This window comes from Dermacentor silvarum, chromosome 10 (assembly GCF_013339745.2).
Source record: "Dermacentor silvarum isolate Dsil-2018 chromosome 10, BIME_Dsil_1.4, whole genome shotgun sequence".
In the NCBI taxonomy this organism is placed as follows: Eukaryota; Metazoa; Arthropoda; class Arachnida; order Ixodida; family Ixodidae; genus Dermacentor; species Dermacentor silvarum.
The window spans coordinates 124,330,092-124,402,180 of NC_051163.1; the positions used below are offsets into that span (position 1 = coordinate 124,330,092).

The window sequence follows — 72,089 nt, forward strand, 5'->3', positions numbered from 1 at the left end:
TATAAAGCACCACAATTTAATTTGATATTTTAAGCTCACAACGCATTCGAATGAGAATGTCAAGTAATATTCAAGACATTGGCTTTACCGATACGAAGTCAGTGTTTGTAAACGAACATTTGTGTCCCCAACTCAAAAAACTTCTTGGCATGACTGTTTCTAAGAAGAAAGCAATGAAGTGGAGCTTTGCTTGGGTGAAGAACGGAAAGGTGCTCGCGCGGAAAACGGAGACCTCTAACGTTATCCATATATCGAGCGAGGAGGACCTCATGAAGATCTGCTAGAAAGGATGCGTGGCCAGTGCGTTTAACTTATACTTCCTTTGAATATGTCGCTACCACATAACATTACCTGCCCTAGTGATACCGGCCACATTGCTTTCTTGCATTTCAATGCCCAATCGGCAAGAAACAAGCAAGACCAAATAATTGCGCTTTTAAACGAATTTACTTTCTCTTTTGAAGTCATTATGATAAGCGAAACATGGTACACGTCTGAAGATGATGTCTTGCACTTGCCTGGGTACCAAAGCTTCTTCCTTAATCGACAGAATGGTCGTGGTGGGGGCGTGCTTCAGATTGTATCAGAGCGGCTTTCATGCAGTTTGTTCAACGAATACTCAAAGATTACGCTAGATTATGAAGTGCTAACGCTGAAACATGGATCCAGTCTTTTCGTAGCTATATACCGGCCGCCTGAAGGAAATAATGAAAGCTTCCTTGCCTTCTAAGAAGAATTACTTGAATATGCTTGTCAGAATAAACTGACTCTTAATATAGGCGAGGACTTCAACATTAATTTGCTACAGTCTCATGCGGCTACGCGTGATCTCATATTGTTGCTTGATTCCTATTCTTGTTCGAACGTAGTAACCACGCCTACTCGCATCACAGATGTCTCTGAAAGTTTAAGTGATTTATTTATTACGAATAATTCTATTCACAATGTAAAAGTCGGAGTCATTGTAGCAGACACAGGGGACCATCTACCTGTTTATATGTTCTCAAAACAAAATGACGCATTTGGTGCCAGGGCTCGTTCAAACCCGTCCATCATCCAAGAAATAAATGAAAAAACATTAGCAAATTTCCGCAATCGACTTCATGCAACAAACTGGGGCTCGGTACTTCAATGCACAAATGCAAATGAATCGTACGATGCTTTTATGCTGATACTAAAGGAAACATATAACAATTCCTTTAAGTACAAAAATGTACATAAGTCCAAGAAGTTACGCAAACCATGGCTTACAAATGAATGCCTGAGGTTGATTCCAAAAAAAAAAATCAAATGTACCATCACTTTGTGCGCACAAGATGCCATGATGACCTTTCCGCTTTCAAGCTGTACCGAAATTTTGTAACTAAATTCCTACGGGACGCAAAAAAACAATTATTTTGAAAAAGTATTTAATCAAGCAGATTTACGAAGCGACATTGCGTGGCGGGCCATAAATAGGCTACTAAATCACTATACGGGCCGAAATATGCAACTCGAATTAAATGAAAATGGACGGTACTTGAAAGGCACTGATTTAGCAAACCGCTTTAATGAGTTCTTTACAAACCTTGTATCTAGCGTGCACGACCTGCAGGCTGCCAATTTTCTACGTGTTCCAAACTCGGAAAGTGCATTTTTTCGACCTACAACTCCAGATGAAGTGTACGCTATTTTTATGTCTCTAAAAAACACCCAAGCACGCGATATTGACGGACTACAGATAAAGCCGATTAAATTTGTTATCGACACCCTCCTCCCAGTCCTCACCCATATATACAATGTTTGTCTGTCCACTGGAGTATTTCCGTCAGGCATGCAATGTGCAAAGGTTATTGTGTTGTTTAAATCTGGTGACAGAAACAGCCTTTCAAATTATCGGCCCGTGTCAGCACTTCCAATAATTTCAAAAGGACTTGAAAAAATCATCTGTAAGCGTGTTGTGTCATTTTGCGAGAAACATTCTCTGTTAATTCAACATCAATTCGGCTTTCGTCACGGCATGTCTACAGAAATGGCTCTCTTAACGCAAAAGGATCTCATATTGACACGGTTTGAGGAAAAGAAAATACCACTAGGTGTTTTTGTAGATTTCTCCAAAGCATTCGATAGGATCAATCATATCACGTTATTCATGAAATTAGACCATTACGGTTTTCGCGGTTTGCCTCTTGAGCTTCTTAAGTCTTACTTAAACAAAAGAAAACAATGTGTCAGTATTGGAAATGATCGCTCAGGTTTATTAAACATACATGCAGGGGTTCCTCAAGGGAGCATACTACGGCCCGTTCTTTTTATTATATATATTAACGACTTAATCAATATTAGCAATCACGCCCAATTTATAATTTATGCTGACGATACAGCCCTTTTCTTCCATCGTATTACATAGAAAAGCTGTCACAATTAGCAAACACCGTATTGCGTAATCTATTTCTGTGGTCTAATGCAAATTCATTAGATATAAACACAAGAAAAACAACCGCAGTACTATTTACTCCTGTACAAAAACGTGTAAATCGTGATTTGGAAATCTTTTTTGGTAATGAAAAAATTGCTATTGCAGCTAGTGTGAAAACACTGGGGGTAACCTTCAATCAACATTTAAGTTGGGATGAGCATGTTGAGCGCATAACTGCAAATATGGCTAGAGCGTGTGGTATACTTTGTAAATTGCGACACACTCTTCCCCAAAAAATAAAGCTACTGCTTTACAATTCTATATTTGCTTCTCATGCAAACTACTGCAGCCTTGTGTGGGGAACGACGTCCAAAAAAAATTTCAGTAGGCTATCTGTCTTACAAAAAAAAAAAGCTTTGCACCACGTTGCTCAGGTTGCGCATGACGCTCACACAGGACATTTATTTTCAGCACTTAACGTTCTTCCCTTTTATCAGCTGTATGATTTCAATCTCTCAGTAAAATACGTTACTAGCGTAAGACGAAATGATATCAATTTTCTTAATCTTTGCAAGTTAGAAAACCTGGTGAAGTGCAGTACAACATTCGAAATCGCGAAATATGGGCGGTTCCTTTTTCACGGACTGAACAAGGGCGTAATAGATTAGAATGCAGAATGCCGGTGTTACTGAACAACTTTTCAAAAAAGAATATTGATATAAGTACAATTACCCGGCAGAAATTAAAAGGGCATTATGCTAACTGTGAATATATACAGGTGCATATTCCATAAACGCAACTTCTCTGCAGAACACTTCCCTTTATTCTCTGCGAAATTATCAAAATTAAACATGTGCGTTTTGTTCAATTTGTGTCGGTGATTTCGAATGCATTTAGGTTTACCAGTAAATTGTTACATATAGCCAAAGGTTCGTATGCTTCTTGATACGTTTTTTTTTCTCTTTACATCTTCTTTTTCAGATTGTTGTTGGAAACATGTTAAAGGCTTTTATATGTGACTGTGATACGTATATTATTATTGGAGTAATATTGTTATCAATGTGTTATACTAGGAACAATCACGATTAGAAATGATTGGAATGTAAATACATGTTCATGTTAAATTGTATTTAGTTATTACAATGTCAAATACGATGTATATGTCATGTATATCTTGTGTGTCTTTTTTTTCGTTTTTTTCCTTAATATCTTCACTGCCAAATACAATCAGGGCCGCAGCCCTTGTCAAGCTGCTGGAAAGCAGCTTTTTGCTCCAGTCCTGGCATTTTGTTTTTGTAAAAACTGAATGCGAAATAAACTGTCTGTCTGTCTGTCTGTCTGTCTGTCCGTCTATAATGAATTTCGCGTGAGCGCACACGCTTTCGCATTCATTCTCTTTAGCGTATGCTAAAGTGACTGTAAACGTTTTGAACAAAGCAACAAACATCAACTGGGAATATCATTTCAAAAGCCAAAGTTACAAAAGACGCGCTTTTTTGTTTGCTACAGCCATATTTTACTTGCTTTCTAATCGACGGTTAAAATCTCAGGCGAAAAAGTGCATTCTTCTCACAAGTTGCAGCGGGAGCACACGCCGCACGAGCTGCGTCGATAGATCTCGCTGGGACTCACAGGGATTGCGATCACTACGCATCAAAGTTGAACGCAATGTTACTAGATTTTTTGAAGGCAAAAAAAAAGAACACCCGGCACAAGACCGCGCCTTGCATTGGCAACGCCAGCGTGGCTGGCCAAGAAGACGTAGGCACCACTGACACCGGCCGACAGCTCCGTTACCTCCGTCAAACCGGTCAAACGGCGACGAGCGCGCCCCCACTCGGCGGTGCAGGGAAGGGTGATATCTGCGGCGCCTGAGTTCGCAAACTGAAAGAGGTAATCTAGTAACGTTGACGCGGGAGGGAGGGGGGGGGGGACAGCTTCTACTCTGCCAACAACTTCGCTTGTACTTTGCCCGGCTACGGCGGTCGCCCGCACCGTCTCTTTAAATCGATCTCCACACGGCTCTGACCTTTGTATGCGCTGTGAATTCGCCGCTCAGTTTCCGTTGCAAAGATAGACCGCCCGAACCTTCGCTCGCTGCGGCGGCTGCGCTTGCACCCTGCAGCGTTTTGACAGTGGTTGTCTGCGGTCATTGAGTGTGATCTATTCATGTTTGCTTGTGCGCGCTGACATCACGCTTGTTAATTCAGTTAGTAAGCGAATGTGTCCAAGTTTATGCAGCCGATAAAACTACTATCCCTACTCCGAATAGCTCTCTACTAATTTGCTATCGCAACTGATGCTTCACCTTTCGGGCGAAACTGCGACATTTTTCTAGGACAAGACAACGAGGCAAATTTGAGCGCGCAATAAATACTTTATTCCAACGTTACATTAGGCGGCCTACAATTTTATAAGCGACATATTTGCGATTCAAGCAATAATTAAGAAGCTGACCTTATAAAAATATTTAGTGATTTAGAAAACTGGTAAGTACAAACGACTACCGCTAATATGCAGTTGGTACGATTTCTCTAGAGCTCATGATTTTTCAAAAATCTTGGTCCAAGTTAGCTGGGACACCTGGTACATGTGCCGCCCTTCAACAAACCTCTTTCAAGCCGACATGAGTCACAGTAGATGCGGGACTGTGTCGGTACCGCTTTCACTTTCAAACAGCGGGTCGGTACCGCTGTACGAAGAAAATCTTTGACAACGACTTTGAGCATCAGGTGCGTGCCACTCAGTCAGTGCTGGTCTTCAATGAACCACTTTGACTGTCAGCTTGGGTTGCAGGGTATGTGCCAACAGGTGTGTGCCGCTCTTTGCTGAGAGTCAAGCTTGCAGCAACTTGGGCAAATAGGTTTGTGCCACTAGGAGTCTGCCGCTCTAGAATGACGCAAAAATCCCTTAAATTTCTCCCATGCTGATGCGGAAACGAACCCACATCAAAAGGGTTCCCCAAGGACTGGTAACTCGATGCTTTAGCAGGGTGCACCACAAATGCACTGGGCATATGTGCCGCTTTTCGATCAATGAACGTCTTTCGCGTCAACGCTTTAGTGAGCTGCGTCATGAATGCACTGGGTATGTAGCGCTCTTCAATCGAGTGTTTCAGAATTAGGGACCGAAGATTCTGGGCCCCCAAGCCGCGCTCGGTAGGCTACTGTTGGGTATATATAGGCAGCAGAGTTCGAGAATTGGGTCAAACGCAGACAGCGCTGGGTCGAGCGCGCAGCGCTGTCGCAGTGGGGTAAATAAAAACAGCTTGAAGGAAAAAAAAAACGTTTTCTTACAAGTGAAAACGAGCAGAATGCATTTTTGAGCAAAAAGGGCAAACAATAAAATATAACAAACGCAATCACTTTGTCAGTACTTCGAATTGAGTATGCTGTTTTAAGCCAAGCAAAGCCAGAAAGATAACGGTTTTGGATGGCTCAGGCTCGCACGGCTCTCTTGGCTATCTCGCGATTTTGCTTCGGCCGCGAGGGCGACCCAAGACGGCTTGGGGAGCCCACGCTAGTTTTCGATTTTTGTGTCTTTTAGTCAATGCGAACGGGATAACCCGAGACTGACTTGGGTTCCTCGCATGCGCACTTGCAGAACGCCATATTTTTGGGTCCCCAAACCGCTTGGGTTCCAAATTCTAAAACTGTCTAATGAACCTCTCGGCAACTTGGGTCACTGCGTATGTGCTACTAAGTGTGCGGCAATCGAGAGACCAATTCTGAGCGTTCGCGGGCATCCACGTGCCACGCTTTTCATCTCAGGCGGCTACGTACGGGTGTTTCGACAGCTCCTCTAGATGCTGACAGCGTGTCCAGAAAGAAGCACGAGAGAGTAGTCCCGTTGCCGCATGACGAATTTCTAAGCGTTAGCACGCATCGGCGTGCCATGTATTTCGGATGCCACGCGTAGGTTTCATGACGCGGTCCTCGATGGCGCCGAGTGTCCTTAGGAAAGAGCGAAAGGGGAGTCTCACTGCAGTACCCGCCTCGTACATAACTAGTTTTGACGGCTGGCAATAGGTTGCGTCGCTATATTGACTCAATGATGAACGCCTTGCCGCTGACATTCATTGTGAGATGGGTTCTGTCGAAAGAACAACATAAAACAGTAGTGCGGTTTAGCAATCGTGTTTCAAATGGAATTGGCAGTACAAACAGGAAATGATGATACAAAAGAATCACAGGGCGATGAAGACGAAGTAGTGAAGAATGGTCAAACAACGGAAGCATCGTCCAGGAGCCAGTATTTCGACAAGGCTCCTGACTGAGGCTCCTTCTGTTCGACCATTGCTCATCACAAACAGGAAGTATCCTTTACACCAAATGTCATGTCACCATCCCGCAATTCCACGCAGCTAACAGAGGCCCGAATGCACATATCATGGTAAACAGGTGTATTGGGCGCACAATATGGCATATTGCAAATATTGCACGTGCACGGCTTTCAAAAAAAGTTCGGCAGGTGTTACACTCTGGTGACACAAGAAACCGAAAGCCAGCTGCACAATTGATAATACATGAAGTTATGCAATCGGGGTTCGATTTTTTTGTAAGATATAAAGGTAAGGTATTAAGTCATACAGTCGGGGCCATACACTTTTTGCAAGACATAAAGAGCCGCAATGGGAAGTACACGTGTGGCACTCAGGCGACCTCGTGAACGCCACATATGAACACTTCACGTAGTACAAAAAGTGCAGCATGTGAGTGCACTTGTTAGTGCACCATTAGTCAGCGAGATGGCTGCGACGTGACTTGTGTAATCACGCACGCACTAGGCACATATTTAGTAAGTCACAATCGTGCTGCGGCTGTGGCTTGAGGGGTGGCTCACCGGTGTTGTGCCTGACGGTCCCTCGGGACAAAGAATGCTTCACCGGCATACATGCAGCTGGGAAAGTTCTGTTCACGCTTCGTCGTTTTCTCGAGACCATGGAGCTGGTGACTAATTCAGCGTCACCTGGGGCGATTGAACGAGCAATTATGTCTCGTGTATCTCCGGCTGTTCGACCGCCCAGAGCTGATGGGCGAGACGAGTTCTGGAACCCCAGGCTACAATGACTCATCGGCCTCGTGCGGCGCTAAAGAGACAACATCGCTTTTGGGGTGTTTCCGGGAAGCACCAGCGCCCGCCTGGACTACGACTAGTCCCGGCGACGATGACACGCAAGCCAGGAGCCCCCCTTCCGAGACAACAGCCGCTGCGTCCCTGGAAACGATGGTTTCCGCGAAGGCCAGTTTCCGGGCCCTGTCAAACTGACCGTCACGGAGAGGCCAATAATACTTGCACGGGTCCAACGTCGAGCATTCCCGTGGGAACCACGACGACGTTTAGTTCCCAAGTTACCACCTGTTGCCTGGTATATGCGGGGGCGATCAGGCGACATTGGAGGCGAGGAACGGTGCCACATCATGGCCAGGATATTACGAACTCATCGAAGAATGTGATTGGCCGAAAAGAACTACAGTGAATTTCCTCAACGGATGACAGGGGGAAATTAACTGCATTAAAAAGCGGAGCTTGAGTGTTGTGATGGACGCTCGACCATGTAGACGCTTAGACATGGAACGACTTAGCATGTAGTAAGCTCCGATCACCATGGAGCCCTTGTTTTAAAATATGTACATATGTATATAAAAGGCTTTTCTCAACTCTCTGTATATCTCCTTCTCCCGGAACTTGGCACGACACCACCCATGGAACCTTATGGCCGCTCCGACCCTCGGACTTCCCAACACCGGGCGCCGAAGCGAACGGACGTGTTACCATGTGTTCCGTCGGAGCGGTGTCGGCGGCTGTTGCTAGGTCGCGGTAACAAGCCTTTTGCTGCTTCGCATGAAGAATACCAAGTTATCCTGCCAAGTTTGCCAAGAACAGGAAGAATTGTTCTCAATACTATCTTTATGCACGCTGACCCAACGAACGAGCCTTACCGCGTCGACGATTTCCAAGGTACGCCGGATCGACTTGGTGTGCTCCCCGAAGTGCCACCTTTGGGGGAAAACCATGTGAACCACGTATAAGCTGTCACAATGAAGAGTCCCGACGCAACGAAGAAACGTTTGACAGGTAACAACGTTAAATTGAAGAACCGCCCGCTTGTCCTCATCGATCCCAGCAACCAGGACCTGTGGCTCAAGATACACTGGGTGCTGTACGGCGTCACCGACGAGTATGTGCAGGAGGCCCTGACACCGTACTGAAAGGTGTCGAATGTCTCGAAAGAGCGGTGGCGGGTACACGGCGTTGAGGACAAGGGGACCACAACCCGTACTGTAACGAGGAAACTGAGAGCTGGCGTCGAAATTGACGACATCCCGTATCAGCTGGGAATTGCAGGTGAGCTTGCTCTCACTGTTGTACCTGGTAGAGCGCCGTTGTGCCTACGGTGCAAGTCTACAGGGCATACTAGGCGCCACTACCAAATGCCGCCTCGTTGCAGCCTTTGCCGCCACTAGTGGGCACAAAGAAACCAATGCGTGAAATCGCACGCCATTGTGGCGGGGCCTGTAAAAGGTAATCGCATGACGGAACATCTCATGGATGAGGCCGACGCCGAAGAGACAGCAGGGACTGGGGGTATTGGCATAAAAGCAATGGGGACGCCCAACGCGTCTCTACGTCCCGTACACCACAATTGATGGTCAAGCGAAACCGGTACAGTGCGTCGCAGCCCGACAAAGGTGTAGTTGTTTTAATGCTGGAGACAAGTCTCGAAGCACCTTCTCTCAGTGGTATTTTGACGCCCGCTGAGGAGGACGACGGCGAACGCCTCATGGATGGGTGTGAGAGCCTTCTCAGCACTGCAGTTACGAAGCGTACACGCCAGGATGACGTCAACTCAACGGATACTTCCGCAAGAACCGAGAATGGAGCACCGCCGATAAAAACAGTTACAACGCGGCGTTCAATTTTCAAGTAGGAATCCAATATTACGCTAAGACCGGAAGGCAGCGGGAACGACGCCCCCGTCATGACGTGGGGGGCGGGTTGTCTTCAGCGGCTTGGAGCCACGAGACGCCTACGGCATCGGCGACGGGGCCGGGGCGCCTACGTCAACCAACGGACCCTGTGAGTGGAACTTTGATACATGGATCTTTATTGAAGCTGGAACGCACAAGGTGAGACCTAGCGGCTCGTTTTGCTCTTTGCGAACAAAGCAGCAAGTCAGATAACTGCATTACGCATAGCCACATTAAACGTGCGTGGTTTATTTGCAAGACGTAAACAGTATCAAGTGAGACGCGCTTTTCTGGAGGAAGACAGACGTTATCGCTGTGCACGAGACGAAGGTAAAAAAGGAAGGGCAGACGCGCCGCATGGTTGAGCATTTTAAAGAACGATATAGTTTGTCATGCTGTCGGTGCTTCTGGCGGTTGCGCACTGTTTTTGCGTAATGATTTGAGTATTCAAGAAGAGTCATTGAATGGTAAGTGTAAACGGCCGACTTACTGTGTGCGCCTTATCCTTCTCAAACATCAAGTGGTGAATCATCTGCGTGTACGCGCCAAATATAGAGAAGAAGACCAGTAAATTGTTTTTCGAAGGTGTGTGCCCTTATTTGAAGTGTGGCAGATACGTTATTTTGCTTGGGGATTTCAACTCCGTATGCCGAACCGAAGGTAGGGCCAATGGACGTCTCTTAAATGACAGGAATGCACTTTTGCTGAGTGACATTTGAAAATGAGTGGGAGGACATTGGCCTCGTATTCTCGAGATGTAATACACCAGAGTTTACGCACTTCCAGCGGTCGAAACCATGCGAGATTAGATAGGGCATACGTATCGATAGACCTAGCTGTTGCTGTTGTGCACAGGATATGACGTTAAGTATGTATATTTCAGTGAGTATAGTCTGGTCTTCTTCACCATGGGAACAAAGGAAACAAAGTCACGTTTTAGTTGGGATCTTTGGGAACTGAATGCTTATATTGTAGAAAATGACGTTTTTTTCTTTTTCAAACCAATGTTAAGGGTCAAATTCAGTAACTTCTGGAAGCAGAGCCAGAAAGATCAGTAGAAGCATGAAAACACTTTAAAGAGAACCTAAAAAAGCACCACCATTAAAACAAGTTGTATCTTGCGGCACAATAAAAGAAAGAAAGAAAATTACCTACAATGTGACTTGAATTTTGCTTTGAGCTTAGAATCTGCGCATCCCAGGCAAGTACACGACTGTGATTAAAGAGCTAGCTAAAAAGTAAATTAGAAGTAATCGCCAACGAAAAGTACTTGGGAGCCGTCGGACGTGCACACGCTGAAAGACTGCTGGGTGGCGAAACACCAACGAAACGATCGATTTCAGATGAAAAGAGAAACGCAGCAAAAAACGGAATTAAGCAGATAAGACATGGGAACAAGGTCACCAGCGACGCTGATTTAATTCAACAGACTTTTGTAGAGCATTACCATGAACTACTGGCGCGGAAACCAAGGGTGGATAAAGGATTTGAAGGTGAATTCCTTGGGTTTATGCCGAAGTTAGAGCAAGACGTCACTGATACAATTGACGCTCCTATATCGTTGTAAGAGATAGAGAGCGCGATCGATGAACTCGTAATGGCCAAAACGCCTGGGCCAGAAGGAATAGGAGCGACTTTTTATAAGGCGTTCAAGGAATACCTAGCGGTTGCTCTACACCGCGTAATCATGCGAGCATACGGCGAAAGTCTTTTCGGTTAACACTTGTTGTACTTATCCCCCAAACAGACGATCCTGTTAAACAACTGTCCGTAAAATTGTATCGCCCAGTCAGTCTCGCGAACGTTGATTACAGAATTTTCACTAATGTTTTAGCGAGATTACATAGATGATCAAAGAAATCGTGGGACCGCATCAGACGTGCGGGATTGAAGGCCGATCAAGTTCCACAAACATTGATGTAGCCAGAAGTGTCTTAGAGTGTTACAACGCATGGGGAGAGCGTGTCGCCATGATCCAACTAGATTTAGAGAAGGCCTTTGAGCGGGTGGTACATTAAATTCTGTTCAAAGTCTTGGAGAAGGTTAATGTCGGCTCAGTAGTATTAGAAGGAGTTAAGATGTCATGTCTTGTCGTAAATAAGCGTGTGACAACACCGTGTCAAATGCTGGCATCAGTGCGGCAAGGATGCCCGCTGTCTCCATTGCTGTTCGCGATGTACTTAGAACTCTTTTGTTTAAGGGTTGTTCAGAGTGAACAAGTCAGGGGGTTTATGTTAAGGGCGAGGGAAATTAAACTCTTAGCGTGCGCAGACGACGTAGCTGGTTTCTGGAGACATAGGGAGGGCGTCACCGAAAGAGTTAACGTTGTGAACAAATTTTATCGATGTCCGGCAGCGTAGTTAATTGTGGCGAATTCTTCGGTTTTTTGGCACGGGAGCTGGGAAACCAAACCACCTTTGTTTGAAAATATGCAGTGACCAGAGACACCAGTAAAATTCCTAAGCGTATCACCGCATCAGTACAATTATGATAATGAGTATTGGAATGGAGAAACTGGTAGAGTGCGAGAGAAAACGTTAACTGGGGTGGACGTCAACTATATCAATGTTTGCCCGGCCAACGGTGTGCAATTTGTTTATTGTTGGAAAATTTGCTACGTGCTTAAAGTTTTTTGCATGAAGGGAGTGAATGCGCAGAAGCTGCACCGAGTTTTCGCAGTCTTTTTGTGGGGCTCTACATGGCAGCAAACAAGCCGGACCAATTTGTTTCGCTCTGCGAGAGAGGGAGGTCTGGGACTAGCCCATTTGTACCTTCGAAAGGTGGTGTCTACGTGGCTGTTTCTGCGCGAAAAAAAGGGGTTACTTTTTGCGAACTGTGGTAAAAGTAAGGCTAAGTGGAGTTCTACCTGATTATGTGTCGACGAATGATGCAAGATGCCCAAGTGTTCGCAGTTTCTTACGTGAGGTTGTTTCAGCTTTCAAGATTTTGAAAGCTCGTTTTTCCTTGGAATACCTGTCTGGAGTTTACAGAAGAAAGCTGTACAAAGATGTGCTTGATGTGATGCTACCAGTGCCTTTGTACCGGTCCGTATACGGTGCAGGTCCAGGAAGTGATGTTTTGAAAACAGTAAAAAAGATGCAAATTCGTTCCTCAGCAAAAAGTTTCTTTTTCCAGCTTCACAACAATACGTTGCCACTTAAATGCTGGCTTGAAGAAACAGGCTTTTTTGTTCCGTGGTCTGTTGACTGTCTTTTGTGCAAAATGCCTGAGACCGTTGAACATATCTTCCTCGAGTGCTGGGATGCCATATTAATGTGGGATATCCTGCCATGAACCTTAAAAAAGGACCTCCCATTGTGAGGAGAAGGAAAGTGGGAGGAGGAGCGCGCCAAAACGCAATGGCGGTGTTGGCCGGAGCATGGCCGTGAAGCTCCTCTCGCACAATGATGCGGATGAGCGCTCGCAATTCGTCGTTGTCGGTAAGGTCAGCGTCGCAGGAGGCGCGTGGAAGACGAAAGGAGCAGATCGTGGCAAGTCGTTGGCAAGTCGTGATGATGTCACTAACGGAAGTGGGGTTCTGAATAACAAGGGCGTCAAAAGCAACGGAGTTGATGGCCTTCAGGGTATGGTGGATACGTTCCACTTCAGGCATGTCACTCTGAGCGCGACGGCAGAGAGCCAGAACGTCTTCAATGCAAGAGGTATAGGATTCCTCGGCTCCCTGGACGCGGGTAGCGAGCTTCTGTTTCACTACTTCGGAGCGCCCAGCAGATGTGCCAAATATCTGTCGCAGCTGCGCAGTAAATGCTGGCCAATCAGGGAAGTCGCGCTGATGGTTAAAAAACCACGTTTGGGCGACCTGCCGCAGGTAGAAGGCAACATTGCGGAGCTTGTGTGACTGGTCTCAATGGTTGCAAGCGCTCACACTGTCGTAATGTTCAAGCCAGTCTTCCACGTCTTCGCCGCGAAGGCCAGAAAAAACCTGAGGCTCGCGTTGCGGTGCGGTGACGGGCCAAATAGGCCCAGCAGGCGGAGCTGAGGTGGTAGCAGCAGTGGATGCGGTGCTTTGTGCCATGACTGGTGTTGGCGAACACAACCGTCGACCAGAGCGGAGCTGCAGGGGTGACCGGTAGAGCAAGAGGACGGGGATATCAACGCACGCTCCACCACTTGTGAGACGACGCGCGAGACAGCCCACGAACATCAACCCGACAAAATGATGATGATTATGAGGATGGGTATATACACATGAAGATGATGATGAACTGCACAGTTAGCGCTCACAATATATACTTTTTAAATGCGAATAATTTCGTGGCGATCATATACCACGTTGAAAGTATCTCTTTATCCGCCTACGTCTTGGTGCTCATATAGTCGTTTTGTTAAGTTGGTATGTACCAAAATTGGCATAGTATGACAAGCGTGTATGACGAACATAAATGATAGGTCATGACAAGCGCGTCATGTAGTTCATGAAACAGCCGCCTACGTCTTGGTGCTCTCATGGTCGTTTCGTTAACTTTCCTTAATACTGCTACGCATAACATCCATTCCCGCAGGGCATAGGATCTGCCGGCTTTATTTGTTCTTTGTTGTTATATTTTAATTGTATTCTTTACAGTATATGGCTTCTCCGTGCCTATTGTGCTTGGTATTTTTTTTCTCGTGCAAAGTGATATAGTAATTAGCTTTGAAAGGTCTGCACTTTGTTCTTTCCATTAGACTTGTAGATTAAGAACTTGCTTCACCTTGTTCTGCACAGAAAAAAAGAATGAACTTCGTGCAGTCAAATGAAAACTCTAAATGCTGTCCCGAATGTTCCTGCAATTTTCAAACGTGGTGACAGAATGCCATGGGTGTTTACATGTAGCAATGAATTTATAATCCCGAAAAACTAGGCACACATTTCTGCCTGCTATACAGCACTCGTTCATGCTTGCCTGTCCACCTTCGTTGTAGTATTGTTTGCGCAACAACATCTGCTATACATGGACCAACAAGGACTAACTCTCTTGTATGATGTGGTTTAATACGCTTGCTTAAAAGGTTAATTAGTGTACTTCTGCTAATTAGCAGCTTTTCCGTCACCATTGGCTGAAACAAAGCGCAAAGCCTTAATTAAATAAAACAACGTGGTAAAAATACCGCTAGCCCCTGGAACCTCTTACCCACCCCCCTCCCCCCGTCTTTCACTCAAAAAAAGAAGGATAAGCAATCCCCCCCTGCGTTCTGGTAACTCTCCCAATGTCGTAATTCTGGATAACCCCTGGACAGAATATCAACGACTGTTTTCTGACATTAACAAATAAAAACCTGAAGCGTCGTGGAAAGTGTTAAACAGGGTCCTTTGTCGAGAAAGCAAATAAAAAACACCCCTAAAGTTGAGGCACGATAACCGCGAAATTGTCGGTCAGGAGCTTGTTGGTAATTTTAACCGAGCGTTTCTTGAACATGCGTTGCCGGATAGCAACCTAGGGATTATTAGACCGTCAACAATTACCCTGCTGAAAGCTTTGCTTTACATGATATATGTGACGCTGAAATCTGTCGAACATTTATAAGTGTAAAGAACAGCAAGGCTTTAGATATAGATAACTTGCAGGTAAAACCTAGAAAAAATGTTATTGAATACATAACACCTGTGCTCGGTTACATATTTAAACTTGCTGTCCAAGTAGGTGAATTTTCTGATTCAATGAAAAGGTTCATGGCATCTGTTATTTACAAATGTGGCAATAAAAAACGAGGCAATAATTTATAGGCCAATATCCCAGATACCAATTTTTTCGAAAGGCTTAGAAAAGATACTGTTTTCTTGATTAACCAGCTTCTTTAACAAAATAAATCTGCTTTCCGACGCCCAGTTTGGTTTTAGCAAAAGGCTTTCTGCTGAATTAGCTATGTTAACTATAAAAGAGAGCGTGCTGCAGAACATCAAAAGTAAACATATAACTCTAGGTCTTTTCATCATTACAGTAAGGCCTTCGATTCACTCAAACATAGTATACTTACACAAAAACTCTCAGATTACGGGGTTCGTAGCAGGCAGCTCGAGTTATTCAGTTCATATTTAACCAACAGGACTCAGTGTGTGTTATCGGCAATGACCATTCATCTCCACTCCTTATAAAACGTGGTGTGCCCCAAGGCAATATTTGAGGTCCTCTTTTGTTTAATGTATATATAAACGATATAGCTCGCATCTCACTTTACATTCCCCACATTCACAATTTGTGTAAAAGCTTTCAATGAGTACAGGAGCTCTGTCGCGTTGTCGTTCCATTCTTCCAGTGCAAGCAAAATTACAAATTTATTCTGCACTATTTGCTTCATATAATAATTATTGCAGTTTGGTATGATTCACTACAACACCAAGAAATATTACAAGGATTTGTTTATTCTAAAAGAAAGTTATGCGCAATATCGCAAATATGGATGATTTATCTTCGACAGAACATTATTTCCGGTCATATAACGTTATGAAAATACAGCATATGTATGAATGTCGTGTGTTGCGCTCAATTTATGCATCTTTACACACTTCGACGCATTTCATTACCTCCAATTGCATTGCGTCAACAGTATAGTGATATATACTCGCACAAGTAGCACTGACTTGTGGTTTCCGTACTTGTGGTTTCCACGTTTCCGTACTATCTACTAAATTTCAGTCCTTGAAACATTACCTCACGTTAATCCTTAATAGATACGAAGATATAGCGAATCCCACATTAGCATAACTACGTCAACTATTTTATAATTAACTGTTTTGCCTACGCTCATTTATGTTATTATTCCGTCCGTATTCCGGGAAATGGGAAAACGTATCCTGTATTTCACGTCGTTGTAGTGGTTTATCATTGAATAATTTCACGTTGACTTATTTAATATTTCATATTTATCAGATTTGTTTCTGTTGATCTGTTATTTGAATGCTCTGTTACCTACTCATACGCTTGCTGCATTCCCCATGTTACCATTTCTGTTAGCATTTATTGCATTTTGAATTTTACAAGGCGCGCTTACTTAGATATTTGGTATTATATACCTAAGTACTGTAATACGCTGGCTAACTCCATTCTTTGTGTTATCACTTATCCTAAGCATTTTCGCACAATGTAAGACAGTTCTTATTTCTGATGACCTGTTATCTTTAAAGCTTTGTTGCCGACTTATATGTATCTGTTCATGGTTTGGCATGAACATTGAGGTCAGGCACCACGTGTGCATGAAGTATCTGCCCTGCCTTGTATCTGGTTTCTGGGCCTCTGTTACGCTGCAGACCGCAAATTCTATCCCTGCAAATATATAAAAAACTTGAATTGAATTATGAGCACCACCTTCGAAATGGTGTAGTGATGTAATACCATCTATCGATCAGCTTGACCCCTGCGAGTCCGGCAGCGAAACTGGTCGGGGGGCTATGTACTCTTAATCATTTGCTATTTTACTCTGTACATTGCGCGCGAAGATGACGGCGAGTTTGAGTTTTTCGGTGAGGCGGGATTAGCAATCGCTTATCATGGTGCCTTGCTGGGATATTCGGTGGGCTCGTCTTCGTCACGTTTGCATTCCCTTTCACGTCTGAGCTGTAAAGACGATACTTAGTAGTCGCCTGTATAGCTTAGCTGGGCAGATCGAATAAGTAATAAATGTGATGACCCATTTTTTGGAGCGCTATCGAAGCGCCGGACCACCTGGATGTCCTTCGGCATGATGGTGACGCGCTTGGCATGTATGGCGCACAGGTTTAAGTGAATTTTGCTTGCCGGCTGTGGATGGCAGAAAAATAAAACTGACAAATGTAAATGTGATGTATCATGTACAAATGAGATTTGAACGTTATGTTTAAAAATGTGTAATTATTAGTAATAGCTCATTAGTGCTATCCCGCAATGCTATGTGTCAGGTAGCCGTAGATGGTGATAGGCTCAAATCTAAGCATACAAGCCGTAATGAGACCGACGTCACAGGAAGTGACGAAAGTGAAGGAACGCGATGTGGTTAACCACTACTTGTTCTAGACAATTTTTTTGAGGATTGCAAGAAGATATTTACGGAGAAATTGTGTATACTACGATAATAAATGTGAGCTCCTTATATAAAGGATGTTTATATGTTTAATGCGTGCAGTGCGTATGTTCGCTTCCGCAAGCGACTTACAAATTACCCGCTGTAAGGGAGTCTGAAACAATTTAACGTTATTGCGCCAATCTACTGAGTCGTTAGAGTAGGTCCTGTCATTCACTAACGGCACGTTTAAACGTTCCGCGTGAAGTGTGTAATTTATTATAAGGTTTAATAAATGTCCATCGCTAGCCGTCGCAGTGGCGCCACTCCCCCGAGTTTTCAGAAGCAATGATACTATCTGCGCAGTTAGCACAATTGACGTCAGTTGGGGTAGCTATCCGATTTGCTACCCAGGCTGTGTCATCGATAACTTTTTCAACGTTATGGTGAAAAAGTGTTCGTCGTACTCGTTGGAATGTTGGTTAATTTGCTTCTATAAAAAAGTAACAGAAAGAGAATACGCAATGACAATTTCTCACTACACTGAAGCACTTCTGGCACACAGCAAGTGTCGGTTTGTGTTACAACATGCTCCGTGTAGAAGCGAGCTGCACGTTTTGTCTTTGTCTCGAGCTGTCTTTCGGCGATGACCATGAATGACCATTATTGCATTGTGGGCTGCAAACCTAGCAATTGGTCACATGTCAAGCTGCGTATCGCCTGTTCCCTTTGCAAGGAAACAGGCGATCGGTGTGTCTACAACGAATGAGGCTGTCGGTATGATCGGCGCCAGGATCTATGCGATTGCGGCCGTCACTTCCGCCGGAGGATTACTATCACAGCAGAGAGTTTTAGCGGGCCCAACATTTCGGTAAACACATGCGCACTGGGGGTTTTGCTAGATGGGCGGAGGCGCGACCGTGATTGGCCGCCAGGGTGCAGCCACCTGGTGGCACAAAACTCAATCGACAAACAGAGATAATATAGCAGTAAGCAAGCGTATTTTACTTTGCTGCTGGTGTAAATTTTCGGCAGCAGCGTAATCGTGAACACCTTGTATTTTTAAATGCTTAAAACGTTTTACACTTGGTTGGAGCAATATTAGCTTTGTGTCTGGCTGTTTAAGCTTTGCGCCACCATGCAGGCCACTCAGGCCGCTCACGTTTACGCTAAAGCCTCTTCATCATAGCGGTAGTAATATGGAGGCGCTTTAGTTTAGGCATCCACCCGTCCGCCGCAACGCTCAGCTCGCCTGCATTTACCGGAATACCGGACACGCTCGGCGCTGCGACATAACGCTTGAAACGCACGCTGCTTAGATAGCTCTCGCTGGAGATCGGCGGCCAGGCAGCTAGCGGTAGCTTGGGGTTGTGTCCAGGTTCGTGCAGGAGTATAATGTGTGGCGCGGTATTCTGCACAGCAATGTACTGCGTGAGGAGTCCGTGGTTATTCCCGGACCCCTAGCAGTTCCGCTGTCATATATGCAAGTGTTTTGCGATATTGTCAGCAGCCATTTTTTATAGTGTTGCGGCGCCGTGCCGGTGGGTTGCGTGATGGATCGGGTTCCGACTCTTTGTTCGACGGCGCAATTGAATGCGTTGACAGAGATTCTGCATGGCTTGAGGGATCGGGGAAACAATGGCTTGCAGTTGGGCTTGAATTTGGGGCATGATAGCTTCCATCACATGGCGGATCAGCGAGGGGAGTGGAGCTTCGAAGTACGATTTCACGATTGTTTCAATTTATGCTTTCATTTCGATTTCGTACTTCTGCTGGTCTGCTTTGAGCTTTTCGCGAAGGTGTTGCATCGTTTCTACAAAATGAGGTGCTGGAGCATCCTGTTTGAGCTTTCTCACAGGGGCCTGCTTCGATATCGATAGCGCGGGGTTGGGATGGGCCGTATAAATTTCTTTTTGCGGTATCGTTTATCAGAGGGGTGTCGCGTGTGTCTGAGTGAGCGCGTGAGTTGACTATGTGTGCTTCTGTCGGCGTTGAGTGCGGTTGATTTTAACGGCCTTGAGAAATCCCACACACTCTAATTAACGCTGCCCATGTTACGCTTTTTTGCGTGGGTTGGGAAGGGCGGAGTGGTGGGAAGTTGTGAAGAGTGGTCAATAAACTTTCTGTTGTTGGTTCTCTTCGGATTGGGAGAGTGCTTTGGTTTTCCCTGACGATGCTGCGTTTTCGTTCGAGGCCGTTGTTCCAGGATGTTCTTCAGCTCCGGTAACGGCTCCTGCTTCTGCTCCGGCTGTTGGAAGGGGTCTCAATGGGGACCTTGTTTGGTTCATCATTGGCGGCGTGTTCTTCTTCTCTGAGCTGCAGTCTCTTCAGGTGTGCGGCCTGCCGCACTACCTTGTCGGCGGTGCAATGAACTTCACAATCCGGGTCGTCGGCTGGGTGGCCCCCATTGCAGTTTGGGCTGCATGGCGGGCACTCATGTTCTTGCGCCAGATCGTGGATGATCTGTGCGAAGTTACGGCAGCGGGGCCTGTTGGAGTCTGGGCAGACATCGGCGCGATGGCCTGTGCCGAAGCACATAGTGCAGAACTGTGGGCGAGGTCGGTGCTGGTAGCAGTGGTGCACTCCGCCGTCAAAGATCCCCCTGCGTGGCAAAGATGGTCTTTCGAAGGTGAGGATTGTAATTTCTGCTCGACCCATCATGCGGGCATTGAGGATCTTGACCTGGGGCGCCTCGAGCTCTCGCATGAGTTCTTCTGTCGTGGTACAAGGTTCTACGTTATGAACAACGCCGCGACATGCGTTGTGCGGCAAGGCTTCATAAATTTTCATGGTGCTGTGGTTGTCGTTCACGTAAATATTTGCTGTTGGGGTAATTTTTTTTATACTTGAGATGTCATGCAGGTCAGAAATGCCAGGTTCTTAAGGTTATCTATCTGTCAGTAGAGTGCTTTTGATTCGGTAATGGTGAGTCGGACGGCATTGCTTAGCGCGCGATGAAGAGTTCGCGGGGTGATACAAGGTAATGATCAAGCCAGTAGAGGGGCGGGTAATTAATTTTACTGCTTCAGGAATACTCATGGCCTGTCGAGGTACCGGGGAGGTCCATCCATCGACGCCAGTTTGGTAGCGGGGTGCCATCTCAGTGGCAAGAGTGGCGTCGGTAGGCCGTGCTTGAACTACGCCCTACGCCAGGGAAAGCCCTGGTTGTGTTTTGTGTTGTCGGTTCTTCAAGTTGTTGCGTCTACTCAGTGATCACCGTCGACCCAAAGACTGCGCGAATAGTCAGTGCACGCACCTGCACTACTGGAGACGACTGGTCGGGGCACTTGGAGTCTGCAGGCTTCACAGCAATGAGGCGCGCGGTTCAGATACGCCGCGAGTTTTGCTCTAAAGAAATCGAATCATGGTGGCTGGCCCTCCAAGCGCATGGCGCTTCGGGAGGCCCGGACAGGGGGTGACGGGCGAAGTTTGCTGCCTCAATTCGGTACGGGCTTCGGAGCGCACCAGCGGCACGTCCGTTAATTTCCGGTGGTGATGGTGTTTTTCTAGCGGAGGTGTTTCAGAGGCTTCGCGCGCTGGCTCCAAGACCGAAAGTAGGCGTCACGACGTCACATCATGAAGCAGAGCCAGTGAAGGCGTAGCTTAGTCCCGATCACTCGGCGAATGAGTTGAGGAGAAAAAGCATAGCTAGAGAGGAGGGTAACTTGTAATCGTCCGTAGCTCTCTTAATATGAGACGCGTCACCTAAATTGTGGCGCGAATGATGTACTATAGCGGTACCCTACGCGTCTAAAAAATTATTCAAACTGTTTTAGGGACCCTTTAATTTCTTTGTTCGATGTCGCCACAACAAACTTAAAGTAGGAGTAACAAAAACGCTATAAACACAAAAAAATCGATGTGAGGCATGGTTAAGGGCGATGAAAAAATAACGCGCCGGCATATCTTATTTCTTCTTCATCCTGGTTGATGTGCTGCTTTCGTTCCTGTGAGATATAGTTACAGACGATATATGTAGTTTACCACTTTCATTCAGCGTCACGTTATGATGTCGCTTAATTGGTGTCCAACGACCAAACTCACGAACTACGAATGCGAGTGGTACTCATAACTAAAATTCCGATAACAAAAAAAGAAAGAGAGAAGGCGATCAGTGTGTTAGGCTGTTGCAGCTTTAGTTCGAGCAAATATATCTTCTTTAAACAAACATGATAGCCGCCGGGTGGCGTGCTAACTGGGAGAGTGCGAGTTATTGCTCACCCGATAACTTTTCTATTGACCGCTGTGCTAAACAGCCCTGACCTACATACGGTAATCATTGCTTTCTCTTAGGAGGAGGCTACGCCAGTATCTGCTGCACCAGTGGCCATGGACCTTGAATTTGTGGCAGTATAGAGCGTCATAGGCGCTGTTCAGAATCACGTTTGCTACCGTGCTTGCTTGACCCCTGAAGTTTTTTCTTCAACGGCCTACACACTCGTGGAGCTGTGGTGTTCCGGCGTGGCTACAGCTTATTCAACGAGCGACGATGCTGCAGGGTCAAGTGGTTCTCCTTGCAACAGCAGCGTGCATGGTAATTTGACATACTGCTTCGCTAGAATATGTCCGAAAAATTGAAACTTGCATATGACAGCACCTAGCAGCCAACGCAGATATAAATTTCGTGAAATAATTATGCATGTTGGTTCTTGACAGTAGCGCATCCCATCCTTAAGAGTGCAGTGGCTTATTAACATTTTCTGTATTGAATAATTCATGATAATTGATATCTGACGACGTATAATTCCAACTTGGCTATAAGAGATATCTAAAGGAGATTTTTGTGGTTCTTGATGCTTCGCGTTTTTGTTTTCTTTTATGTACACCGAAATCAGAGTGCGCGAATTTTTCTGAACCTAAGGTCTTGTGGAATCTCGAACACTATATCTGTAAAGCGATAGTCACTGCTGCTAAGAACCGCGGGCGATGGCTGTCACGTCAAAGTGAAGTTTCATGAGAGCACATCAGATGAGTGTACTCTTGTGTTGGGGCTGTCGGCGCTCAGTTCCACCAAAATAACAAAATATTCGCGCATGTAGCTTGACTTCGCCACGCCTTTACGAATTGGTACTGTGTTAGTTATAGAAATACGGTGACACTATTGAAAAGATATATTTCAAATTTCCTCTGACATCTATTACTTTCAACAAGGGTTCTGCTCGTGACCTCTCATTATGTTCCCGATTCCCTAGGGCTCTTGCCACCGTACGATTCATTTGCAGTGTGGTAAATTGTGCAGGTTCATCTTGTAGTCGAAAGAGGGCCGGAAAATTAAGACTGAGACACACGCAGCACGAACGCTGCACAGCACTTGTGTTGTGCGTCTCTTGGTCCTCGTTTCTCGCGCTATTCCCACTACAGGTGAAATAACAGTGTCGCATCCTTTTGCAATGCAGAGTTATCGTGATATAAAGAAATTACTTATTTTATTCATAGGGAGCGTTGCGATTTCTCTACAATGAGCGTTGCGATTCCCGCATTTGCGCTGTATTAGGCGGCACTAAGAAGAGGGATAGAGACACTGTTTATTAAAAAAAATGCTGAGTACTGTGTGGGTGAGCGCATATCTGCTACATGCTACGCTGCAAGGCGCTAAGAAGGGTAACGTTAACAAGGAATATCTCATGAATACCATAACTCTTAGCTTACTGAGTTTCAAGGAGCCCAAAAGTCTAGTCGAGTCAGTAAATCAAAACGAGCAAGCACTGGAAATGTTAAGGCGAATAAATTGCAATCTTAAAAAATACCTTCTCGAGTTTTACTTAACAAAATAACGATATGATTACGTCGCATGGTGTAGTGGCCGACTCTCAAATACTGTTGACCACTTGGGGTTCTTTAACGTGCGCTTAAATCCGAGCACCTGGGATTTTTTTCGCATTGCGCCCCTACAGAAATGACGCCGGGGTCGAATCCACGATCTTGAGCTGAGCGGCGCATCACCATAGCCACATAGCTAATGTGGCGGGTTAATGAATATCCTATACATACCTAACGCAGCTGTAGGCGCAGCCTCGACTGTATTTGCACCAACGCGTGAAGAGGCACGTAATTATTCTGTTGATTTGTTTAGCTTGTACAGAAAGATCTTGCATTGAATCTGCCGTTTAAACAAGGGATAAACTTCTAAATCGGTGCATAAGCAAACATGAAGTTAAAAACAGAAGCAATGATGGTTTTCATATGGCGTTCATACCGCGAAACTCGGGGAAATAATACTTTTTTTACTTCAATTACTGTTTTCTTAAAAAAAAGCATGTGACATTTACGCGAATCACGTCGCTACAGAGAGTTATCCGCCCACGGAGCCATCATTTGCAGAAATAACCAAATCAGACTATTTTACTAATAAACTAATATTGGAAGGTTGATGTAAATAATCTAAAGGTGCCCTTCCGCCTTTGTATGTTTTCAAATAGCAATGCAGAACGAAATATCGAGCGCCAAATTATTCGTTAAAATTATCTCAGCGCGCATTCGGCACCGCGAAAGGCAGCCCTCTGTCCAATCCCGGTGGGACATAAGAGAGTGTCGCAAAATGAAGCTGCCGGCAGGTTTCCCTCTTCAAACAGTATTATTCTGATTGGCATTGTGCGCAACTGTGGATTCGATGCATAGCCGCTTAGACAGTTTGGCCCCTCTTTATTCTGGCGTACGGCAAACTTCATTTTACGCCACTCGACTACGTCAAGCCATGCTTCGTGGTTCCGGGTGCATAATGAGGAGATCCTAAGAGATAAATTGCACCACTTATTTCTTTTTAAGCAAAAAAGCATGGAACTAGGTACTTATTACGGTTCCCTTCAAATTTTTATTTAATAATGTGCAAGAAATTTTGTCATTCCAAAGCTTATCATGGTAATCTTTTTTTATTAATTGGTTTGGTTTTTCATCCAAGTGATGTCCACCTTCGCAGGTCATGCATCTACAGTTACTTAATTGGAATAAACTTTGGAGGCTTCCGAAAAAAAATACGTTTTGAAGTGAAGAATCAAAATACTCTACATAGTTTCGTGCGTGACACACATGACGCGCGTGACAAAAAGATAATTTCCTTCTAACAGTCGGCCTCGCCAAAGCTTACCAAGAAACCTAGTAAACGGCGCATTTCTTATAGGTGCACTAGAAAAAAAAATGTGCCATGTTCACAAAACTTTCTTCGGCTGTAATTGTTCATACAAGAAAAGTTCACTTAATCCTGATAGTCGACAAATTATTAGTGAGGGCTGTCGGCTAATTTTAAAAGCACTTACAATCAAGAACCATAGTGAATTCGGCCCCTGGGATTTTGCCAAACCCGTGCCAAAACTACGATCTGAATGTGAGTTGCACCTTAGTGGAGGACTCCGGATTGAATTTAACCACCCGGACTTCCTAACAAGCACTTACATATAATCACACGAGATGTTTTATTTCACTCCCATGGAAATGCGGCTTGATCCGCAGCCGTGATCGAACCCATGTCCTCGGGCTCAGCAACCCAACGCCATATAACCACTAACCTAACGTGGCGAGTCTTAAAGGTCAAGTGCAGCCATCAAACATGACATTGCCGGAATCATATTATAATTGACAATTAGTATATTTGAATCTCTAAAATGACGCTTACTTCCCCAGCTAGAATTCATACCAACGTCTGCGACAAGCGACCACCGTCGGCCCGTCTACGTCTTCGGACATATGGCGAACAGCCTGCGAGAGTTGGACGATTTCATGGAGCAGGGCGTCAATGCCATCGAAGCCGACGTCACTTTTGCGCCTAATGGGACGGTGACAAAGTTTTACCACGGTCCGGGCTGCGATTATGGCCGCGACTGCGAGCAGGAGACCGACGTCGGCGTCTACCTCACCTATCTCAAGGACACAGTGAGCGCAGGTGAGGGCATTATGCATTACCAGTTTCCACAGAGAATGCGGTAATTAAGAGAAGCATGTGTATATATAGCATGCGCTGTGTGGGTCACCCTTTCATTACTTTGGAACTTTGTGTCCACCAGTTAAAAAAAAAGTTTTACAAGCGCGGTTGTGGGCACAAGGATGGGTTGATTGAAAAGTCCGAGAGCCTTCTCGTAAGGTAAATAAATCGCGAACCTCAGGTTTCTGGAGCGATTTTTCAAGTGGCGGAGGCACTTGAAAGGGCTTGAATAAGGCTTACTCAAAGGAGAGCGCCGCTGAAAGTTAAGCGCCCGTGACTTTTCTCATCCTTCGTCTTATGACGCTGCAAGACGTTAAAAATAGAGATTCCCCTTCAGGGTCGTTTCAATTCAACAGCTTCATTTACTCTAAGCCTGCAGCAACCTAACCTATCTGCGTTCGAGCGGTAAGTAAGCCTGTGTCAGCCATTGTACTTGGCAGCCAATTTTAAATTATCCTCTATGGCAGATAGCAGAATGTTAGCACTGTAGGTGCACTGCAGCCGATAGATATATGATTGATACTCATGTAACACAAGAAAACTCCGACAAATGAATTCTCAACTAATGTGCATTTGGCATACGTTCACGTAAAATTCAACCGTATCAGTCAGTGATCTATATTGGTTCCATTTTGACGCAAATAACAAGGATATACGTTAATAACATTTCGACTGACATCGATGATCGAGCTGATTTCATGCGACGAAACATTTTACGATCCCTCGTGTGAGCCAATTCGTTTCTTTCGTTTTCTATTGAATGAACAAGTTCAGCTGTCATGCTATAAACGCGAAAGCGTTAAGGGCCCCATGTCACCGAAAATCTGGCATCGGCGACGGCGTGGATGTCAGCGTCCGGGGCGAAGAAAATCATCCTCAACCACCCCGACCGCGCAGGCCCCTCCGTGTGGCGCAGGGTGTTAGCGAAGGAGAAAATCATCCCGAACCACCCCGACTGCGCAGGCCCTCCACGTGGTGCAAGGTGGTGAACAAGAATGGAATTTCTTACCGTGAAATCCGTCAGAAAAAATGGCAAAGTATAACTTCACCACAACCTACAGACACGGTGGCGTGGGATTGTAATTTGAATGTAGGAGAAAACATAATTCTGCTACGCGGAAACTCAAACACAAACTCCTTTTCCAGCATTTCCACCAGACAAACCCCCACGCGCTTCGGTAGTTTACTTGCGAAAATGCTATCCACATTGCGCTCGCATCTTCGTCAGGTCAAATTGGCACTTCGCCTGCCTAATGCGTTTTGTACACGCGCGTGCGTGGGGGCAATAACAAACAATTAATAAAATAAGAAGAAAAGGTGCTAGGGCCTTCACATTTTAATAATAGACGACTTATATTGTCCCTCAAAAACGTCTCCCTAGCAATGCATTTCTGTTTAAAGGTGAAGCCGAATTTAAGGGGATTGGTGTAAGCTTGGTCTTTGTAAGCTGTCTTCCCCAAGTTCTGCGTTACAGTGAAGTCCACTGAAAGTAAAATGTGATGCTAACGGGGCCCTATGACGTTATCGCGTTCCACTCTTCCTGATGGTATGAGCACCAAAGAGCACCATGTGTATGGCGCTCTTTGGCCATATCTGGCCCTTGCGCCATTAAACCCCATACATCATCATCCACTCTTAAAGGCGAAGCTTAAGCGTCCTCCAATTTTTTTGTTATCTTACGACAATGTTACGCGTAGTAAAAAGTTTAGTTTCTTCCGGGTACTCTTTGTTTGTCGCATGAGCCCTAATTTGGGGCGTATTTTTTTCACAGAACAATAATCGTCGTCTGTTTTGCTGTCGTTTCCTTTATTTATAATTGTGCGTTTGCTGCTTTCTTGTCAAGAACGCTATGTCCTGCGATAACGCGCATGACATAGCGAGAAACCTCAGAGTTCGTAACATGGAAGTACCAGGCGCGCAGCTCTAAAGAAAGGAAGGAAAGGCACGCAAGATAAATGTCGATTGTTATTCTGTGGCCAAATAATCCCAGAAGGGTGTAACTGTTTTGCTCAGTGTGACTGACACAACTACGGTGATATTTTGACACACCCTAAAAATAAAAAAATACACAAAAATGGCTGTTGTGATTAGGATCCGTAAGGCGTCCCTATTGCGGAAAAATGTATTTTTTCCTAAGCATTTCATATTTCCTCTTTTTATTTTTAGGATTGCACTGTGCTGAATGAAAGTACAAATATTTCACCCGTAAATAGGTAGCCGGAAGAAATGCACGGAAGTGGATTCGAACGCATCAACTTCATATGAAAGGCAGACACTTTATCCACTGTGCCACGGGATACTTTTTCCTTTATTAAAGGGAAGCAAAGATGCACATTTACAGTAGCTCAAAACATAACATTAGTCTGGCGTTGATCTGGTATATCTTGTATAATATATTAGCCGCTGTCGCTGCTGCCATGTGCCCTTTTTTACTGTGTTTGTGCTTTCTAAGCGAAGCTTTATAGGCTCACAAGTGTCGGCGGTGGTGGCGGTGTGACGCTGAAGAAGTGGGCCGATCCTGGTGGTAGTGCAGAAAGGGTCCGAGCTCAATGGCACGTACCAGGGAGAAAAAGAAGGAGAGAGAGAAAGAACGAAAGAAAATCATCAGGAACGTCAGATACACACACGAGAAGCTTCGCTTACCCCCATTTTCTTGACAGGGGAAGGGCTGGTGTTTCTTCTTTCCTGGGTTTTGCATGCAGTACCTATCATGTCAAAAGAGTTCGCAAAGCTGTTGCAAGATTTTAAAGAAGAAATAAGAGCCGAGTGGAAAAGCACATAATATGCTGTCGAACGAAGTATGCGCACAGACGAGCGAGAAATGTGTGCTGAATTTGAAGAAATAAAATGTACTTCGAACTATCTTAGCACGTCTTGATGATGCGAGCCGTCAACTTGCCTTTGTTCTGAACGAGAACAAAGAAGCAAAATGATGCTCTCAAACTCAGGATCCATGCCCTCGAAAAAGATCTTGTTGAATGTTAAATAAACATGCTAAAATTGGAGATATACTCGCGCAATCGAAACATTGAAATCACGGGAATTGTAAAAGCAGATGATGAGAAGCTTGCACAGCTCCTGACGGAAGTTGGCGAAGCTATCGGAGAACCGATATCAGCCTGTGACGTCGTTCTGTGCCACAGGGTGCAGACTAAAGATAAACATAAACCGAACATCATTGTCCAGTTTCAAGGCCGCGAAAAACGTGACAAGGTCCTCGAGGTCACTCTAAAAAAGAAGATAACGAACGTGACCATCGGATCGCAGAACGACACTCCCCTCTATATAAGTGAGCACTTGTGCCGGGCAATGAAAATGTTACTGGGGACGGCAATTTCCCGAAAGCGCGAAATAGGTTGGAAGTTCGTTTGGACAAGGAATGGGAATATCTTTGTCCGTCGCATGAAGACGTCACCTTTCATTGCTATCTGTCGAGAAAGTGATGATGTGCCTGCATGTTGCTACTTATGTGTTGGGAAAAAACGCTTCAATAGGCTGTGATACTGCATTCTATAGATTCACGAATGTTATCGGTGTCTTTTCCACAATACAGAAAATGGACGCTACAGGAACAAAATGCTACTCCTCTACGTTGACATCAAAACTGCAAACCTACGCGGAAGAGAAAATATGTACGCAGGGGGTGTTAGCCTGGCCGAGAATCTGATGCGCTACCTTTGGAGTGAAGGTATGGGTGGCACACTTTTATTTTGTTGGTCTTTTGCTTACAAATATATGTAGTTTATTACATCACGTGCTCAATTTTGAACGTTATTGGTGTGCGAATACCGTCGCCGCAACTCAATTGGTAGATAACCCAACGATAAAGATGATGTAGGTGCGGCGCCCGACGGTGACGAGGTGATTTATTTTGTGTCTCTTTTCATTTTTATTTGCCTTACCATTTGATATCAACTAAAATAGCACATAAGCTCCCAAATGATTCTCCTGGCTTGATTATCTGTTTGCATCGTGTGGCCGCGACGAGCAAAAATCGTGCCGCTTGTTTTCTCCACTTCTCGCTCTTAACTGAGTTACAGTGCGTGTACAAACAGGGCCCTTATAATGTAGCGATTCGTTTATCTCGCTTTTTAAACTTTGCTTATAATCTATCGCAAGTGGCGATAATGTAGGCCAAGTGCCACTGGTGCCACTGGCGAATTGCCAGAAGGAAAACAATTCCGTTTCTGTAAAAAAAGCAACAGCTGATTTTTAAGTGATAGGGAAGAAAAATAGGATATGTAGACTCGGCTTCGAGAAATGGCGATAGCTTTGCAGAGGATATGTATTCTTAAGACAAGAGGAAGAAAACAGTAAAGATGGGTGTTGAGCACCACTCCTACCATGACGTCAGTAATTTTTGGCTGTTATTTCTCGTTGCTAGCGACAATATGCCATTGACACTAGCTTAAACTGCAGCACCGCATTACCAAAGCCTGAAAATGTTTTTCAATGGTTTTACAAGCCAAAACAGCGATATGCTTATGGGTCACGCGTAGTGGCAGAGTCAGGCTTAATTTTGCCCACCTGGGAATATTGAACGCGCACCCCAATAGCCGTTAGGTCACGGCAGCAGGTCGACGAAGCCCTATCTTTACCAATTTTCAGGACGAAAAGCGTAAATATACAAATTCAATGTGATATTCGTGCTAATAAGTGCTTGCATGCTGGCAAGCGCTTATAAGCACTTCCCATCAGCGCGCTATATATACCATGCATGAACGTTGTGTCAACTCGTGTATTTTTGAATGAAGGGGAATGAATCCTTCTAGCAATGACGTAACAGAATTGTTTGTAATTAGCTGTAAACCGTGTACATATAGTTGCCTCACGGCTCACACTGGCACTTAATTGAATATAAACTTGTAAAACTCCTTGTATGGAACTAAAGCATGCAAACGTTTTATTTTGACAGGAGATCACAACTCGAAGCTAAGTCTTTTTGTGTCCCTAGTTTTCGCTGCGCCTCCATTATAATCGTCAGGCCACCTCCTCACAATGAGCTGTGCCCTCGGTGTATGAAAAGCGAAACTGCGCTCAACACTGCCACAGAGGATCAAGCTCAGGCCTTTCTGGCAATGTGATATTCATAGCAGCTTGGCGCATTACTGCCCCAGTACTATCATCACTAACGCAGTGCTGTTACACTGCCTTGTGGGCAAGCGTTTATATTGATGTTGCCGTTGGGGTATTGGCTGACTGAGCAATGATACGTAAAATTGATTTAAAGACCACTAAAATGTGCGCGGTATGGATGTGCATGGATTTTTCGGGAATACGTCATTGACTTGAACCGTGATAGGAAGAAAGAAAAACACAAATAAACAAACACTGCGCAGTGTTTCTGTCTGTTGTAGCTGTAGTTGCTTTATTTGCACTTTTTCATTTCCTTATCGTGAATTCATTATGCTTGTTTACGTGCCCTTTAATCTGCACACGTAGTTATGGAAATGTCAGCAGCTAACTTGTTTGTTGCGTGTGTTTCAGTTCCTCCAAGTCGCATGGTAAACGTACTCCTGTCGATATTCAGTGCAGCTGACAAAGACGTTTTCAAGGGAGCACTGGATAGGTTTTCTATTTCTCAATATCACGCCCACCTTCTTAAACATGTAGGCAAGTATATCTGTCCATTTTTCCATACTGAAGACCAACGTGTTTTTATTTCGCTGTCATGTAGTCAAATTTAAATATGACATGGCTGTGCACTAATTGCTTTCGTACAATACCTGCCGCAGTGGCTATATGTTGGACTGCTGAGCACATGGTCGCGGGTTCGCTTCCAAAGGCTACGGCATGCAAAAACACGGTTGTACCTTTTTTTGGTGCTTGTTAAGTAATGTCAGGCTGTTGGAATTTTTCCGCAGCCCTTCACTATGGCACCACTCGTTGCCCGTTGTCGAGTTTTGAAACTTTAGCTCCATAATTTAATTTCGGCTTACGAGCTAGGAAGCAAGCAAACACATTTCTCTGGCACAATACTGAAGCATTGGTTGAAAACCAAAGCGCGATATGTTAAGGTTATCTACACCTGTTAGGGCATTATGCAAATGAACAATTATGGCCGGTTGGCATCACTGCTTTTATTGCAGTGACCGCTTATTACCGTTATGATTAGCTCAACGACACAGGTGCAAAATGCTCAAGCGATGTGACTGCTTTCCAAAAACAAGACACAATGTCCAGCTCATGAACGAGAAATATTGACATCCGCCAATCTTGTAGCACGACACTACAAAGAAAACCTTCACAGGCTTCTCAGTAAAAAAGCTTCACAGTTGAAGAAAAATTCGTCCTGGTCCGAGATTCGAATCCGGGGCCAATGCCTTTCCTCGCAGTCGCTCTCCTATATAAGCTAACCACGAAGTTAGCAGATCGCCGAGCGAGAGTGAATTATTCTAGAATTAGAAGCACTAGGACACTGAATATGGCAAATCAATTACGTGGAAGCACACAAGGAAGAGCAATTGCTTACGTTGTCGATTAATTCGCCCTCGCTCTGCGATCGGCTAACCTCGCGGTTAGCTAAGATAAGAGAGCGGCCGCAAGGAAAGGCGTTGGTCCCGGATTCGAATCTCGGACCAGGACGAATTTTTCTTCAGCTTTGAAGCTTTTTTTTATTAGAAACAGGTAAAGGTTTCCTATGTAGGGCCTTGCTACAAGACCGGTGGATGTCAATATCTCCCTTTCATGGACTTTGCTTTGCTTTACCTTCCGGGCTTCCACATAACTGATTTTCCAATGTCCAGCCCAGTTGTTCACTTTTCATGCCGCGTGCAATGAAGCTCTGCGATTTGACTGGTCAAAAATGTCGAAGAATGCACAGAATAGGTGAGAGAAAGCGTAAACAAGAAAGTGAATCTGCTAGGTTTTTTTCCGGAAACCGCAAGCAAGATAAAATGCCGAGTGTAATCTTGCATTAGGTTTTTTTTTATCGGGCTTTTACATACAGCGGTAACACAACATCCGCATTTGTAATCCTTTTCATATTTGGGAAGCTACGTTGTGCAAGCTGCGTAAGTCGTGCGGCCATTAAAATTTATGTATTAGCCCGCTTTATGGTGAACTTGTTTTGGCCACCCACACATTTACGGAAGAGAGTCTTCACATTATGTATCTATAGTGACGTCACAAAGCTGCCGCCTTATACATCGTTGCTTGTATTATACGTGGTAGTAGATTTTAGTCTGGAATGCTGGCGCTTTGCTTTGTAACGTGTGCTCTCATTTCGGTCATACGAACTCCGACGTAATCAGTATAATCATTTCTTTATGCATTATGAGTTTTATGTGCGGGTTTAATATTGAGGCTATTTGCGCAACGCATTCTAGTGTCTTGTCTTTAAATGCCACGCCACATTTTTTCGACCGTCAAAAAGCGAAAGTAACGGGTAATGCCGCTCTAGTATCGACAGTGCTATCTACTAAGTTTGAATCGGAGTGTAGTCTGCGCCTGTAGACACGTAAGAAAACTGATTTCATTACAGAAGCAACAATCAAGTAAAGGTCAACTATAGGAATAATTCTCATCTGTTGCTAAAGCCAGTGAAGAGCTAGCCTGTCGCCGCTCACGCGACCTACACTACAAGGAACTGGCAGTGTCGAAGTGACTGATAGGCTACAAAGCGCCACGTTTTAAGCTTCGTATACGCCATAGGTTGCTTGCCAGTGAAGATTCGTTAATTAAAGGACATGTTTACCCCAAGACGCGCGAAACAGAGACAGTTGCTGTTTATGTTTCATAGTTTCAACGGTAAACATGTCATGCCAAACTATGCCAAGAAATACTGTGAGTATCGTAACTTTCACCCAAGACCTGGAGTATAGCATGGAATAAAGTCGTACTCTGTCTCTCTGCTATCCCACCATCTACGCAAACGTCCCCAGCTTTCATTAAAGACAGCAAATATTATTTCTGAAGATTGCTTAGGAACACGTGAAATGCACTCGAAGTAATTCGCTGGCAACAACCATAATGATTTCTCTTAATAAGGTTCATTTATTGATGAAATTTGCTCACTCTTATCGCGTTTCAGGTTCAGTCCCAGAAAAGCGAGGTGGTTTTTTTTTCGAACGTAATAAATATCCTATGGTTAACTAATCCACATATGTCGGTTTTAACAACTGCAAAGCTTAACAGTCAATATAATCACTGTGTGCGCGTGTGCACGTGTGTGTGTGTGACTCCAAGGCAAATGGTCGTGGTTCCATGCTAATGATTACGGTGGCTGCGTGACAGATGGTAAGTCTGGGCGTCATAAGCGCTATTAACGCAGTTACTTTCAATTTCCGCAAATTTGGGAAAGCTAATTATTGGTTCACATCGCTCTCCCAACATCTGCCTTTCTCAAAACTTCATCTACCGCCTCCATTTTAACAACGGCGTTTAGAGCTCGCCGAATGCGCTTGGCCTTCTCGTATCAATAATTAAAGTGTTAGAGAAACACTGGTTATTAATACACATGTGCAATAATTCTTCATTTCGAGCTAGTGGGCGACCTAGCTGGAAGAATCCATTATAACAACGGCGTTTAGAGTTCGCCAAATGCGCTTGGAGCTTAGCCTTCTCGTATCACTAATTAAAGTGTTAGAGAAACGCTGGTTATTATGTAGACATGTGCAATAATTCTTTATTTCGAACTAGTGGACGACCTAGTTGCTTCGAATCATAGCTAAAGTATCCATATTTATCTGCATCACACTTTTCGAGATACCATTAATATGTGCGTCTATAATCATAGCTTAAGTATTGGTACTTACGTGCATCACAATTTTCATGAGGACACGATCTGTACGTCAATATGGTACGCACCTGTCGGTCGTCATGACCTATTAGCAATTTCAAATAAAGTCGCAGTATCATCAGTAAATGTTCACGACGTGAATGCGAATAAATACGAGAATAAAGATGTGTGCGTGCCGCTGTCACAAACCAGGGCCCTTGAATGGCCTACTAGTTTTTATGCGGAAAAGTAACATTCGCTTTTGTGCCCTCATTTTTCGTGAGACACTACTTCAGTTTATATTAAACCCATGCCTCAATAAAGAATGTCAGTAACCTCATTAAATGTGTCAAACCTGCAATATAAACGGTCGTTCAACGAAACGGTCATTCGTAATTGAATCAATGATGACCATTTGACCTTTTGTAAATGTTGCTGCTCTCACGTGATGTGCTAGGGTTAGCAACCGTTCTGCTTTGTTCAGCAGTGGTGGCTTCATAAAGACGGGAAATAACATTTAAAAGCAATTTTATGGGAACGGAAGAAACAGGAAATATCTAACAGAATTCAGAGACCACTAACACGCCACTTGAAACTGAAACAACACGGTTTCTTACAAATAACTGCCTTCGTGCGGGGTGCATAGATTAGAACTCGAATCATAAGATTTTTTGAGTAAATTACATATAAAAAACGAAACACTCCTCGCAGGTTTTGACGTGAGCGGCAACAATTTTCTCTCAACTATCGCCACGATGTTCGAGAAGCTCGGTGTGACACGACACCGCTGGCAAGGAGACGGCACCAACAACCGATTCATAGATATCTACCCTACGCTTCGGATGTCCTGGGTGACTGCTCGGCGATCTCTCAACAGCTCAGTGCACGATTATGTGGACAAGGCCTACGTTTGGACAGCTGACAACGCATTCACAATCCGCCGATTTTTCAGGTGACCTTTTCTAACTTCCACCGGTGTTCAAGCATTTGAGAAGACTAGCCAAATTCTGGTGATTTTACTCTGAGCAGGTGAAAATAAAGTAAACTGCCGCTGCTAGAATAAAGCCACAACTTCGACTGGACTACATCAAGAGACAGGCATAACTTTTGTTGCAGTTCGTATTTGGCGAGTAAATAAAAATAACAAACTGATATCAAATAAATGTATGAACTGTTTGGGCACGTGTTGCATTCCCACAATTTCGATCGAGCAGTGTTTGAAGCAGATTCATTTAATTGGGCTTTTCCAACTATAGTAGAAGTTCTGAAATATCGCACTCCAACTTCCGTCACGTAGTGCACTATCTTTCCCCACAAGAAAGAGGTAAACAAAAGGTTTCAATCTTGGCGTTGTCGGCAATAGTTGGACAATGGAAGCCTCAGCCGGGAGTATTGAGAAGAATACTTTTATTCTTCCGGAAACGGCCACCGACAAGCATTTACGGTTGTCGCGCTTGATTGCGCGAGTGTCGCGAAGCGTTGCCACCTTAAAAGTAGCATGCGAATTCAAAGCTTGGTTTTCAGTGGGGCTTGTTCGTTATCGGCGATAGATGATGCAAAGCCATATGGTGTCACAGATACTACAGTGTGGAGTGGTGGAACAGGTAGTGAACGAGAGATGTCTCTGCAGAGAGCCAATGTTCCGGCAAAGGGACTTGTCTTCGTCTGGCCCACGACAAAGAAAAAAGTACTTGTCGAAATACGGAGTTCCTGCAGAGACATCTTTTGTTCGATCCCTGTTCGATCACTCAGACGACCAGCCCCCTGTGAAAAATATGTGTCTTGTTTAGAACTGAGATGAGCAGACATCACATAAACTTATTTCAACTAAAGAGTCATTTTCTTGCTAGCGTTATGTAAGACACGAGAAAGAGAAATTAAAAAAAAAGAAAGCCGTTGGCGGAAAACAATACACAAGAAAATAAACAAAAGAGAAAGATATTTCAAGACACCGAAATGATCATGGTGGCTTGACGCAACCCATGAACAGCTTTTGACACAGTAGCCGTTCATTTTAAAAAGAGATATCTATTCTGTCAGGAATCTAAACAATCGATTCATTGGCTGAAGGGGGGCAATGGGCGGTAAAGGGAAAAACTGCCCCTTAGTTGGGAGTAGGAATCAAGCTCATTATCAGAGAGGCAGGGGTGAGAAAATGAGAGGGCGTTAAGAGTAAGGACTTAGCGTGGAAGCTTGGGCGTGTTGGTGATGCATTGGAAAAAAAAAAGCAAGAACAGCGCTGTGTGCGTGTCGCTCTCTCGACCTTGTCTTTTTTGCGCTGTGTGCTTCCTCTTTTTTTCCAGAGAATAATGAGCGGGAACTAAATGAAAAGCAAGGATGGAGGGGGCGGGGGCGGTCGTAAACAGCAGTCAGACAGCAGAACTCTGGTAGTACTTTGCCTGCGCAAGGGTCAAACAAGAATTTACACGGGTGAAATAAGTATATCTATAGAAACGAATCTATCTCCCAGTGAATAACGGGTCCTAAATGCAATAAATGTATCCACAAAAGACAAATTTAAAACGCTATTTTAACGCCACGGTTCGCGCAACAGGTATGATCATGCAACAAAAGCGTTCTATACTTACATAAGTGGCAGGACTGCGCGCAGTGAACAAGAGAAGAATTTCTTGCGTTGAGAATTAGTAGGAACACTTACGAATTTCAAATCAAGTTGATGTGATGCTATATCTCCGTTTCTATTATGTACCTATCTTTCGGGATTACAGGTTGTCATTTCCTCTTCCACCCTACGATTTTCAGCTAAGTTAACATCCAACAGCCATTTGCGAGCATCTTATGTTTAAAGCAGTAACTCAATCGCAGCTTTACTGTGCGTATTTTCGTTTTGTAGACAAACAAAAACACGTGTCATACTTACGGCCACCAGCTGGGCTGTTGATAGCGAAAGTTACAGTGGTGAGTTAAGAAAGTTAATAGCAAGGATATAACGTCGGATGTCTACTGATCCTTAATTCTCACTGATTTTATTGTAAAGATTGTAATATAATGATTGAAATAAGATAATTTCAGTGTAATATTTTAATTCCTCAAACAGTATGATGCCACTGTCAACTCAAGCCCCTCGGCCATGAGCACCTATAGTTGTGACGTTGTGAAGCTTGACCCTACTGGTCAAGTGTTATCGGCAGCGATAGGCCTTCAAAAGTAACATTCTCGTTCATGCTTGATCTTCTAAATTTGTGAGATTTTCTTTAATGGCACCCGAAATTTTGATTTTGTGAAAGCCTCATGCGCTTGCGGATGTTTACGGGACAAGCCAAACTGTGCAGAATGACTGAATACGCATCTCGCTCTAATTTCTTTTAAAGGAGCTCCCTTTATGGTGTTTCGCTTCTTCTTCTTTCTGGGGTTTTACGTGCCAAAACCAGTTCTGATTATGAGGCACGCCGTAGTGGAGGGCTCCGGATTAATTTTGACAACCTGGGGTTCTTTAATGTGCACTATAACGCAAGCACAAGGGCGTTTTTGCATTTCGCCTCCATCGAAATGCGGCCGCCGCGGCCAGGATTCGATCCCGCGATCTCGTGCTCAGCAGCCTTAGCCGACGGTGTTTCGCCTGTGCTACGATAATATTATGCGTAAGTGAACAGTGGAAGAAAACAACATGAATAATATAATGATCGGCACTTGTGCACACCAGTGCCTTAAATCACCGGCGTCTTCGTCTTTACCTTTGAAGTAGGGATGTGACCATTTTAAACGACCATGCATAGTCGCCAAAAAACGTTTTCAGCGCACAGAAAAATTGACGAAAGAAATCACAGAAATCACAGAATCAAGAAACCTCAAAAACTCTGAAACATTAGGTCCGCTGCTCTCAGTTGCATTCGAACCACCGAGCAGCGTTGGATTTGTGGATGTGGCAATTTGATGCAGTGGAAGAGGTTTGTATCTGAGCCACGACGGCAAAACCTCGCTGGGCTACATGAAAAAAATGCTCTTGTTGCGGAGGATTTATGAGTTCGGTATGGTCTAAATTATTATGTAGGCATGCATCGCTCGGGTTACAAAATAATAACTCCGGGAACTAAACTCCAACAATTATCGTGAGGAAAGAAGGCTTTCACTCAACTTATCATTGATCTGCTCACTTCTGAAATGCTGCGTAGCTTTTATTTTGCCATTGAAGATTATATAATCGAGTGATTTTTGGACATCTGAATAAAATATTTAGAAAGTTTATGTTGCAAGTGCCAAAAGATACTTCATAGTGTGCTACAGCATAAACACCACAAGGTTGGAGATGTTCTCTAAGAGAAGGTGCATAAGTGTATAACTCGTTGCAAATAACACAAAACGAACAAACAACACAAGGTGCGAAGTCGTTTGAAGTCATCTTCAGCAGAAATAGCTAATGTGAGCTTTCTGTGCTTTTTGTTTCAGGAAGAATATTGACGGCATTGTGACAAACTCTCCAGGAAACGCATTGAACGTTCTCAAGGAAGAAGAGTTTTCCATCAAGTATAGGCTTGCTAATAGTCTGGACGATCCGTGGAAACGAGTTATTTAGCCTGCGCAGCAACACTGACAGCAAATTTCCTTTTGTAATCGCATTACGCGCATTGGTATTGGAGGAATAAAGTGAACAAGTTTGCTATTTTCAGTGCATATCTTCGAGCATGCCACAAATGTACTGCGGACACGAAAACAAGCTGTTTAGACCACGCAATAGTTCTAAGGTGGAAAGCGGCAAGAGCCCGTCCCGACGTACGCTAGGCTTTACTCTCCCCTTCTCGCTTGCTCGTGCCCTAGCGCTGCCGCCGCTAGGGCACGAAGATGCAGGTCACCCGCCGCTCGAGTGCTCCGTTTACTTTCTGGTGCACCTGTATGGTGATCAAAGCTGCCGGTGTGCTAACTCGTCGCCATATTCTTCCGGCAAATGTGGAAAGTACTTTATATTGCGCCTTGTTGAATACCCACCTGTATTACTGCGGATCAGTCTGGGGAAACACCACGCTTACAAACCTACACAAACTTACGATAATGCAGAAAAAGGCACTGCGGTCCACCCAAAGCGCCCTGTTTCTAGAACACACAGATCCACTATTTCGCAAGGATAGAAAAATAAAAGCAGACAAAATCTACATTCGCAAATTACTAATAACGTATACAAATGCTAAACTCGGCAAAATTGAAAAATGTTTAGACCTTGGAAACTTAAAGGAAAACATAGCATTATATCACTTCAGGTACAAGCCACCTTTTGAAGTTTCTTCTGTACACATTATGGCCCAGAAAGGATTCGACACAAAATGCCACTTACATTAAACGAATACTATGCACTAGAAATAGATATACTAACGCTGACGAAAAAGCAAATATTTCATCTTTGTATAGTTCCTAGTATCTAGTATCTTTAATATATCTTTCTTGATTTTATTATTCTAAAGTGTTTGATTAATGCTTATGGTGATAGGCTTATGATTAATGCTTATGGTGCAACCAATCCTTGTCCCCATGTAGTTTCAGTTTGTATTTTGTGTGTATTTGGTTTGCAATACTTCATATTATGTTATCCATCCATTCTGGGCGACGGTTGACCTTCATTTGAAGCTGTAAAAAGAACAAGAAAAACTTGTGTGTACTAATTTTCTGCATACATATTTGCTCTTGTACGGTTGGCAAGAGCTCAGTCAAGCTGCGAGAAAGCAATTTTTTCTCTTGCCACCTATTTTCGCTGTATCGTGTACACGAAAAACGGAAATAAACATATTGATTGATCGATTGATTGATTCATTCGTTCATTCATTCAGTGAATGAATAATAGATTGATTGATATCCCGTCCGTGCAACACTCATTCCGGATAACAACAGAGCATCGGTTGACGCGTAGGTTTGCCATCGATGCGGTGTGGAAGAGTGGGCGAAGGAAGGAGGGGTTCGCCAGTGGCCGGCGTCGCAAAATTATTTCAGCGAAATTTTGGATTTGATTTTAAGAATTTAATGACAAAGGGCTACTTAAAAGTTGTTCCGTATGTCAAAAAGAAGGAAGAAAACATAGATAAGGACGGGGCATACGATCAGCTCTGCAATAATTACAAAACCACAAAAGGCTAGAAGTAGGCTTAAAAGTACATTAAATAAGGGCTGTTAGCTGCATTCTTGCCAATCGTTAAGCAAATTTATTCAAGAGCTCCAGTTTAAACAAAATATAACTGTTGATTGCTATCAACTGAAGTTATCGATAACCTTGCGATTATATATTATGTATCTGTGCAGACAAACGTGATTATAGAATATACTGTTTAATTTATTCGAAATAGGGCCCTGGTAGGTTTGAATGCCCTGCGACTGCTTTGGGAATTTTCTTGGCGGAGTTCACACGATGTCCATTTTATTTAACATTCATCGGGCATTGGCTTTCTTTTTCTGCCAATATATTGTAAAACAGTCTTTCATCCATGCCCGTACGCGGTAGCCCATTGGCTATGACGTTACACTGCTGAGCTCGAGGTGGCGGTTTCGAGGTGGTGCGTGTGTGTGTGTTGAAAGAATGACACTGAGAACCATCGTCTGTAGGCTTGCACTTCTTGTCTGTAGGCTGTGCTTGGACCCCCTCCATAGCCCGCATGTCGGCCACGCGGCCGCTCCTGCCATCTCGCGGCGTGATGGAGCGGAGGTACCGAAGTTCGACGCAGCGAGTGCACGGCGGCGGCGCTCCGTCGTTCCATCTGTACTTCTAACACCGTGGTCTGGATATCGACCCTGACATACTAAGAAACAACAGTTGTTGCAATAGCGGACTGTGTGGTACTCTGTCAAACGCTTTTTTTATCTAAAAAAACTATTGCATCAACATGCACAGAGTTGTGGAGCCATATTGTCCATTTCACAAGTTGGTATTTCACAAGTTGGCAACAATTTTCGGACGCACCTTATTTTCGAAGTGTTTGCCAATACGGTGCGCCTTTTGGATGGCGGACAAGTTAACCATTACTCCAAACCTTTCGGTAAATATTGAAACCACCTTATGGTACTGTTCATTCCAAGCACCTTTTTTTTCACTGGCATGTCAAGCACAGCAACGCAGTCACGAACATTCGTTATTAGGTCGATTACCTCCTGAAGAAATAAAATAAGGGAAAAATTCTTCGACAAGAGCATAGTTACTACCAGCGAATTTTAAGGTACACATCTAACGAAGGAAAACAAAAATTTAATTACGGCGTTTTATTTGCCAAAATCCTGACCTAATTATGAGGCACACCGTAGTGGAGAGCTCCAGAATTATTTTGCGCCACCTGGAGCTCTTTTTTTAACCTCGACAACAAGGCCTTCTTGCATTTGGCCTGAATCGAGATTCGATTCCGCGGGCGGACCGATGTGACTGTCGCCAAGACCTCAGGTCAAGCAATGGCTGTCGGCGACCTCGACGTGCAAGCAAACGGGTGGGCAAAAGCTGTGATTGTGAATTATGAAATCTGCCATTAGCCCGCGCTACCTCAGCGTCATCGGCCCATCGTTCACGTTAAAAAACCCCACGTGGTCCAAATTTCCGGAGTCCCCAACTATGGCGTGCCTCATAATCAGATCGTGATTTTGGCACGTAAAACCCCATAATTTAATTTTTTAGGCAGTACATGGAGCTGAAACACTCTGACAACGTCGTCACTGCAACGCGGCTGTATCAGCTGGTCAAAATCAAATAGGGTCAAAACATCTGCGACAAGAGCATTTGTTACTACCACCAAATTTTAAGGTTCACATCGAACGAAGGAAAACAAAAATTAAATTACGGCGTTTTACTTGCCAAAACAGCGACCTAATTATGAGCCACACCGTTGTGGAGGGCTCCAGAATAATTTTGATCACCTGGAGATCTTTTTTTAACCTCGACAACAAGGCCTTGTTCTTGCATTTGGCCTCCATCGGGAATAGATCCCGCGACCGGACCAATGCGACTGTCGTCAAGACTTTGTCTTATAGCCTCAGGTGAGGCAACGGCTGGCGGCGACCTCGACGTGCAAGCGAACGGGCGACCAAAAGCTGTGATTGTGATATATGAAGTCTGCCAGTAACCCGCGCTACCTCAACGTCATCGGCCCGTCACGAAGGCGTTACATGGAATTGAAGCCCTCTGACAACGTCGTCATTGCAACGCGGCTGTACGAGCTGGCCATATGGCTTCGCTAACTATTATTCAGCAAATGACTTAAAAGGGACATAAAAGTGAGACAAGGCATCCGTGTCACCGCTACACGAACCTCGCACACTGTAGCCGAACCCCCAATGCGAAACATTGCATGAACACGCGCACGGCAGTGCGCACGCGACAAAGTATTTTATGAGAGCCAAGTCCACCCACATTCCGTGTCGGCACTTCCCGGGTTCACCATCGACGAGAGAGGTAGGCTTACAGGCGGTGTGACTTCCATTAGGAGGCTAAACTGAATCGCGAAATACACAATACGCGCGCACGACTTCGAGCCGAAAATGCTGAAAACGGCGCTTGACACGAGGAATGCTGGGCACTTCCAGAAGCGGATGTGCGCGAGCGCCCCCGGCAAATTGATCTGACAGGAGTACCTGTGCTTCAGCCGCAGCGTAGTGCTCCGGTGCGGAGTTCGTCGGTCACTCCGAATATGCCATTGGAATTCGCTATAATACACTCGATGGGGCGAGGACATAGCGATTCAACATGGCAAGTGAGTGGCCATGCTTTGAACTCGTTGGTGTGAGCTGTGCCAGCGAAAGTAACAATGACTGATTAATAGGGGTGATTTCGTTCCCACATAAACGTGAGCCACGAAATAGAGATACGGCTCCGGTACAAAAAACACTGCTAAAATATCCGAATGGGTAAGGCTCGAGTCGACCCCCACGAGCTAGTTCTTAAGCACAAGAAAGGTGTGACGGAACAGAGCAGATCATCGGACGCGAGGTAAACGTTGTACATTTGAGATTTTCAGTGATGCAAGTCTGGTGTGTCGAACACGCAAGAATGCCTCCGCAACCGAAATGGCGTACTTCGGGGATCAAATGGTTATAGTGTGGTGTCGCCTTTCGAAGCTCTTCCTGAGCGACTTTCGGATTTTTCATGCGAATAGACTCTCCATTTGTCCGCAACAAGGCCACAGGAACGTCGCTCAGTCCGCTGCGTAGGAAAATGTCGTTTGGGAGATCATTAGTGGAAGTGAAGCCGACCAGTCACCGTTTGCCCGGCCGGGAGAGGAAACAGAGATTAGTCTGGTGTGCCCAATCCATGAATGATATCCAGCCGGACCGCCGAAAAGATAACGTTTAAAAGTGCTTCGACTGTGGCTAGTTCATATGCCATGACTGAAGGTGAAGTGAACCGCTGCAGAGGTGAGCACACACGGACACACCGGAGCAAAGGTAGCCTTATTATGACGTTATAGAGAAGCTTACCAAATGTGGAAGCATGCATTAATGAAAAACTGTGTGCACAGTCTTTGCAAGACCAAGCCAAACAGACCTTTCGCTCGTGATAACTAGGTTTACAAAAGTGAAACCTCAGCCAGTTTTTTTCCCTAGTGGGTACCACCCGATTCATGGCTTATCGCACGTAGTGAGTCTAGCCACAGGCACCAGCCAACCAAATCTCCTACGAACTGGCAACGGTGGCGGAGTACCGACAGCTTACCGCTTTCCGCTGCTGGTACGAGCGTTGTGCGCATACGACCGATTCTGCTGAGCTGCTCTGTGCATGTGCTCTGTGCTGAGCGGCCTAAACGCTAAACGCTAAGCCTAGCGTTGTCTAATAATTCACTGGTCGCTCATAAACACTGACGGTTCTCCATCGGTCTCATCTCGTGCGCCATGGAGGTGCCACGCCTGCGACGCCACTGGCGACGTTCCTCATGACGTAAGCGTTGTGAGACCCCTGGCAGCTGTCAGGGCGCAGCTGCTTCAGCCTAGCAGCAGTTGCCTGGCATTCTACGTCGCATCAACATCGTCCGAGAAGGAACAGTGCAAAGCTAATAGCTGAACTTCGCGATCAATCTGTCATTTATGCCAGTTCGTGTTAGACGCCCAAAACAAGGCGAGACTTTGCCCAGGCAGTCTGCCCTGGCTATTCGATTGGAGCCACGGTGTAAGATGTATACTATTTAGCTGAGGACACTCGCGAGACGCGATCGTCCGGATAAAGTAGCAATGGCGCGCGTCCACCAGCCCGGTGATGGCAGCGGTTACCTATCGGCGGGACGACACAACTCAAGATAGAAAAGGTTTTATTGGTTTTGTGTCCCGTTGGTATAACAACCGGCGCTTCGCGGGAAATCCCAAATGATTGAGCGACGCGCGAAAGTAGGTCACCGCGGTGAGGGTAGAGCGAGGTGGAGAGCAACACGAGAGGGGGCATCGCCTCGACGGAGTAACTACGGCAGCGCGAGGGCGTTCCTTGTCCACACAAGTTCTTCCCTGCGTTCTAAATGAAGTTGCGTCGTCCCGCCGATAGGTATCCGCAGCCATCAACAGGCCGACGGAAGCGTGCCGTTGCTACTTTATCTGGTCGATCGCGTCTCGCAATCAAGCCGAGATGAAAGTAAAAGTAAAGGGCTTAAGGAGCTAGATGGGCTGGGCCTGAAGTCCACGGCTCCACTAGCTTTTGCCGCCAGCCGGACGTGGCCCAGAAGCGCTAGTCGTACGGGGGGTACGAGCTAGCGAGGAGTGCTTCCCATTGCTCCAAAGATTTGTCTATTCTATAGTTATCCTGTAATGAATGAGTTTATCTAGCATTTTACTACAATCCCATGAAATATGGTAAAGGATTTGTGGCGAGTCGAGACACCACGGACAATCGTGCCCGTACAAAGTTGGAAAAATTTTGTGCAATCACAATGAATTTGGATAGACCCCGTTTGAATTCTATGGAGGTCCATTGAGTGTTCCCCTTCAGGAGATATGTGGGGGCCCCATGATTAAGGCTCGTGCCTCGCTGATCAGCAACAATCTCGCTTGGGGCCAACCGAGCAGCGTCACTGTCTCCCTCCTCGTGAAGGCCATCCTGTGTCGCGTGGGGTGGTTGTAATTGGGAGAAGCGGCTGGTGCTCCGCGCGGTTCGTGAGCTCTCGAGCTAGAACGTCCGTCCTCTCGTTACGCTATAGGCCTGCATGTCTAAGACTCCTGACAAACCTATAAGTGTTTTACAGCGAAACTGTTAAGAGCTAGTTCACCTACGATAGTGTCCGCGTGTAGAAAAAAACTATCTTCAGGATTTGGGCTCCATGTGCGTTGCTGGTTTGGCTCCATATGCGTGGCGTTTTCCGCCAGTTGTGCTGGTGTCAAAACAGATGACTAACATGACTGATAGTTCACGACATCAATAACATCACATGGTCGTCAGCTACGCCACGATTAATAATAATAAAATCACGTGTGGCGCATACCCGCATTGGATATGCGGGTACGAGTCAGAGATATGAGGGTATGAGCCAGGGATAAAAAAGAAAAAAAAGAAAGAAAGAAGGACGGGAGGATAGAAAGAAATAAAGAAAGAGAGAAACACAAAGAAAGAAAGAACGAAGGAAGGGAAGAAAGGAATCACGTATGGCTCATACCGTCGTTAGATACGTGGATATGAGCCGCCGAGAGGCGGAGCAGGAGAGATCTCACAGGATTCAGACGCTGCCGTTCAGTGTGCCGCGGCTATCAAAGCTGTGACTCATACGCTAGTCTATGACGATGTGACGGACTTGGCGCAGCAAACGTAGTGCTTGGTCAACACGCTGGGCGAAAACAAGACGCCGGTGTCCTTGCTCTTTGGCGAACATGCCGAAGACGTTGAATAAAACCAATAATGATTATATTTAAATTTACCATAGCAATATACACTACAGCAGAACCATCCTAGTCGCACCTTCGCTGTCGCACCATCTCTACAGTACAGTCGCACCATCTCTACAGTAGTGGAAGGGCTCTGAATTTTTTTACTTCCCTTCCTAATACGTTGCGTATTTTTAAAGGGAGGCGGCCGTTCGTATACTAAGTCGGTAGACTCCTGCGAATCCAAGTTGATGGGGATGTATGCCTTCCCTGCTTTCGCGCTCTCGATCTTTAATTGCCAAGGCGATGTCGAAATACTACTCCTTGATAGAGCGTAGTATTGGGCGAGTTCGTATTCCACGTCTTATACTTAATAGCGCATGAAAACGGACGAGGCACGGATAATGAATAATAAATCACGTGTATGAAGTGTCCGCGTCGTCTATCCGTGCCTCGTCCCTTTTCATGCGCTATTAAGTAAAGGACACGAAATACTCCGCCTTGGCGATCGCGGACGTGTACATGGAGGCGCTTGATATCATGCTACTCGAGTCGGTATTGATTACTGCAACGTTTGAGCGCTACCGACCGAATGGGTCCTGGTCAGAAGTGTTTAAGAGAAGTTTATTTCGACAAAGACATACATGTGCATTCGGCTTCAAGTACAAGAAAACATTCAAATGCTAACGACACTGGCACATACAACCAAAAGGGCACATTATGAAAAAAGGAACACACCAAGGTTGCATACAAGTATGGAAGATGTTCTGACCTGCCAGAGGTTAATGTGTTAGTACGGCAACGGCTGCGCAGTAATGCGACAAATGTGGAGCTTTATAAAACGTGTTGACCATTTCTGCAGGAACTAGTCTTCGTTTAGATAGATCAAGTCTACGCACGCCTGTTCGTACATGAGTTTACGTAGACGGCGTAGTAACGGGTACATAGCTCGCTTCGGCTGCTCTTGTAGTGCCGCCGATCCTCGCCGGCGCCACAACAAAAGTGCACCCATGCACCACAAGACGACATCGAAGAGAACTCGTGGCTGCGTTCTTGATTGTATGAGTACGTGGAACATTCGCCACAGCAAGAACCAAATTTTTTGAAACGGGACAGTCAAACAAGGCATGCCGTAACGTTTCTTTTTGCCTGAACTGAGGGCAGCGGTTATTGGGAGTTATTCCCACGCTGCTGTGCGGGTCGCCGTAGGTAAAACGCGCCAACCTCGTCTCCAGCCGAAGTCGCGCACGTCGGCGGGCACGGCCGATGAAGTCAGACTCCGCCAGTTGACACTCTTGCACCTCTGCTGCTCCTCGTGCTGTTCTCGACTGCTAAACATTCGCACACTTAGGTTGCCGGGGTGTTCACTAAGTCAACTTCAGGTAGAGCTGATCGAATGGACTGGAGGCTGCTGCATACGTATTTATAGGATGGCGGTGGCTGTTCCGCTGTCGGGCCTGTCCTTTTTTCGATATAGAGAGCTTTCTCGAGGTACCTAAGAAACATTTCACAAGCTTTCTGCCTGGATAGTCGGAGTTATTCACGAGGTCATAGAAACCTGACAATACGAGGACGGAGCTCATAGTTCCGATACAAGAGCTACTAAGACCACCTAGTTCCGTTAGGAACTGAAGGAGCGGGCGTGCCACTAGTTCAGTCTTGTTGTCCCAAAGAAAAGAACCGCAGAGTGTGGCTTGCCTCTGTGTAGGCCTGCGTGGCGCGCGCGCTATGCGTGCTACGTTGTAAAATGCCAAATCCTGGATTTCACTATGTAGCTGCGCTCGGCTAACATCAACGAAAACTTTGATGCCACTGACAGCTTATTTTATGCTTTCTTACGCAGGTCTGTCCACGTCTACTGCTCTACTCCCCCGGATGTGACGACCACTACTCCCAGGACTTTGACTCCAGCTGCCCACTCGACTTCTCTGTCAAGGGCGGATGCAAAGTTACCGAAGGCCATCGCCTTGCTTTTGTCTTTGTTCAAAAGGGCTCCGGATCATTTAGAGTATTCCTTAAATAAACGTGGGGAGGCGTAGTAGCTTTCTTCGTTTCTTAAGTAGAGGGATACGTCGTGTGCATATGCGGATACCTTTACTTCTCCTTGGCCTGGCAAGGGAAAGCCGCGTATCGACGGGCAAAGTGAAATGCGGCGCAACAAAGGATCAAGATAAAGAACGAACAGGTGCGGACTCTTTTAGCACCCTTGCCTAAGGCCTCGTGTCACGGGGAAAGAATCGTTTAGACGGCCGTTTACGAGCAGCTTCGCAGATAAAGCAGTATACAGGAGGCCCATCTTGTCAACGAATTCGCGGGAAAGCCGAAGGCTTCAGGTACACCTAACATGTATCGGTACTCAACTCGATCGAAAGCTGGAAACGAACATAAAAAGATCCTATTCAATGCTAAAGATGAAAACAATTACACCATCTTCCCGTAGGGGAACATTAAGTAGTATGCGAAGCAGCCATGGGGTCGACTCAAGTTCCCATTAGTCTTCAGATCGGCCTGTCGCCGCTGCCGTTTCGTGGCAGCGGCTCGAGCCCTCTTCTCCGCGGCGCTGTCCACGGCGCTGACACTGGCATTGACGCTGGCGCTGTCTGTGGCACTCATCGCGGCGTTGCGGGAGGAGAATGAGATGACCAAGTGAATGATGAGTGGGCGAAGCACCAGGAGATCATTCGTGCAAAACGCCGGAAGCGTTCTCGGGAAGCCGGAAGCTGGCTGGCTTCCGGAACCGGACGCGGAACCGGAAGTGGAAACGGAAGCGGAACCGGAAGCGGTAGCCGGCTTCCGGAAGCCGGAGCTTGGCGTACATATAAAAAGTTGTCGCAGTTTCACCTGAAAGGCGAAGCATCAATTGCGATAGCAAATTTGTAGAGAGCTATACGGAGTAATGATAGTAGCTTTATCAGCTGTATAAACTTAGACATGCAGCAGCACCGGCAACACGCAGAACGGTTGTCGACGCCGTCGGCGTTTTGCCCGCGTTCGCTCAAAATGCGTGTGGCGTTGGTGACTGTTGCTGGAGCCTCTGATATAAATAGGCACTTGGTGCCGCAGCTAAACGTCGCCTCCCTTCCCTCCCCCTCCCCCCCACGGCCTTTCGCGCGTCGGAAGAAGGCGCGTTTGCTCTACATATATGGTGATTGTAAAGGAGGAAAGAGACGCCTAGTTCTGCAGCCCTTAAGGGAGCACGGCGCAGAACGCGCGTTTGTTCTCCGCCGTGGGTTCACTCCCCGTGAATAAGGTCCCTGTATCCTTAACCGTGAAAGCTCGCGTCCCTCGCGCCCTTTCACTCGCACATACAGCGTTCGGCGGCGCGCGGTGACGATTTCATCTCCATTGACGTCATACGGAACCTCACGGCGACGGCTACGGCAACGGCGACGACGACGGCGACGCCGACGGCAGAAATCTGCTTAGGAGTGTCCATATAATTGCTATCGCAATAAAACAACAACAGAAAAATAAGTCGTTACGCCATAAGGCCTAGGCACTGGCTGCTAGGATGCCTTCATCCACACACGCTTGGGCACTACGCAGGCGTGTCCGTGAAGACTGCCTATTGACAGCGTTGGGTTTGGAATCCACGAACGGTGCTCTGACTACACACGGGTATGACATGTAGGCGCGACGTAGTACGCAGGGCAGCTCCTTCTGGGTAGAGGGAAAGGCACCCTGACAGCTGTCGTCTCGCAACGCTGGCGCAATAAGGAGCGTGTCAGGCTTTGGACCACGATGGTGAACGAGATGAGACCGATGGGAAACATGGTGCGAGTCGGCGACGGGTGAAATATTACGAAACGTTAGCTTGGCGTTTACCGCCCGTTGCGTTAAGATCAGTGCATACAGACAGCAGCTCATTAAGAATGATAGTCTACGAATTATCATGCTTGATAAGCAAAGTTCTGGTGGAAATTAGACATATTTTACAAGTACGTACCAAAGATAAAAATGGAGGTGTGCTGATTTTTATTCCGCAACCAAAGCCATGCGTACCATGGACCAGCCACACCTAGTTCACATGGGTTTTCCCATGCTTACGAATCTCGCCGGCAAGCTGTCTTGCCGACGCCGAGCATAGCGCGCTGTATTACTTCAGAAAATAAATTTACGGTTGCAGAGAGGTGTTAGTTTTTTAGCTTTCTCGAGTCGGCGAGGTGCCCTTACACAGGCACCACTCGAGACCTAAGAGTATGCATATTCTTTCAAACGCGTCGCAAGCGTCTGGTTGATCGCGGCATAATCGAAGCCACTGTCACCAGGTTGTTTTGTTGAGTACTTTATGTTAACGGCCCTTCCGGTCGAGTTATTTCACAGTTGTTCATTTTGTAAAGCTTGATGCGCGGTTGCCAGGGAAACAATGCTTCGAAAATTGTACCCGCTAAAAAATCAGCAGCCCGTCCTCTGCCGAGGAAAGGGGGGTAAGCGAAGCTTGTCGTGTGTTTCTTCTGTGCTGGTCGGAACGAATTGCGCTGACGAGTACTACATTGTTCTCGAACCACAACCAGTCACACGCACTGTAGCTGTCTCCCAAGTTCCGGTTGAGAAACTCGCGTTCAAACCTGGCCGTCGCACCGGGGAAGTTGGCGCTAGCGTTGCCGAGGCGTGCACCACCGTTGTCGGGTTCCTGGAGGCCAAGACGACGCTGACGTCTGGCCTCAACGCTGCGCTCGCACAACTCGAGTTCCACAGCTCTTTGCTGACGTTCGGCCTCAACATCTCAAATAGATTGAAGCGCAAATGCACAGACACAAAAGAGCACATGAGACACAGACGAGCGCAAACTACCAACAAGGTTTATTGACCACCACACGTGTTTATACTATGTTCCCATTACCGCAGCACATGCGCACAATGCCTTCTAAGAAAGGACAGCTCTTTATCGGACAGGTGTACAGGAGTGCTGATACAGGCTGAGCCTAATGAACATCGCGCTCCCGCAACTCGAGGTCCGCGGCTCTTTGCTGACATTTCGCCGGGACTTCGGAAGCGCTCACGCTATAATCGTTTCGTCGACTATGAGCGCTTGCCCGAGCGAGTTCGCGGCACCGTTGCTCAAACGCAGCCTGCTCCTCGGCGGAACGCACCACGCCAAGGCTGATCTGATGCGAGGTAAACCAGGCGGAGCACGCGCCAACCCCGTTCATTTCCCTTTGCCTGCCCGCGACACACCAAACGACCCGGATTGATCGCGCGCTTCATGTGATCTGGCGCCAGCGCAGCTTTCACCCGCACCTGCTCTTTCTTTCTTTCCTTCCTTCTTCGTTACTTTCTTTGCATCTTCCTTCATGCTGGCTCATACCTGCATACCCATAATTAAAACCCGTATATCCAATGCGGGTATGCGCCACACGTGACTGTTTGCTTGACTACAACGCCACCGACACTTGTGAGCCAATACAAGCTTCGCTTGAAAACTTAAGTAGCACGAAAGCTAGCAGAACTGGTTTCCTCGGAAATTCGCACATTACCTGGATTGCGAAGTGCGCTTGTGCGGCACACCTAATGGCACACGGACACACCAATGATTTTCACCTGAGTGATATCTTAATAAAATTCAAGGCTATACACACAATAATGCCACATTGCAATTTGTTACGTGTCAACAATCTTCAGACTTGATTCGCATCCTATTCCGATCGTGGGCAGTGCTGTGGCAGCGCCTCTAGGCTCGTTTCATTGCGGCTATTTCAACAATAGTCTACATTTATTTCCACTGCAGGACGAAGGCCTCTCCCTGCGATCTCCGATGTCTTGCGCTAGCTGATTCCAACTTGCACCTGCAAGTTCTCTAACTTCATCACCCACCTAGTTTTCTGCCATCCTTGACTTCGCTTCCCTTCTCTTGGTATCCATTCTGTAACTAATGGTCCACCCGGTATTCATCCTACGCATTACATGGTCTGCCCAGCTCCATTTAATGCTCCTAATGTCAATTATAATATCGGCTATCCCTGTTTGCTCTCTGATCCACATCGCTCTTTTCGTGTCTCTTAACGTTAGGCCTAACATGTTTCGTTACATCGCTCTTTGTGCGGTCTTTAACTTGTTCTCGAGCTTCTTTGTTAACCTCCAAGTTTCTGCGCCACATGCTAGCACCGGTAGAATGCAATGATTGTACACGTTTCTTTTCATCGACTGTGGCACGCTCCCAGCCGTATGCACTCTAGGCCAATTTTAGTCTTCTGCAAATTTTCTTCTCATGATCAGGGTCCCCTGCGAGTAATTGAACAAGGTCATCGTCATAATCATCATCATCAGCCTATTAATGTCCACTGCAGGACCCTAAGATCTCCACTTACCCCTGTCTAGCGCTAGATGAGTCCAACTTGCGCCTGCAAATTTCCTGACTTCCTCGCCCCACCTAGTTTTCTGCCGGCCCCGACTGCGCTTCCCTTCTGTTGGCATCCATTCTGTAACTCTAATGGTCCACCGGTTATCCATCCTTCGCATTACATGGACTGCCCAGATCCATTTCTTCCGCTTAATGTCAACTAGAATATTGGCTATCCCCGTTCGTTCTCTGATCCACGCCGCTTTCTTCCTGTCTCTTAACGTTAGGCCTAACATTTTCTGTTCCATCGCTCTTTGTGCGGTCCTTCACTTGTTATCGAGCTTATTTGTTAACCTCCAAGTTTCTGCCCCATATGTTAGCACCGGTAGAATGCAACGATTGTACACTTTTCTTTTCAATGACAGTGGTAGGCTCCCAGTAAGGATTTGGCCATGCATGCAGTATGCACTCCAGCCCAATTTTGTTCTTCTGTAAATTTCTTTCTCATGATCAGGGTGCCCTGTAAGATATTGACCTATATGAACATACTCCTTTACAGACTCTAAAGGCTGACTGGCGATCCCAAATACTTGTGCCCTTGCCAGGCTATTGAACATTATTTTTGTCTTCTGCATATTAATCTCCAACCACACTCTTACACTATTTAGGTTAAGGCCCTTAATAATTTGCTGTAATTCGTCCCCGTTATTGATAAATAGGAAGTCCCAGGCCTGCGCGGTACACGCAGCACAGTCACAGCGTAAGCTGGTTGAGCGGCGCAAGAGTAGCTCCAATTTCGGCACCAAGCATGACAGGGTCTCCGCGGCAAAGTGTCTTCGCCTCTACTTTGATGAGAAGGATCTGAACTGTCCGCCCGGCGTCGATGGCAAGCTGCGGCTTGTAATGCTCTCTGCACAGCCGTTTGCTGAGCCCGATGATGCCTGGTTGTAGCTGCGCACGTAGCTCTATGATTCGCTGCTTCAGCAGCGGTTCGTACCTCGCGAGGAGACGTTATAACGTGTACCGAAGAGGTACCCAGAATACGTGGGGCACATCTAACATCGGGATAGCGTTGATTGCGAGCCTAGTCTGAATGGCATGTCGTCGTCTGCGTCTGCGCGCGTGGCCGTGGCAGGCACTTTAACTACATGGCGCCACCATACTGGCCGAGGCTCGGGTCGTCTGCGCCTGCGCGCCTGCCTATAGGGCGCGTTTAAAGGGAATATTTCTGCTGCCTGGTAGCAAGCGCTTACGTGGCTCAGTGGGAAAGTATCCGACGCCCGATCCCGGTGGAGAGCGCGTACTTTTTTTCGCATTTCCGACGATAGCGGTTACGGCCAAACACCGGCGGTGGCATCATCGTGAACCGAAAGGGCTATTGGAACGAGCCCATAACAGCTTACGCTATAATAGGACAATGTCATCTGCAAAGCGAAGGTCGCTGAGATATTCGCCGTTGATACTCACTCTTAAGCCTTCCCAGTCTAGGAGCTTGAATACTTCTAAGCATGCAGGGAATAGAATTGGAGAGATTGTGTCTCCTTCCCTGACCACTTTCTTGGTAGGTAACTTGCTACTTTTCTTGTGGAGAACCAATGTAGCTGTGGAATCTTTGTAGATATTTTGTCTTCTGCCAACCTGACATACCTAGTGACCCAAGTTGGAGTAAACGACGTTCATTGACGAGTGACACACACCTTCTAGCATGTGCCCGGTGACCGAAGTTGACATGAAAAACCTTCATTGCAGTCCAGTACAGACCGAGTGGCAAATACCCGGTACTCCAACTCGGTGTCGAATAGTTTCTTTGAACAACCGTACCTACGCAGTCGCGCGCCTATAGTTACCATGTCGGTGTGAAAGAGATTGGTCCGATGGTTGGTTTCAAACCTTGTTACCTCAGCACACTGGTAGCCAGACGCGCTACTCACTCGACCATTGACTACCGAGCGACCCACGTAGACGTGAAAATGGTTCGATACAAGATTACATAGGTGGATAAATACATAGCCTCCGAAAAGTGGGTGATCAAAGTACCCGAAGAAAGCTAATGCATTAAAACGCTCATGTTCCATGTTTTAGCTGCACGTTAAGGAACACCAGGCGATCGAAATGAATCCCGAGCCCTCCAGTATAGCGTCACTTGTAAACGAGAGGGCTGTTTCCTGGCGTTAGGCACCACAATTTCATTTTAATCTGAAGTGTTCCTTACGACTTCAGCCCAATTTTCTGTGCCTGTTATCTATTAGGCATCGGGCCGTTTGCGTGGGCACATCCGGAAGTCTCGTCATGTGGACCGATGTGCGCATGAATTCACTGGGTACGGGTAACTCCCTATGTGAGGCTTTTCGATTAAGCCCTTCGACACCAACTTGGGCATGTGACCCTAGAGCCACTGGCCGAGTGCCCTTGAGGCCAATGGGTACGTGGCTGAATTCAGTGAAATAATGACTGCGAAAGCGTCAAATGGCTCATGGAGCGAAAATGCCTCCGGCGCGTTTAGCAGCGAAATTTCCCATTGGCTGCGAGGCTACGTCACGCGCGCATGTCGTCGTAATTTCTTGACAAAGTTATTCCATGGAATTTCGGGAATGACAGCTCACAAACAAGTCTCATGAAACAAAACACCGACAGCGCATGCCTTTTATGATAAATCTTCTCAGACTGAAATATTAAAAGTGCGAAACATTAACAGAAACCTGAAAATCGTGTCATTTTATTGGCGCGACTGTGCACAACCTCCGGGATCGGCCCACGCGAGAGGCCGCGTTTCTACCAGAAAGCGCACCTTCGTGCATAGCGTTCTCCGCCAGCGTTTCCCGGTAAACACTACGGTTAAATAAGCTGCAGCTGCCAGGAAGCGCGAGAAGCACTCAGGGATCTTTGAATGCTGTTGCGTTTCATTCATAAAGGAGAAGCTTAATCGTCCTACAAATTGTTTCGCCGTGATCATTTGCACTGATCCGGCAAGGGCTGGGTAACATCTAGAAAATAATTTCGCGGCGATCTTTGTTTGACGTCGTGCGGCACTTTTACAATTTCTTACGTCTGCTGTTTGTGAGATCAACATCTGAGAACTAACTTCTTCACTATAAAGCCAGTTATTAATCGGAAAGCACGACACGTCTACCACGACCCTCCGCGTCAATAAATTGAAATTTACTGAAATAAACTATCCGTTCTGCAGCCGTACACCTCGTGACATACGACGTCTTCAATAACAGTGCTAGTCCTCTTGCTGGTAGAAACACAGCGCCCCCAGGAATGGTTGATGTGATCGATCCATCAGCATTGATGTACGCAGTTGCTGCAATTCTTGTACAACACTAAAAAAAACTAAGTTGTTTTAGAGCATTCGGTAGTAGATCTGATTTTTTCCTGAAGTCCTGGAATGGTGAGGTGTTCTTCGAGATCGCTCAAACAGCACGGAGGAAACACCGGGCTGGTCGCAGGTGCGTACCCCGATGTCAGCGAGGCACTTGACATCGTCAAAATTTGTTTCAAAGTGCCATCGTCAAAAGTCATTTCCAGTGTATATACCTTGGAACCTCATTTGCTATATAGCGTAAACTGCAATATGTGCCGCAACGTAACTAGTAATCTTTATGTGTAAAGTTTTTGCTAATTAGTCGATCATGCCTATGGGATTTCTACTGGAACTTGAATGCATGCCCCCTCGAGTAATCCTGCTCGAAGAATAAATTGATATTTTCTGCCACGCGCATTAAAAGAATTCCGAATAGTTTAAAAAAGGAAGGAAGGAAGGAAGGAAAGAGTGGAGAAGGAAAGGCAGGGAGGTTAACCAGTTCAGGACAACCGGTTTGCTACCCTACACATGGGAGCGGGGTGAGGGGGAATGAAAGATGGGGAGGAGAGAGAGAGAGAGAGAGAGCACATAACGTACACAGCACACACATCGTCAGTCAGAGTCCGTCACTCTTGCGTGATGCGTGACATCACTGTCATAGCCGCTTGTCCAAGCCCGTTTCCTTTAAAAACCTAAGCAGTCCCTTCGTTGCTTTCAGCTGCGATGTCTTCTGTCGACGACACGCGAGAATGGTTTCAATTGACAGTGGTCGATTGTCCAGGTGTGCTAGAACGGACGCCAGGGACTGTCTCGGAACATTATATTCAGGACAGTCGCATAGAATATGTTCTAGCGTCTCCTCGCAAAGACAGGCATTGCAAAAAGGGTTGTCGGCCATTCCAATGAGGAATGAATAAGATTTCGTGAATGCCACCCCTAGCCATAAGCGATAAAGCATAGTGGCCTCTTTTCGGCGGAGTCCAGTTGGCATACATAGATGCATCAAAGAGGGCAGGTGGTAGTGACGATTGCTCCGGTTGGTCTGGCTGCTTGGTGTGCACCATAGAGAGAGCGTGATCTCCTGTGCAAGCACTCGAAGTCTGCTGGCTGCGTCGGACCGTGAGAGCGGTATGGCCTCTTCCTGTGTGTCGTCAAGAGCTGCCCGAGCGGCATTATCGGCGTTTTCATTCCCTATGACGCCGCAGTGACTTGGAAGCCACTGAAACGTCACGTGGTGTCCTTTCTCCTGTGATGTATGGAGTAAGTATCTAATATCGAATACGAGCTGTTCGTATGGCCCGCGACGCAGAGCTGATAGCACAGATTGTAGGGCTGCCTTTGAGTCACTGAAGATTGACCATTGTCGAGGTGATTCCCGATTGACGAAACGAAGTGCCGCACGAAGAGCAGCTAGTTCCGCAGATGTCGATGCCGTTGGGTGGTCAGTCCTGAAGCTAATGGTAATAGCTCTTGCTGGGACAACCACAGCACCGGACGAACACTGGAGGTTTGTGGAACCATCAGTATAAATATGTACACTGTCCGCATACCTCTCGTGTAGAAGAAGCAGAGAAAGTTGTTTCAGCACAGGTGACGACAGCTCAGATTTCTTCTTGATTCCTGGTACACTGAGATGTACTGTGGGGCTAATAAGACACCAAGGGGGTATCGATGGTTTAGATGCAGCGGTGAAGCCCGAGGGAAGTTTGTCGTTGTACTTGATGATAGTTTTAGAGAACGATGCTTGGCGCCGGTCCGAAGGTAGTGTTGCAAGGTGGTGATAGGGGGCACGTGCAAAATGTCTGATGTGCGTTCTCAGGGCTTCCACCGTAATGTGAGTTTGCATCGGATGGTCCCGAGAAATCGCAATAGTTGCCTCTGTTGACGTGCATCTGGGTAAACCAAGGCAAACTCTGAGTGCTTGAGCTTGTTCTGCCTGCAGAACACGAATATTTGTCTTGCAAGTGTTGTTCAGTACAGGTAGACTATATCTTAAAAACCCGAGAAAGAGAGCTCTGTAGAGTTTCAGCATTGCCTCTACTGACATCCCCCATGTCTTTCCTGTCAAGTATTTAAACAACTGGGAAGTTGCTGTCAGGCGCCGTTTCATGTAGGCCACGTGTGGGCTCCAACAGAGGTCTCGGTCAATGATTACGCCAAGAAACCTGTGGGTTCTGACATAGGAAATGGTCTGCCCACTGATTGAGATGACATAAGGCGTCATTGGTTTGCGAGTAAATGCCACTAGTGCGCATTTTTCTGGTGATATGCTGAGACCTTGTTTACACAAGTAGCTCGCTGTCAAAGTTGCTGCTCTTTGAAGCCGCGCACGTATCTGAGGACGTGTGACTGCCGAAGTCCAGACACAGATGTCGTCTGCGTATATTGAAATCTTGATGGTAGTTGGTAAGTATTCAGCAAGTCCAAGAAGAGCGAGGTTGAATAGCGTCGGGCTGAGAGCACCGCCTTGAGGAACGCCTCTGCTCGTATAGCGTCGCGTAGTCGGGCCATCGTCAGTTAACACAAAGAATGATCTTGCAGATAGGTAACTTGCAATCCACAAGAAGACTCGACCACCTAGGCCAACCGTCGCAAGAGCATCGAGAATGGACTCATGTAATACGTTATCGTATGCGCCTTTCACATCTAAGAATAAAGCTGCAGATAATCGCTTACGGGACCTTTCGTGCTGAACATACGAAACGAGATCAACTACATTGTCGATGGAAGAGCGGTCACGTCGGAAACCAGCCATGGAATTCGGATAAATCTTGTAGTGTTCAAGGTACCATTCTAGGCGGCCAAGGAGCATCCGTTCCATTACCTTGCCTACACAGCTGGCCAGCGCTATTGGGCGGTAAGAGGTGAGCTCGAGTTGGGATTTGCCCTGCTTCAAGAGTGGCACCAGGCGGCTTACTTTCCATTCGTCAGGAACGTTTCCCTCCTGCCATGAGGAGTTGTAAAGGCTCAACAATTCTCTCCGTGCAGATTCTCCAAGATAGCACAAGGCTCGGTATGATATACCATCTGGACCCGGAGATGAAGAGCGCCTGCAGAGCGCTAGTGCCGCCTCGAGCTCCTCCATTGTAAATGGAAGGTCCATGCGGCAATCCCGGGAATGGGGGACGTCACCTCGGGCTGGAGGATCTGGACGAGTCGCTTGGTCGGCGATCATAGCACAAAAGTCCTCTGCGACATCGATGTCTTGCCGCCCTTGGAAGAGCGCGAGCGCCTTGAATGGAAAACGCTGTTCCGGAAGGCAACGCAGACCTTGCACCGTTTTCCAAATGTGAGACAGTGGCTTGCGGGGGTCTAGTGTCTGGCAAAACGTTGCCCAACGTTCCGATGCTAATCTATCCATGCGACGTTGGATCTTCTTTTGCATCCTCCTGGCCGCCCTAAGGTCATGGATTGATTTCGTACGCCGATATCGACGTTCCGCCCGGCGACGAAGTGCTCGTAGGCGCTCTAATTCTATGTCGAAGTCGTTTCGCTTGGAAGAGATAGTCATCATGCGGGTGGCGTTTTGCATCGTACTTTTAATTGTTTGCTCTAATCCGGATGGTAGGCCCTCGCGGCAAGCATCTTCCATATCAGATTTGAAGGTGGCCCATTGAATGGTCCGAATGGTCTTCCGTGAACCAGATCTAGACGACAAGCCTTTGATGTTAAGATAAGTGGGAATATGATCACTCCCATGCGTCTCAATGTCTGGAAACCACTTCACACATTTGGCGAGAGAGTTGGAGACGAAAGCAAGGTCGAGGCAGCTGCCGTATGTGACGCCTCGAAGAAAGGTGGGGCTACCATCGTTCAGGAGAGTAAGGTTATAGTTGTAGGCGATGCTTGCTAATCTTCGTCCTTTTGCATTGGTTCTTGTACTTCCCCATGCCGGATGGTGTGCATTGAAATCTCCTATGATGACCCATGGGGCAGGACACACACTCAAGATATCTGCTAATCTTTTCGTTTCAAAATTGCTTGAAGGCGATATATACACGCCTATGAGAGTAAACAATAGTTTGTTCTTTTTAACTGTGATGCATATATATTGATTGTCGTCGTGAGGCGGAATTGGTTGCAAAACATAGGTAAGTTCACGACGAACAAAAACGATGATTTTGCTGCATGCACCATTTGTTGAAGACCTAATAAATTCGTACCCTGACAGTCTCATTGGTTTCGACAGGTTGGGCTCACAAATGACGATGAGTGGAAACGCATTGGTGTACACAAACTGACGAAAATCTGAAAGGCGTGATTTTAGTCCTCTGGCGTTCCACTGGATGACGGACGCTGCCTTGACTTCTTTTCGGAAGGATGGGGTATGGGTAGCCATCTTTCTAGTTGAGGGATTCAAGCACTGGGCTTAAGGCGTCCAGCACTTTAAGTGCGCTTCGAGCAGATGTTGTCCCCATGTCGACTAAAAGTGCTCGGATGGCGTCCATGAGGGAACGCAGAACCGAAATGACTTGACGATCTGTTTTAGGTGCATCATCCATGACTGGAGAAGGCTCCGGTTGGACGACGACCTTCTGAGGTTCCTTGGCAAGGGAGCGGCTCGGTAGCGTAGGCCATTCCTCTAAAGAAAGAGTCTTATCCGCTTCCTTCGTGGAAGTGGTGGGCCTTTTCGCGGCGCGACTAAGTGGTGCCGCAGTGGAGTGGGCACTATCACTTCGAGCATGCGCCTTCTTTGAAGACGTACGACGGTGCCGACGTCGACGCCGACGCCGGACTACTTCGGCTGCCTCCCTGTGTGTCGAATTGTCTCTGGACATTTGCTTGAGAACTGCGCGCTCCGTCTTGATGCGGGGGCAGTCTTTCGAAGAGGCAGCGTGAGGGCCATTACAGTTGGCGCACTTCAGAACCGTGGCACCGCAGGTCTCTTCTGCGTGAGGTTCAGCACAACGGGGACACAGTAGCGGGTTGGGACACACGCCCTTGACGTGTCCTAGCCGGAAACACTGATGACATTGAAGCGGCTTCTGGATGAATGGTCGAACCGGATGACGGAAATGTCCGACTTTAACGTGGGATGGTGTACAATCCCCCTTGAAAATTACTTTTACGCAGCGCGTATTCCCAAGGCGGCGCACTTGCGTAATGATAGTGCCCTCGTTTGCCGGCTTGATGAGGCTAGGTAAGTCATCATTGGGAATGGCAATGTCGATGTCATAAATTACACCGGCTATGGATGTATCGTCGGTCGGGATAAAGGGGCGCATTTTGATGCCGCCTAGCTCCGTGATTGCTTGAAGTTTTCCAAGCGCACTCACGTTGTACACGTCTATGGCGAGTATATTCTTCCGTGGATTTATTCTGATGTCCTTAATTTGATCTGGCACCGCACATTCCAGAAAAATGGATAGGGCTTGCCTGTTCAGTAGTCGTAGGTTGCTTGAGGGTTCCTCCGGCATAAAGATGATGACGTGTGGCCAGCGCGCAGGCCTTGACTTCATAGTCGTTGTACTCGCAGGAGTTGACGGCGATGTGTTGACGATCTTTCTCTTCGCCCTCTTGCTCCGGACGGGTATGAAGCTGTCGTCGGATGAGTCGTCTTCCGACATAGAGTACAGCTCGGTGTCTTCGGTGTCGCTGGGGGAGCCAACTCGCTTCCTTGCGGTTGACGGCCGTGATGACTGCTGGCCAGGGGGGCCTCTGGAGTGCTCCGCGTCCATGGCCGCAAGACGGGGAGGCGAGGCACCTCGAAAGGCGAAGATTTCCCCAAAAATTCAGAGAGCACAGAGACAAGTGTTCTATCAAGAAGACACTTCGTCGTCGTTCCTCCTGTTTAAAAAACAGTCCGTATATATCAATACAGTTCAAACTTTACAGCAAGGCGAAATAGGTGTTCCTCATTGGAGATGAGCTTTCTTGCTCGTACATCTCATGCAACGAAGAACTTCGAATTTCACTGTGTCTCTGGAAAAACCCCGACGCCGATTTGCTGACAAGCTCCGCGTTCGGGCTAGTTGGCACGATCCTATGGTTATAGGCAGCGCAAACGTCGTACGGACACATAAGCTAATAAACACGCGCGCTAACTTCAGCTGATTTCGCTTCAACAGCATGGGCTGAAGTAAGAAATTGCTCCCTCTCATGACACGGGGCGCTGTAACATTCCAATCTTTCCATTTAGTTGTTATTCATGAGCAGTTGTTACAGCAAAATGAGTTGAAGTTAGCGTTGGTGCTTGCTAATGCGTTTACGAACCTTTGGCAACAAACTGGTATTCCTTGAGTCTGTCTAACTGTTTTCGGGCGCCGATCCCTTAGATAGTGTGGTCTTGCACGGTAGTAAAGAAAACACTGCCCAAGCACTCCGTACAGATGGTTAACTAGCGAAGCTGAAACGTGCGGCCCCGGTGTTCAGCAGTGCGTTAATCCCGACGCTGTATCGAAGCGTTTCTGAAGTATTGGTTGCACGGGCGCTATAACGTAAAATGATACCAAACTGTTTTGATTCCGATTTCTGCAATCAGCCTTCACGATTGCTCAAAACATTTTCAGGCCACTCCCAACTTCGCCTGTCTGTCACGCGACGTCACGAAAACCACGATAGCTCCCCATCTGATCTAACGTGTACACACTGGTTATGCATAATTAAACCACACAAAAGAAAAATAATCATTCCTGATTCGACGCTTTTTCACCATTAGCCCTCTGCTGTTGGCCCAATGTTTTCTGGCTACGCCCACTTCGCCTGTCTGTCACGCAACCTCACAAAACCGCCAAAACTCACCACGTCAAAGTGACCTGTACGCGAAAAAAATGCAATAATATGCCGAACAAAACTGAAAAGTTTTCTGAATAGCCACAAACTGCCCCGTTCCGAGAGGAAGAGAACTTGGCTGCCCGCCGATCGCTCAAGCCCTAGCTACTCGCACATGCCGGTCAGCATGTATTTATTTGCGCATGATAAACCTTTGTGAGTGGCAGTAAAACGTTATCGAGCCCTTTAGGCACGTATACGACATCGCTCTGCCAACTCTTCCTTGCTGACGATCCGTTTTAGCGACATTCTTATCCTTCCGTTGCACGCCGCCGCTATTTTCGACCAGCCACCGCAAGCTAAGTAAGGCCAAACGGACCAATCGGAGAAGCCAGCACCACCCTCTTCATGCGGTTATCTATTTTCACTGTGCTGGCTCGGCCCCATCAAAACCCTCTCCACTAGAGCGTGCTCCTCGTCTCTTGTCAGCCAATTAGATAAGAAAAACCGCTGAGTGCAGACAATGTTATTGGTTTTGAAAGCGAGCAAAGGTGACCTCCTTTAAACGAGGACAGTGTTTGATTGGGTTGTTCAGACAACGTGGCGGGTCACCGCCCGACGCTTGCGTCGATGGTTACGTAATTTTGATGTCAGGAGTTTGGAATCAAAACAGTTTGGAATCATTTACGTTATAGCTTTTACGTTATAGTTATGGCTCTTGACGCGGAAACTAATCAAGAATCCCACCAGCTTCAGCAGGATGGGACAGCAGAAGACCAAATGGACGAAACTCAAGACCACTCTGACTTGGTGAGTCGAGACGCTAACATCTCCCACTCGCGTGAGGAAGAGAACGCTAACTGGCAGGCAGTGAAATCCGCCAAACAACGTAACCAAGAGGCTTTGGAGCGGAGGCGCGGCAACGCAGAGCCCCGAAACCAATTTCAAACGAGCACGTCAACCTATAAGAAATTGCCTAAACTACCCCCATTGCCTAAGGACGATTACAAAATCGTCACTTGCCCAAACCAAGGCCTCCCACTAAGAAATATTCTCACTCCCACGCTTGTGCAAGCAATCATAGGTGCATGCCAAGCTGCCTTCAAGGATGACCAATTCATCCTTAGAATTAATCCGGGATCAAACACTGCGATCCAATCGACCAAATATGAGGCAGTTGCGGACAAAGCACGCCTCATACGCACGCTCGTATTGAACGGCAGGGCCCACGCCGTCCGTGCCTACGCCGCAAACGGAGACGACACTCTAAGAGGGGTCATCCACGGTGTACCGATGAACACCTCGACCGACACTCTCATGGCCCACCTCCGTGTGAGAACGCAACGGGTAGAGATCATCACTACTCGAATGATCGGCACAGCCAAAAGTGCAGCTATCACCTTTTTTGCTCCCACACTACCTCGAGCCGTGTACTATTATGCAGGGGAGCTCCGTTGCTACCCATTGAGACCCACAATTCAAGTTTGCAAGGTCTGCCGACAGAAAGGACACCGCACAGACGTCTGCCCGCATCCGGACCGCCATATTTGCTGGCTGTGTGGACTAACAGATCCAACAGATGGACACCCGTGTGCTATTAGTTGCGCCTCGTGCGGCGAGGCCCATCCCGCAGGGGACCCAACTTGCAAAAAGAGACTTAAGCCAGCGAAACCTAAACAGCCACAACTGGAAGGAAACCACACCCATAAGATCCCCTGGGACAACAACAACCACCCACAAAAGACGAAGAACATCCGCTGGGTCTCTTCCGAAGAGGAAGAAGAAGCCTACAAATCGGGCGACGACAAGCGCCGCTCCCGGTCGCGCTCGCCGTCCCTGAACCGACGACCACGAACGCCACCAAGGAAGCGCCACCAAACACCGACTCTGCAGAAGAACCACCACAACATCTCGCCAGCAGGAGGTGGCAGAAGCATCGACGGGAGCAATGGACACATCGAACAGACATCATCGGCCAAGGTAAGCTGGGCGGAGGTCGTGGCTCCCAAAGCTGCACATACTACACCCATTACACAATACGTAGAATATCAAAGAGTAATCACAGAAAACAAACAACTGAAACAACGCCTAGACAGACATGAGAGCAAAATAGCCTGGCTCAAAAAACAGCTGTGCCAACTTATGGGAACCACAAGACCCACAGTACGGTCTACACAACAGCAAATACTCAGCCGAAAGGAAAAGCCACAACAGAACACGCACGCACTACCGCAACCTACACCAGACCGCGATCCTGTAGTTCACACAGGTATACAACAACCTGAAGCAAACCTCACGATGCAACTGCAACTAATGCAACAACAAATAGAGCAGCAAACTAAAATACAAATGCAGCAGTTTTTGGTAGAATTTCAGGAACTAAAGCGTTACGTTCATGAAACCCTTAACAAAGAATCGAAGCGTAGACGTAAGCATACCATGCAGAGATCCCAGGAGTCAGATCCGATGACAAAAACATGCTTACCTCGGACGCTAAAAGCACAACCACCACCTCGCATCATGGCAAATAGGTGACCCGGAACAAAAGGGAATCTCACAATATGGTCCTGGAACTGTCGTTCCTTGCACAACAAACACGATACACTCACACTATACGTACAGGCGGCGCTGATCCCTCCAGACATAATCTGCCTCCAAGAAGTGGGAGCTAGGCCCAAGGCGATTACGGGCAACAGACTGCACATAGAGCCTAACCACCCAAAGGTATCGACACTCGTCAGGAAGGAATTCGCAGTGACACTCGCAACGGTACCACACGAAGACACTCAACACCACATCGTCACGCTCTGGCCAGCCAAGAAGGGATGTCCGAAGCAGGTAAGATGCAAACTATATAGTCCCCCACATGACCGGAAAGCGGAGTTTGGCCACATCTTCCAACATCTGAACACCACGCTTGAACCACGCGACCGCCTAATCATCACAGGGGATTTTAACGCATGGCACACGACATGGAGATACGCCAAAGACTGACCCCAAGGTACGAGACTACTAGAGGCGATATACAGCCATATGACTATATACTCCTCACGACACCGGGAAGGCCGACCCGAATGGGAAACAGTGTAAACAGGGACACCACACCCGACCTTGCCATCACCAACAATGCCAGGGCCATGCGCTGGACCGTGTTGGATGACACCCTGGGCGGCGATCATAATATAGTGGAAATAACCTATGAAACAGCTCAACTACGACGCCCCTTCGGAAAAGCCAAAATCACAAACTGGACTAAGTATCGAGAGCAACAAGAACTAGGAAATGGGCCCAAACCAGGAACCATAGCTGACTGGACTCACTACATTAAGGGCCTCTATGATGAAAACACTAAAATATATCAGACTACGGCAGACACCCCCGCCATCGACAACCACTTGACACACCTTTGGGAAGCTCGTCGGAGACTCACCAAATGGTGGTGCCGACAGAAACTAAACAGAAAACTGAGACTACGAATAGCGGAAATCACAGAGAAGGCGAACGCATACGCGAAAGAACTCTACCATAACAATTGGCGCACATTCGTGACTCCCTAAGAGGCACATTAAGCACGAAAAAGACATGGAACATCCTACGGAGTCTTTTGGACCCCTCAACCACAAGAACCGAAAGAAATGCTACACTCCAACGGTTAGCAGGGGAACTTCAATGGGACCATGATGAGTTAATACAAGAGCTGAAACAACGGTACACAGGCGAACGCAAGCGGGACGGAAATTCAATAACTAGTCAAGAATACAAAGGAACACCCAACCACGAGCTGGACGCACCCATCACCTTCGCAGAGGTGTATGCAGCGGCACAAACCTTCAAAAAGAATACAGCACCCGGATTGGATGGTATTAGAAACGCCATGATACGGAACCTTAGCACTGACACATTACAAGCCATCACGGACCACTTCAATCAAGAAATATGGACACTGGGTGGAAAACTACCCACTGAGTGGACAATGGCCCAGATTGTACTAATACCGAAACCAGGAAAACGGAGAAGCCTTGACCAGCTGCGACCAATATCACTAACATCCTGTATGGGCAAAATGTTTGAAAATGTCATGCTCATTCGCCTCGAACAATACACAGAAGAACAGGGGCTCCTACCAACATCTATGTACGGATTCAGGCGAGGGATGCCTGCCCAGGACATATTCTTATTGCTCAAAGAGGAGGTGCTCAACCCACCTCCAGGTAGCCTCAACAACTTACTTCTTGCCCTCGACATCGAAAAAGCCTTCGACAGCATCGTGCACTCTGCCATACTAGACGGCCTCACAGCCATTGGATGCGGTGAACGCATATTCCATTATGCCTCTACATTCCTTGGCAATCGCAAGGCACAGATTGGCATGGCCGGAACCAACTCACCATCATACGATATTCCACTGAAAGGCACGCCCCAGGGTTCCATCCTGTCCCCATTCCTGTTTAACATCGGGCTCCGGAAGCTAGTCCTACAACTCGAGGATATACCGAATCTGGGCTGTGCCTTTTTACGCGGACATATTACACGATGGGCAACAAAGGGCTCCTACGGAAAACGGCAAGATGTCCTGAAAAACGCTATAGACAAGATTCAAAGCTACCTTCAGGCGGCAGGTATGACTTGCGCCCCAAACAAATCGGAATACCTGCAGATAAGACCACCGCGCACCCAGTCCAACCGTGCACCCCACTTCACCTGACGATTGCCGGACAAGGCATCAACAGAACCCTGGTAGCACGAATCCTGGGCATGCACATACAAGAAAATAACAGCGTAAAGACGGCAATAGACAAACTCAAACACACCGTAAAAAGTATTACAACCCTCATTGCTAGAATAGCAAGAAGTAAAGATGGGATGACAGAAGGCGAGACATTACGCCTCGTACAGGCCTTCGTCCTCACCCGAATCACCTTCGCTCTGCCCTTCCAAGCTACACGCAAGACCGAAATAGAAAACATCGACAAGCTCATAAGAATCGCATACAAAGCTACACTTCAACTTCGGAATTGCACGAGCACAGGCAGGCTCATGTCGATAGGCATAAATAACACATATGAAGAACTGGCAGCCGCAACGCTAATCGCACAAAGAGAACGACTAAACACCACACAACAGGGCAGAAAACTACTGCAATGACTGGGATACCCGCTCACCCCCCTATGCTGCGGAGACGATACAGTCATCGTACCGATGCACCTACAGACTCGCATCATCGTGGAACCGGTCCCTAAGAACATGCATCCACTATACAACCAAAAGCGCGGGCAAGCACGAGCACGAAAACTCCTCCAGAGAAGGAACGATCCTGATACTTACTTCACCGACGCTAGCCTTTACTCCACAACACCACAAGGCCCCAGAAAACCGGCATACGCAACGGCAGTAGCTAACCAAAAGAAAGTGGTGGCCTGCGCATCTATACGCACCAGATCAAGCGCCACCGCAGAGGCAGCAGCCATAGCCCTCGCAATTAAAGAAGCAGAACGAAGAGGTCGCTCCGCATATATCCTGACGGATTCAAAGGTCGCCTGTCGGTTATATATTAGAGGCACACTTCCCAGGTGCGTCACCGATATCCTGGGCCCCACGCTGACTGAGGACCATGGGATCGTCTGGTGCCTAGGGCACACAGGCCTCGAAGGCAACGAGGAGGCCGACTGTGTAGCTCGTGGACTTGCTGGCCGAGCCACACAAGGCTCTTCGAGGCCCCTCACAAACCACCATGAAGATCCCATCACGAGCAGGCAGATTTTGGAGCACCAACGCCTGACCAGACGGAAGTACGCTCCTCCACATCCCAAGTTAAGCAGCCAACAAGCCAGAGACTGGCGCCGCCTTCAAACCAACACTTACCCGCACATATCAAGGTTGCACGCAATGTTTCCAGAGGTATATACAACCAGTGTATGCCCCTGGTGCAACGACCACACAGCCACACTGACACACATTACATACCAGTGTACGGAACGCCCAGCCGAGGCAGTATCCAGGCTGGTGAGCTCATCACAGACACTCACAACGTGGTCTTGGGAGGCACTACTTTCCAAGCTGGCACTGGGAAGCCCCGAGAATAACGACAACAACCACTCTTCGTACAACAAAGTTTATTCTCTCCCTCTTTACGTTATAGCGCCCCTAGCTTGGTTTGCACCAATGTCGTGCCAAACAGCGTTGTGGTGTGAACCGAAGAAGTAGACAATGCTCGCAAGATCTTGGCTCTCAAGAACATTCGCGTCAACGGCAAGGAGCACGAAGTGGCTGTGTACGCTGCCGCCGAAGGCAACTACGTTAAGGGAGCGGTCCGCAACGTCGAGCGCGACATCGGCGACGCCGAGCTCTCAAGGATCATCTTACACCGGGGAAACCACTCGGTTTGCAGTAAAGGGCATCAAGGAAACCGGCTCCGTCATTGTTCTCTTCGACAGAGAAGTCCCCAGCTACATCAGAGTCCGTCAGGCAATAGTTTGGTGCTACCTCTTCAAGAAACAGATTGAGGTGTGCATCAAGTGAACTCGAGTTGGTTATTGTGCGGACGTCTGCCCCACTCCAATGGTCAACGTGTGCCGCAGCTGTGGCGCCAAGGGCCCGAAGCAGGAGCACTCGTGCCATGTTAGATGCAAACTCTGCGGCAAGGGCCACCCTGCCGGAGACAAAGCATGCCAACAGAAATACCAGACTCCCCTTTGTCGTTCGACAGAGGCGAAAAGAACGAGAGATGGAACGTGCATTCAACGTGGACCTGGACGATTTCCCAGCGCTCGAGGCCGGGCAGCCTGGGCCGTCTTCTGGCGGCTGGCTGCAGCCTTTCATCATGGGAGGTGGACCCGTGCTTCCCGCTTCCCGCTACTGCGAAATGGACCTCCAAGGAAAAGAATCGAGAACTTTCTAGAACATCAGCTGGACCATCTACCCAGGTAAGTGGGGGCACGTCACCGCTAAGGAGTCAGGGGAGCTTCAGAAAGTCAGGAACGAGAACTCAAAACTCAGCTCAGAATTAGCGGAGGTCAGAAAGAAAATGGCAGTGCTCAACACCGCTTTCTCAGCATCGAGGCAGGATGGCGACGAAATGGCGCCAATGGTCGCAAGCGCCAAGCTGTAGGTGACGTTCCCGAGGTTGACGTAACAGAGAGCCTTTACCAAATCAAAGTGTCCTTGAAGCAGATTTCTGCGCTGCCTCAAGAAATCATCAAAGATATAGTGATACTCAAGGCACAGAATCGCTTTATTGATTTTCGCTTAAGGGACCTTGAACCCGGGTAATAACATGTGCAGGGGATTGCTTATCCTCAACGTATACAGTTCGCCAAAGCGATACGACGAGTGCTTCTACGGCCTCATCGGAAAAGCAGTAAAGATGGCTACCGACGCCGGCATACCACTCGTAGTAGCCGGTGACTAACGCACCTCACTCCACGTGGGGTTTTGTTAGAGACTCGCCCAAGGGGGTTTCGTTATGCAAAGCCATACAAGATTTTCATCTCACGCTACTCACGACCTCTGGTTTCCCGACGCGCATAGGCAACTCGGTAACGAGACCCTCGACCCCAGACCACTCTCTGGTCGCCTATGACGGCAAGTAATCAGGGCGAAACATGGGGAAAGATCTGGGGTCCGATCATATTTTCATTGAAATGACACTACATGCTCAATGCAAAACCACCAGAATTCTGCGGATAGTTGATTGGGATCTCTTTAGATCCAGCAGGAGAGACAAAGTCCCTCTCAACGAATATGGCGAGTCTATAGAAACCCTCTTCTCCGATGTCTCTGCCTCCACTAAGAAACAGAGACGGAAAAAGATTTCCCAACCATGGACAGTCACTTAGCGCACATGTTTGAGGCTAAAATGGTTTTCAAAGAACGGTGGGTAAAGAACAAACTCAACAGGTCACTAAGCAAACGCATTGCCAAAATCAACGCAGAAATTGCCTCGTACTCCAAAGTGTTAGAACAGAAACACTGGATCGAAACATGCGACAAAGTCGATGGGCAGATGAGGGTGGGCAGCAAGCGTAACTTGCTTAAACACCTTCTAAAACCCACCGACACCTGCGCCGCGCAGAGATCGGCCATCGAGAGAATTGTTAACCGAGCTCTCACTCTTCGTAGCAAAGATTGCGTCATGAATGATCTCGCCGCAATTCATCTGCCTCTAGACACCATCTCATCCACGCCGTCGCCCGGCTACGCCGTAAGCGATTCCGGTGAGTTGGACGGCGACATATCGGAATGGGAAGTCAGGTATGCACTTCACAAACTCAATAGCACCTCGGCGCCGGGCGCTGACCGCGTCACGAACCGCATGCTCAGAAATCTTGACGACAAATCTTACTGACCGATCTTTTTAACAAACATTGGAAGAACGGCTCGTATCCACAAGAATGGAAACACGCCACCGTCATACTGATACCCAAACCTGGCAAAAAGTGCACGACAGAGAATCTAAGGCCGATCTGACTCCCATCGTGTGTCGGCCAAATTTTCAAACTTGGTCATAAGCGATAGGGTCTCTAAGCACATAGAGCGCAACGAGCTCTTCCCACCCAACATGGTAGGCTTTCGCCCACACTTATCAACAGAAGACGCCATGCTTCTAATCAAATCGCAGGTCATCGACGCCTACACCAGAGATCCAAGAGTTATTTTGGCTCTGGATCTAAAAAAAGGCTTCGATACCATACTTCACGATCACACCTTGGAAGCCATCTCCGAGCTTGGTCTCGGTAGGCGTTTCTTTGACTTTGTTAGGCAGTTCCTGTCAGGCAGAACGGCTACCATCAGGTTAGGGGAGGTGGAATCAGACAAGTTCTAACTAGGCAGCACTGGTACCCCACAAGGGGCAGTGATTTCGCCCCTTCTCTTGAACATTGGTATGACGGCTCTCGCTAGAGAGCTCGATAACAGTGACATCGGCTCCGCCATCTATACCGACGACATCACCGTTTGGTCCCGGGGCGACTCGGTGGGCCACACTGAGAGTACGCTGCAAGAAGCCGTACGCACGGTCGAGAAACACCTTTCTCGTATGGAACTCGCACTATCAGGCAACAAGTCCGAGCTCCTGGTCTACCAAGCCATCCGCATGGGGTGACGCCCTAAAGGGTGGAGACCGACCGCGGAGATCGACATAAACTTTATCACTAAGAATAGTGCGGAAATCCCCCGCAAATACACCATACGCGTGCTAGGCATGCTTATCTCGGAGAAAGGCACGAATGCAGCTACGATACAGAAGTTGCAACAGCACACCGCTGCCACCATTCGGCTCATTCAAGGGATGACGGGCAGAAGAGGAGCCATCAAGGAGGACAACCTCCTCCGGCTATTCCATGCCTTCCTTCTAAGCCATGTCACTTACGTCGCCTCCATGCACGTCTGGAGCGCTTCCGAAAAGGCGAAACTCGAAGTCCTTATTAGGCAGACTGTAAAAAAGGTCTTAGGGCTCCCTTCTAGAACGAGTACCACCAAGCTCTAGGCGTTGGGCGTGCACAATACGCTGGACAAATTATTAGAGGCGCAGCGCACTGCCCAGATTTCCAGGCTTTCATGTACTGGAGTGGGCAAGGCGATTCTAGCAAGAGCAGGCATCACCTCTCCCCTGACAAAGGAGAGAGCGGTTACATTGCCAGACAGTGTAAGGTCGACGATCACGGTTTATCCACTTGCACGAAATATGAATCCGGCACATAATCAGTGTAGCAGGAGAGCGCAGGCTAAAGCCTACCTCTCTCAGTTAAGCAGTGGAAGAGAAAACGAGCTTTTCGTAGACGCATCTCGTTCGGGACAATATAGCTTCGTGGCCGTCGTGGTAGACATGAGCGGCCGCGCCGTTAGTGCCGCCTCGGTAAGCACCAAGTCCGTCGGCTAGCGGAACATGTCGCCATCTCTCTGGCGTTAACTGCTAGAGAAACATTCCTCATCTTTTCTGATTCCATGACGGCCGTCAGGTCGTTCGACGCCAATCAAATCTCTGTGGCGGCTGACAGCATTCTCACTCACAACAAAGTATTTCCTCACGAGTTGACGTGGTTTCCCGCCCACATGGGCGCCTCCT

General features: G+C 46.9%; 1 protein-coding gene across 1 annotated transcript; it reads left to right on the forward strand.

The window, feature by feature from the left end:
- Positions 1–21,642: 21,642 nt before the first annotated feature.
- On the forward strand, positions 21,643–38,583 carry LOC119431822 (dermonecrotic toxin SPH). Its single transcript, XM_049656961.1, has 5 exons — positions 21,643–21,877; positions 24,961–25,219; positions 28,812–28,946; positions 34,689–34,929; positions 38,385–38,583. The coding sequence occupies exons 1-5, from the start codon at positions 21,833–21,835 to the stop codon at positions 38,509–38,511; spliced, it is 807 nt and encodes a 268-aa protein (XP_049512918.1). The 5' UTR covers positions 21,643–21,832; the 3' UTR covers positions 38,512–38,583.
- The last annotated feature ends 33,506 nt before the right edge of the window (positions 38,584–72,089 follow it).

Excerpts from the sequence above, each read along its gene's own strand:
- LOC119431822 (XM_049656961.1), top strand. The coding sequence starts at position 21,833 with ATGCTGCAGGGTCAAGTGGTTCTCCTTGCAACAGCAGCGTGCATG. Across the intron at positions 25,220-28,811 it reads CAAGGACACAGTGAGCGCAG|AAAATGGACGCTACAGGAAC; the intron begins GTGAGGGCATTA and ends TCCACAATACAG. Across the intron at positions 34,930-38,384 it reads ACAATCCGCCGATTTTTCAG|GAAGAATATTGACGGCATTG; the intron begins GTGACCTTTTCT and ends TTTTTGTTTCAG.